Source organism: Balaenoptera acutorostrata, chromosome 5 (assembly GCF_949987535.1).
Source record: "Balaenoptera acutorostrata chromosome 5, mBalAcu1.1, whole genome shotgun sequence".
In the NCBI taxonomy this organism is placed as follows: domain Eukaryota; kingdom Metazoa; phylum Chordata; class Mammalia; order Artiodactyla; family Balaenopteridae; genus Balaenoptera; species Balaenoptera acutorostrata.
In genome coordinates, this window is record NC_080068.1 from 80,909,463 (window position 1) to 80,981,551 (window position 72,089).

At 39.9% G+C, this 72,089-nt stretch overlaps 1 protein-coding gene and 1 long non-coding RNA gene across 3 annotated transcripts in view; both read right to left on the reverse strand.

The window, feature by feature from the left end:
* NWD2 (NACHT and WD repeat domain containing 2) overlaps positions 1 to 7,954 on the reverse strand; it is a 187,764-nt gene extending 179,810 nt beyond the window's left edge. Inside the window, exon 1 of the mRNA XM_007178834.3 lies at positions 7,804 to 7,954. Within this exon, the coding sequence (XP_007178896.2) occupies positions 7,804 to 7,954 (151 nt within the window). The remainder of the gene's footprint in view (positions 1 to 7,803) is intronic.
* A 16,660-nt stretch (positions 7,955 to 24,614) lies between these two features.
* LOC114237259 (uncharacterized) lies at positions 24,615 to 50,781 on the reverse strand. 2 transcript variants are annotated; one of them, XR_003622954.1, is made up of 3 exons: positions 50,689 to 50,781; positions 50,526 to 50,588; positions 24,615 to 24,695 (listed from the first exon to the last, which is right to left on the reverse strand). It is a non-coding gene; the product is annotated as an uncharacterized LOC114237259 (long non-coding RNA). The 2 variants fall into 2 exon arrangements; XR_003622953.1 differs by lacking the exon at positions 24,615 to 24,695 and adding an exon at positions 44,509 to 44,715.
* Between the last annotated feature and the right edge of the window lie 21,308 nt (positions 50,782 to 72,089).

Sequence of the window (72,089 nt, forward strand, 5' to 3'; positions counted from 1 at the left end):
TTCTACACCCTGGCTCTACACTCCTTCCTCTGGGGCACCCTCCCAACCCCGCATCCTCGGCCCCAAGCTGGCTTACTCCTCCTCATTGTCTCTTTAATGCTCTGCTCATATTTTAGCTCAGTGCCCATCACATATAATTTATGATTCATGTAAACTCTGTGAGAGCAGAGACCTGGCCTGTTTTGTTACTGTTGTATTCTAAGCACCAGAACAGCACCCATATGGAGTGGGTGCTTCATTCATTCGCTTATTAGTGGTTGAATAAGCGAACGAGTGAATATGCTTTCCCTCCCACCCCAGGCCAGATACTGTTTCTTGGGGTTGAACATCCAATGCCACTTCTTTCACTCTCTCCCTTGTGGTGGAGGGGCTGGAAGCCTGGAGGCCCTAGTCGTACTTGTGGCCAGGGTCCGAATGCAATCCCGTTCTGCCAGATGGACAATCTGTGTGAGATCTGGAGGGCAAGGGGAACCAGGGAGGTTCTTCTGCCACCAGCTGTGGTTGACACTCGGGTTCGGCAGATGCACGTGTTTGTAGAAGCCAGCCAGCCAGCTACCCAGTCCCCAGCGGCAGCTGTGAACCTGGCAGTGGCTTCTACATTTTCCTGCCCTCTGGGTGACAGCTTTGGCAATGTGACCTAAACGCCTAATAGTGGCCCTGACTTTCACTCCTTCAACCCTTACAATGTTTGTTTCCTACAGTATCTGGAACGGCTTTTGTTTTTACTACTGAGTTCTGATAGCTTCACAGATGGCATTCCCTTGAGGGCACGAAATGCCTTGGTCCTCTCCGCATATCCATACCTGCAGTGTCTGGATCACAGTGGAAACTAATAAAGATAATAAGGACAATAATAGCAAACAATGTTTAATAAGTGTCCAGCACTGCTCTAAGTGCTTTACGTCTATTAGCTTATTTAATCTACTCAATAACCCTGTGAGGCAGGTACTACTGTCTTCTTTCAGAGATTATGAAACTGAGAACAAAGAAGTTAAACAACTTGCTTAAGAAATCACTGCATTGCACGGTGGACTGAAGAGTCGTCAAACCTGGCTAGTTTGGCTCTCAAGTCTGTACTTGTATCTAGTATTCTCTCCTGCCTGAATAATGTTTGCTGAAGGACTTGAAGACTCAACCACTAAAATTTTATAATTCATTTATTATAAATGTCCTGTGTGCACTTATCATAAAATAGCCGTTCACAATATTTTCCTTTAAGACTCTTAACTTTGAAAGATGTTCTTGTAGCATCAGAAGAGTATATATATGCTTCTTGTGCTTAACTATTTTTTCCAATGACTCATAAAAACAATGAAAAAATAAGGAGCCTGGATATTAGCATTGTAGGAAAGGTAAGAAGAACCATGGTGAAGAATATTCCTAGGTTTCTTGTGAACTTCTTGATGCACATCGTTCTGCCTCTTGTCTGGGAGCACAAGCTAAAGCCAATGGCCATTGGATGCAGCAACTGCAGGGATTATCTCTCTCTTGTTACTGCGGCTTCTGCCAATTGGAGAATAAGCTTTCCTACCAAGACTCCAAAGGAATGGAGAAGAGAGTCAGGGAAGATGCAAAGACAAGTAAAAAATCTAAGTGGGAATGGACCCAGCATCCGATCATTAACATTGTGGACAAAAGTGCACAATCTTCAAAGATGACCAGTGCATAAATCTGTGTGTGTGTGGGGGGGTGGGGTGGGGGATGGGATAAACAAAAAAGGCATTGGAGGTATCTTTCTCTCCACGCCAGATGTCTCCTGACACACACAGGGATCTACCAGTAGCCGTGGACAGGGCAGGCACTTATTCCTCAGGGGACAAGTGTCTTTATCTGATGGATGCATTTGGAAGGAAAATCTGAGCACAAATAGCCCAGTCCCTTCTTTCTCTCTTGTAAGTAAACCTGTCATTCTTCTCGGCTCCTCCATATCTTAAATTTTAGAGGGCTCAACTCTGTCCATGGGGAGGGGTCTGGACTTTGTCCACTGCTGATAGTGATGCGGAGGGTAAGTCTGTGCAATTCTGAGGTTCAGTACTGGGAAACCCACTTGCCTCAAGTTAAAAGCCACATTCCCCAGTAAAGAGCCACAGCCCTTACCTGCAATTACAAAATCCCCCAGTGTTGAAAACAAATTTTTTCCCCAATTCATCTGGCAGCAAAACCTGAAGTGACCTGAGTCGATGGTGGCAAAACCTGACCTTGATGGACATGACCCCACTTACAGTCCTTATTACCCCACTTAGAGCTACGTGTCCAATACAACAGCCAATAGTCACATGAGTCTATTTAAATTTAAGTCAATCACTATGAAATATTAAAAATTTAAATTCTTAGTCATGCCACATTTCAAAAGCTCAAGGGCCATATGTAAATAGTGCTCTCACATAGAATAATGCAGATAAAGACCCTCAGCATTGCAGAAAGTTCTACAGTACAGCACTTAGTCATGTTTTCTTATAAACACATTCATATCTGGTTATCAGATATTAATAATAATAAACAGCATATGCACCATTTTCCCCCTAAATCTAAAAAAATGTGGAATTGCAAAATCGCATCTGGCCCAAAGGATCACAGATAAGGAATACTGGTCTGCTTCAGCTTTTATTAGTTATAAAGGCAATATTTGGTCTTTTTTCAGGTTTAGACTTTACCTATTATGGACTGAAGGATTGTATCCCCCCAAATTCCCATGTTGAAGTCCTAACCCTCCCAATGTGATGGTATTTTTGGGGCGAAGCCTTTGGGAGATAATGGTTTAGATGAGGTCATGAGGGTAGTGTCCCATGGGACTACTGTCCTTAGCAGATGAGACACAAGAGTTCTCTCTCCCCCATACGAGGATGAGGCAGAGACTGCAGTGATAAAGCCACAAGCCCACAGATGTCAAGGACTTGCATCAAAGTAGGAAGAGGCAGAGAAAGTTTCTTCCCTAGAGCCTTCAGTGGGAGCATAGCCCTGCTAGCACCTTGATTTCAGGCTCTAGACTCTAGAATCATAAGACTAGATTTCTGTTGTTTAAAGCCCAATCTGTGGTAATTTGTTATGGCAACCCTAGGAAATTAAGACAGATTTTGGTACCAAGAAGTGGGGTGCTGCTCAAACAAATATCTAAGAATGCAGAAAGAGCTCTGGAACCTGGTAGAGGCTAGAAGAGTTTTGAGGTGCGTGTTAGAAAAAGCCAAGAACGCCATGAAGGGACTGTTAAAAGGAAACTCTGGTAAGAGCACAGAAAGAAAAGAGGAGAGCTGGAGAGATGGCTTCTCAGAGAATACATAAACAATCATGACCAGACTATCGACGACAAAGGCCTTTTGGTGACTCTCAGAAATGAGAAACATGTTATTGGACAATGGAGAAAAAGTGACTTATGAAGTAGCAAAGAACTGGCTGAACAGTGTTTTGTGGAAGGTAGAATTTAGAACCAATGAAACTGGATGTTCAGCTGAGGATATTTCTAAGAAAGTATTGCAGGATTGGCTTGGTTTCTCCTGTTTATAGTAAAATGAGAAAGAGAGATGAATTGAAGTAATAACTGTTAAGCAAAAAGGAATCAGAACTTGATGATCTTGAAAGCTCTCTGCCTATCCATATTGCAAAAAACATGTGGAGGTTTGTTCTGAAAAGAACAGTAAGGGTGTGGTCACACAACCATTTGGTAAAGAAATGAGTATAGGTGTGAAGCATGGACCGCGCCCCCCCCCCCCCCCCCCCCGCCCAGCAGAAACACGGCCAGTATGAACTGGAGGAGACAGGTTGACAGAAAGGAAGGCTGTCAGACCTCATAGGCCCTACAGGATTGGAAACACAGGGCTACTGCCTGTGAACATGTGTTCTTCTTGAAGACAAAGGAAGAATGACCCCAAAGATTCAGAGGTCATCAGGGCTGCCTCCTTGGTTTCAAAGTTGGGGGAGGGCATCACCTGGGCTTCAACAGGGGAGGTGGCCTCTGCCTAAAGACTTGGGGGCAGGGCCTCCTGGAGCCTGGGTGGGTGATTCCCTCCCTGCAGAGCCATAAAGGTGAGACTGCCACCCCAGCAGGTCCAGAAGGCAAAGCATCAAATCAGAAAGGATTATTCTAGAGCCTTAAAACCTAATGGCATTTGCCTTGCCAGGTTTTGGGTTTGCTTGGAACCCTTCATCCTTTTCTTCCTTCCAATTTTCCCAGTTTTCTCATTCCTTTCGGAATGAAAAACTTTATCCTATGCCTGTCCCCTCATTGTATTTTGGAAGCCTATAACTTACCTAACAGCTTCACAGTTGGAGGGGAATTTTGCTTCAGGATGAGTCCTATCTGGAGTCTCACCCACATATTATTTAGTTGAGACTTTGGGCTTTCGACTTTAGAGTTGATGCTACAAGAAGACAAGGCTTTTGCAGTTGTTGGGATGCAATAAATGTATTTGGCATGCCAGGAGGACATGAATTTTGCAGGGGGGTCAGGGGCAGAATGTTACGGATTGAGTGTTTGCTCCCCCCCGCCCCAGTTCATATGTTGAAGCCCTAACTCCCAATGTGATCATATTTGGAGGTGGGGCCTTTGGGATGATGAAAGTAGAGTCCCCAATATGAGACATGTCCTTATAAGAAAAGGAGCCTTGGATAAGAACTGAAGCAGAGAAGAGGAATACTATTTAACAGGCCCCTCCAATTTCAGTCACAGGGAGAGAACTGTGCAGGCTCTTCTCTGCATATTCACAGACAATTCAATTCAGGCTAATCACAGTGGAGAAATTTATACATGCTTTAGAACCACTGTTCCAAGGAGGTATAAGTGCCATTCCGGCAGAGAGACAGTGGTTAAATGACTGGAAAAATTCCAAGGATTAATAAAGATGCCACAGATGGGACTGCTACGTTGGTGGGAGGTGGGACTAGATGAAGTCCAAGGTCCGTCCACGCAAGAGAACGGGGGACAGTTACTCCTCTCCCACACTGGTTCTTCTCGAGTGTCTATCACACAGTGGGGACAGGTCTGATGCAGATATACTTTTGAATAGGAATGTGTCCTTTAGAGTTCAGAAAATCCTGCCATTTCTTTGAATGCTCCTATGGCTACCTTTTCATGGGGGTAAAGTGGGTCAGGGCAGCTATGGTTCCTTCCTGCTACTCAGCTTCTTGTGGCTGTCAGGCTTCAAGAGGAAGGCCAGCATTGTTGACTACAGCCAGCTGATTTTCTTGACCATATGGGTGTAAGACATTTACAGAAATCAGGCATGAACCTAAGTACCAAGAGAGATGTTTTGAGGCCCCTGCAGGCTCCAGCTTGTTTCATTCTGCTAGATGAGTTCAGGCAACTAGCTTAACCTGGTGCCTCAGTTTTCTCATCTGTAAAATAGGGAGAACACCCTCTGGTCCACCATCCTCACAGGGTTTGAGAACGAAAACCGAACTACTGACTGAGCTAATCTATGTTCTAAAAACATGTATTATCTTAATTACTGATAGGGAAATTTCATACAAGCTTTGTAAAGCAATCTAAGGGAGATCCTTCCTGGATTCTTAAAAGTACTGCTATGAGTTCAACACAGAGAAGCTTTTATTTAGAGCATAAACTGGATTCCCGCTTGTAAAGAAAAGCATGAGATAATATTCTTTGTCTTAATTTGACAGTGGAGAGGCTCTTGAGTATTGGCCAACAATCTAATATGGGATCGCACCAAAACACAACCATTTGCTTCCTGAGTCATATCCACAAAGATCTGGTGGTAAAGTGCTGTCTCTGACAGAGCATTTACGGAGATCTCAAAGCTTCATGTTCAGGCTCTTAAAAAAAAAAAACAACCTGTCTCTGTCATTTCTATTTAATATACCCTCGGCTCTCCATTTGGGATAAAGTTGAAGTCCTGCTCCTATTGCAATTTCTCAGGTAAGATTCACATTTCTGGTCTTTTAAGATCAATGTGCAAGCTGCCCAGCTCAGTGACCAGAAGGCATGATCCACCCCCTCTCTTGTCTGCTGTCCTAATATTAATACACGCTGAAGCTTCTAGCGTATTTCAAGAAATGGGAAAATTTATAGAATCACATGTACTGGCTTAAGAAAAATGACATTAATCTTGAATATTAATTCAATATTAAGCTAACTTGATATAAATTCATTATCACTGATTTTTATCCTAGAAATTACAAATTTAAAAATAAACTACTAATGATATTAACAGACTTTTCACTGTATTTAAAAACAACTTGTTTAAAGAAAAGTGTTATTTAACTGGTTTTACATCAGCACACTTAAAAAAAAAACCTCATAAGAAGTGTTAAGCTCAGGAAAATTAAATTCTCTCAAATACTGCTGTTTTATCAATATTTTTAAAAACAACACCGAAAACTTAAGTTGCAAACTTCCTTAGGTCCTTCAACAGGCTGCACAGCCCCACAGTTTTCTTTATCCAGATTTAAGTAAAAAATCCTGCAAGACATAGTTCAGATGAAAGGAATTTTAAAGAATGTACTGCAGCTTTCAAAAAGCCTCCTTAATTACTAAATGCTGTGAAACTGAGTTGTAAACTGATAAAAGGACAGGCAAACCCTCCCTCAAAAGTATACAGCCCTTCTAATACTAATCACTGTGGGTTATCTACCTATTTGATTGTTTTCCCAATCCCCTTGTCATAAGGTGAACTGTACCTGAAATTTCTGCTAGCGTTTTATGAAAGAGTAATGTTTTTAGAAAGCTATTTTTTATAGGTCCTCTGAATGCTTTTCACAAGCAACCAGAACCCTGGGTTTTGAAATGATGATTCTATCCATATGACTGTTAACTTTCTTTTCTCCTTTACTTCTTTGTCAGAACCAAGGCTTGTTAGAGTGTAGCAAGTTTCCCATCTCACACGCCTATTTCAGTCTCCTATAAACTCATCTTAGGGCCAAACATTTATTTTTCTGGGAAAGAGCAACTCTTACAGTTTTATCCAAGCCAAGTCAAATGCATCCTACTTTTTCTTCACTTACTGGGAATGAAAGTTAACGTTCGGGACTGGGAAATGATAGGTAGTGATGAGAGAGAAACTGACCACCCGGAGCTCAGCCGCTGTGGTTTGTGAATGCAATAAATCAACAAGTTTTCATTTAGCAGCTACCAGGTCCCCAGCCTTTAGCTAGAACACGACTGAGAAGGCCAACTTCTAGACCGGGGTGATCTAGCCCAAGACCGAACTGTAGAGATGAACTCATCCTGAACGCTCCACCTGGAAACCAGCGTCAGCCTGTTTCGGGACCGCACAGCGCGTTTCCCCTCGATCTCTGCGGATCTTGGGTTCCCAAGGGTCTCCTTAGCTCCCCAAGACAAAGGGTCCCACTAGCACACCGGCAAGAGGCAAGCCTCGGGGAACCCCATGCTCTCACTTCGCCTCGGCCTGAACAAGTGGCAGAGGAGGGAGCCCCATTCCGAAATCTGCCGCGGAGCCGAGAGAGCGAGAGGACGTCTTATTTGCGTTTCACGATAACCTCGGAGAAGAAACCGCTAAAGGAAAGAAAAACGGGGTGGCGGTGGGGAGTGGCAGGATGGAGCTTCCAGAAGCGTCTATGAATACCTCGGACATTTCTTAGACCAAGGGAAAAGAACCCAGGGGGCGAGAAATGGGTGTCCCAGGGGAAGTCAGCAGGCAGAAGGAATGAGCGAGGGAAGAAGAAAAGTGATTGAAATTAAAGTCCCAAGCGCTCAGGACAGCCTCGGTATTAGCTAGAGAAAGGGAGCCCCGGGGACGCCCGGCGCGCCCGGCTGTACCATGGCACTCTTTCTGGCTCCCGCCGCGCAGACGGATAGAAGGACAGACGGACAAGCGCAAGCGAGGCACTTACCTTCAGGGTTGGCGCTGATGAAGACCCGGACGCTGCGGCCGGCTGGCATCAGGTGAGAAGGCAGGGCGGTGAGGTTCCCAGAGAAAGCCGCCCGCCGGAGCGCAGAGTCCCGGGGACAGGGCAGCCTGGTGCCCGCGCCGGCCGGCCACATTGCCTTCAGGGAGGAAGAGCCGCCGACTCCCGCTCCTCGGGTTCCTGCCCGCGGCTCCGCGGAACGGCTAGGTCGATCCCCGCAGGCGGCGCGGCTCAGAGCCGCTCCGAGCCCGAGGCGACGCGGGCGAGCTCCGTGGCGCACACCAACGGCCGGCGGAGAGCGGCCATACGGACCCTCGGGCCCCTCTCACCGCCGCCTCCTGCCCCTCCGGGCGTCAGCCTTCGCTTGCTGCCAGGGCTCAGCGCAGTAGCGGGCGGGAGCGGGAGGTCAGCGTGGCGGCGGCTACGCGCGCGGCGCCCCTTTGCGCCGGGAAGCCGAGCCCGTGGCCATGTCCCCGCCCGCGCCCGCCGCTAGAGGAGGGGGCGGTCAACGGGTCCGGACAGAGCGGGCAAGTGGAGCGGACCAAACTTTATCTACAAACGGCGTCCGGAGTTTATCGCCAGCCGCCTCCCGCGGGGCACAGGAATATCCCGCGACTTAATTAAATTAAGGGCGGCTCTGGCGCGGGGGCCTTCGGCGCGGGGGGCTCTCTGAGGGCGAGCCCGGGCGCTCCTGGCTGCCTCTTCGGTGGACGAACGGAAAGAAATTAGCCCGAGATTTCTGCTACTCCTCCTCCAACTCTACTAAAGGTCAAACAAGCCCTGAGCATTTTCAAAAACGCTCGCATCCCGGCGTCTGCGCGTTTTTTGCCCAAGTGCTGGGAATTCCGCCTCAAAGTTAGACGCACCACGGAGCCCGGACTCCCAGGGATCGAAGCACCAAAACTCGGGACCGTCTCGGGCGTCCTGGAGGGAGTATCACAGTCGCCGTTTCTCTTGGCGCAGGTGGCGAGTCCTGCCGCTGCATTCACTCCCCACGCTCAGCAGAGCCGGGGGTTTTTATAGCGAAGCAGCGCCGCTCACGTGCTCCTCGCCGCGTGGTCAGGGAACCTTTCCTAGAGCCGATCTCCGCAGCGGGCCCTCCCGAGGTCTCTAAGTCTCCAGGGGTTACTTCCTGCTCCCGCCCGGGCGCATTCCCGGGCCATTCCGCCAGCCCGGAGGCTCCGGGGCCCCGCCGCACGGGAGGATGCCGGGAGCCCCGCGCGCCCTGGCGCGCTCCTGGGCTCCGCAGGCCAGTGCAGACTCCGGGGAGCGCCGCCCCGCGCGCAACGTCCCGCAAAGTGCAGGTGGCCACGGATTGGAGCCAGGTGCTAGAGATCAGAGTTGGCGTGGAGCAGCTTTTCCAAGTTCGTGCAGAGTGTGAGTTGGCTCCACCTGACGCTGATCCGACGTGGCCAGAGCGCATGGGGGACTGTTGCCTGGGGTCGGGGCGTGAGGTGGATAGTGCAAGGGGTCTGATCCACGTCCGGGGTGACGTGAGATGTAAAGGGACCGAGCCATAAAATTGCCATCTCCGGGCCGCACTTCATTGCACCTCCCAAATTCTGCAAATCCCAGGGCACGAAGGAAGTGTGATTGTGCTGTGGGGTGGCGGAAGTGAGGAGGGCGTGCTTAGAGCCTTAACTGGACTTTTGGTCTCCAAACCCCTTATGTTGAGCTTTAGGGCAGGAACTCCTGTCTTTTAGTGAGGAAGAATAGCTTTTCCAAATCTTTGAGATTGGAGAGGGGGCGGGTGGGCACAGGGTGAAGGTAGCTCAGCTGCTAGTTTTAGCCTCTCACCTGGGGCTTCTGCTGTAGGCAGCTCCTGGCCTCCTCCTGGCCTGCACTTCTTCTGGGCCCTGCTGGTGGCAGTGAAGTCCTATGCACTGCTGTTTATTTTGTCACCCCGCCGCGTCACCAGCACACACTTTCTGGGGTAACCTTTTTGGAGAATTGGGTCTCTGGGTTTTTAAGGCTGCCTCTTCAGTACTGAGAACCAGGGGGGCAGACAGCAGTCCTTACTTTGTAATAATTTGATGCAACCAATAGAGAAACCTTGAACGTGCCCATGTATTAGTTCAACTGATCCCATTTAGCAAATTATCTCCTTCCTCTCTCCAACCTCATTACTCCCAGGTGGGAACTTTCTTCAGCATTAAGGACAACTTTCTGAAAGCTCTCCTGATGTCCCAGGAGGTTCGGACTGGGCTCCCTGGAAGAGGTTATGAATATACAGTGTCTATTACAGTATCATCCTTTATGAATATACAGTATTTGTTACTGGAGAAAGGAAAGCCAGGACCACTTTATGCCTGATCTCAGTGTTGTTTATGAGACTGACGAGGAGTTGCCAGATTGTCAAGGGCCCACCTGCCTTCCTCTCCTTCTCGCCCATCCCCCCGCCCAACCCCCCCCCACCTCCTTATCTGGTGGTTTCCCTCTTAAAAATCAAACTAGTGTTTGTGTCTTCTGACCTTTGTTTCAGATCTCAAAGTGTTTCAATTTCTTAGGATGACTTTGGGATTTTTGGCAGCCTCTATAACCTAATTAAGTGTTCTAGACAGGCCGAAGTTTAGCATCTGCCAGTGTCACTGCAGAGCAAGGATGCAGAGGAGAGAGAATTTCACGGTATCTGTGGGACCAAGCTTCCGAAGGCTCCCAGCACAGCCAGCTTTGTGTCAGGTAGAGTAGGCTGCTGTCTTTGGGTTATCAGGGCGGTTTCTACCTAAGGATATCCAACCTCCCCCTGCCCGCCCCCCAAACACACACTTCTACCTTCCTCCATTCTGTCTCTTGCTAACATTGGATAGCCTAAAAACAGAGATTCATTCATTAGCATGCAGATGGCATAAGGGAAGAGTCACTCACGGTGCAAACATTTTGTTATGAATTAACTAGATCTGTTTCCCACCCTGAGGAACTGTAGGCTGTACAAGTGGAGGGTGGCGAGGGAGAGAAACTGGAAAGGGAAGGGAAAGAGTGGGCATGAATGTGGAAGGCAGGCCCTGACTTACAGTATGGAGACTGCTCTGTTTTTATCTGTTTAAAACACTTTACAAACGTTATTATTACTCCCATTTTACACACACAAAAAACCAAGGCTCAAAAAAGAGAAATGACTTACCCAAAGTCATATAACTAGTTAATGCTTGAGCTGGGATCCAGGTACTGGGGCCCCTGTCTCAGTAGTCTTTCTAACACACCACCTTTGTTTTCTAATTTTGCTCAGGTCTGACCCTGGCTGGCATCTTTAGTAACCTGAAAAATAGGTGTTCAGGCCTGTGTTCACAGGTGTGGAAGGCTGGTTATCACAGACCAAATAGGAAAGAAGTTCTGCCACAAGATCACACACGACTAGACTCTTCCAACTTGTAGGATGTTGATCTGATGACAAAGACTTCCAAATTCCTTGTTTCCCTTGGGTCCTGTTTCTTCCTCATAAGACCACAGGTAAACCCATACCATCCCTGAAGTTGGCTGGAGCATCTAGAAAAGCACCTAGAAATAGAAAAAGGAAAATAAAAGTACATGAAAAATGGGCTTGGGACCAAGCTTGTGATCAGGAACAGGTATTCCCCTCTCCATCCTCTCACTCACCCCAATTTGCAGGCCAGAGGACCACAAAGAGGTTACTATCTTTATAAACAGTGATGCCAGCCCTTGATAAAACAGGGCTGCTCAAAGGTTAAATTACTGCCAGGTGCATTCTACTCATAAAGCTAGAAGGATTCCTTGCCGTCAAGGAATCCAACTCCCCTTAGTATATAGATAATGCCCCTCCCACAAAGTAATTTTATAAAACAGGAGGAAAGAAAACTAATGTCTAATAATATTGATATGTTAAACATCTGTAAGCTAGACACTGTATAAAGCTTTTAATAGGTTTCTCATTTAATCCCACTGTATCTGGGATCTGGGCCAAATACCTCTCATCTTCCCACTTGATGCCCCTTCTTGGACACCGTTGTCCCTTGTATACCTCTTGTGATGTATGTGCAGGTTGCTTGTTCCAAAGTCCATGGTATGCAAATGTACCTCACCTACTTTCCTTTCCTGTGAAAGCTGGTGATTTTTCACCCCACTGCATGGCTGTATCACATGTTCAGTTCACTCTGCTTAGATAATGGGTGTGGTGATCATAAAGAACATTGACTCTGACCCAGCAGAAGGAAGATACATCATCCAAACTGTATTCACCTGCATGTACATTTGCATTTCTGTACATCAAATATTCTGGCCTGGATGCTTCTGGCCCGGTGTTCTGCATTTTTCCTATTGTGGATAGAAGTGGAAATAGAGCCCCTAGTGTTATAAACATGACCAAATTAACATACCATACTACTCTATTTCATAAAATCTAGCCAGTGACGCCAACCATGTGTTTTTGTGTTTCCCAAACTTGTAGAAGTGTTTTAAACTTAATGTTATGTTAAAGTTCACAGTTGCTCCCTGATATGGGTGATAAATATTTGAATCTCTTTGCTAAAATGAGAAATGGATTATACAGGGTCACTCAAGCAAGGAATCTGTTTTCCAGAGTTCCAGCTCAGGATATAATCCAGGCCATCAGAAACCCACTTACTTGTTTACAAAATGGAAATTTTCAGTGTATGTGAGAATTTGTCAGCATAACAATTTGCCAACAGAGATTGTTGATTCAGAGGTGTCTGCAGCATGATAGAATTCACAGCAGCTTGGTTTTAAATAAAGTTACACCTTTCTGAAATTGCTATCTGATGTTTTCATGACTCAGAAATTCTAACTTTATATCCACCCCCTTCCAATTCTGTGTAATGTATTTTTTGAGCAGTCTGCCTCTTACAACCTTCTACACAATTACATTGTTATAAGAGCACAATGTACGTCATACAAAGTAGAAGAAAGTAAGGTAAGTTTCTTAATAAAAAATCTGTAGATTATTTTATATTTCTAAATTAAATATTTTACTTTCGCTTTATTTTTTTATTTTTTTGGAATTCCTTTATTTTTTATTTACTTATTTATTTATTTATTTTTGGCTGCGTTGGGTCTTCGTTTCTGTGCGAGGGCTTTCTCTAATTGCGGCGAGTGGGGGCCACTCTTCATCGCGGTGCGCGGGCCTCTCACTGTCACGGCCTCTCCCGTTGCGGAGCACAGGCTCCAGACGCGCAGGCTCAGTATCTGTGGCTCACGGGCCTAGTTGCTCCGCGGCATGTGGGATCTTCCCAGACCAGGGCTGGAACCCGTGTCCCCTGCATTGGCAGGCAGACTCTCAACCACTGCGCCACCAGGGAAGCCCTTTACTTTCGTTTTATGATCGTCAAATTTTTTTCCACCTCATGACATTAGTCACAAATACAGTACCTTTAGACACCCTCTTCTCTCTTCTTCCATCATCTGATACTTATTTGGAGAATTACTCTTTACAAAGCACTTTCATACCTGTTAACTCATTTTGATTCTAACCCTGTGAGGTAGGTTCTGGATGAACTATACTCCACTCTACTCCCCATTTTTCTAATATGAAAAAGCAGATCAAGCAATTTTAATGGCATGTCCAAGTTCACTCAGTTGGTGGATGGTAGAACCAGTCTAAAAACTGGATCTCTGAACACCAAACTATAGGTTAATTATAATATACCACATGGCTACCAATATATAACACGATCCATTTGGCCAAATTGATAAACATCATTTGCATTTTCTATACATTTTATACTAGTTGTTAGGAAAACCAAATAATATAGTGTATAAAACATTCTACTTGGATGGCAATGTTAGGTACATTGCCTATTTACATTGGTTTTTATATTTTTACTGAGCAAAAGCTAAATCCATATCATTTAATTCTATTAACAGCTCAGTTTTAAAGATGAGTACAAGAGGCTCAGAGAGCTTAAATGAGTTTGTTTGAATATATACCCAGGAGTGGGATTGCTGGGTCATATGATAGTTCTATTTTTAATCTTTTGAGGACCCTCTATACTGGTTTCCATAAAAGCTGTACCAATATACCTTCCTACCAACAGTGTACAAGGATTCTCTTTTCTCCACATCCTTGCCAACCCTTGTCTTTCATTTTTTAAATAACAACCTTCCTAATAGGTGTGAGGTGATATCTCATTGTAGTTTTGATTCACATCTCCCTGACAATGATTTTTTCATTGTCATCATTTTTTCATTGGTATCTTTTCATATATCCGTTGGCCATTTGTATGTCTTCTTTGGAGAAATATTGATTTAGTTCCTTTGCCCATGTTTTAATTGGGCTATTTATTTTACTTTATTTTTTTGCTATTAAGTTGTATGAGTTCCTTATATATTTGGGGTATTTATCCCTTATAAGATATATGGTCTACAAATATTTTCTCCCATTCTGTTGGTTTGTTGATGATTTCCTTTGCTGTGCAGAAGCTTTTTAGTTTGATATAATGTCACATGTTTATTTTTGCTTTTGTTGCCTGTGTTTTTGGTGTCATATCCAAAAAAATCATTGCTAAGATCAATAGATAAAACAATCCGAAAATTCATATAGAAGCACAAAATACTCTGAAGGGCCAAAGCAATCTTGAGCAAGAAAAATAAAGCACATTTGTTTTTCAAATCACATTTCCTGATTTCAAATTATAGTACAAAGCTATAGTAATCAAAACAGTACAGTTCTGGCATGAAAACAGACACATCAACCAATGAAACAAAATAGAGAGCCCAGAAATAAACCCATGCATACACAGTCAACTAATCTTCAGCAAGGGTGCCAAGAATACAAAATGAGGAAAGGATAGTCTCTTCAATAAGTGTTGTCAGGAAAATTAGATATCCATATGTGAAAGAATGAAAATGTCCCCTTTTCTTACACCATGAAGAAAAATCAGCTCAAAATGGATTAAACCTAAGACCTGAAATTGTAAAAGTCCTAGAAGAAAACAGAGGGGAAAAGTGATTTTTAAAAATGATTTGAACACTACTTGCTGGGTTATAACATACTCAGGGGAGTAAAACTATAATAAATAAGAAGTGGTAAGTCAAAATAGAATTTTGCCATGTTTTCTGAATAATTGTGCTAATAAGGATATGACAATAAAATTTACTAACCATAATCCAATATGTGGTACAATTCAATTCAAAGAATAAACTATCATTTGAAATCGAGTGTTTGCTTTATATATGGTTTAGATAGAAAATAATAAATCAGCCATCTGTCCAACACAGGGTTTTTGGTGGAAAACAACAGAACTGGTGCTGATTGGCTTAAGCATATAAGCAATTTTCTGGAAAATTATTGGATAGTAATAACATTGCTGGGAGGGATGAAAAACCAGGCTTGGAAAATGGGAGGGGACCAGAAGAGGTCAGCTCATTGGATCCACAACGTAGTGTCACAAGAACAGACACTTAGGACAGCACTGACACTGCTGCTGCTGCAGCCTGAACACTGCAGTACACCCCTGCCACCACCAGTACCATTCGCTGGATACCACCACTGGCACCATTGCCACTGGGCACTAGATGTTGCCATCACTATTGCCCTGTAATCTTCACTCTGGATTCTGAGGCCAGGAAGCCAGGGAGAGTGACTATCTGTCCTGCATCTAGACTCAGGCAGTACAGAATTTTCTAAACACTAGAAGGAGGTTCAGAGGTCAGATGGTTAAAACCTTTACACACCTCCCCGAGCAAGTGTACAGTATCTGTTCTTATATGGCCCAGAACATCTGGATGCTGTGGACAAGAGATGAATTGAATGTTTTTTGCATTTCTAGAATAAAATTAAGGTAATGATGCTCTACCTCTTTAAGACTCAGATACCTGAAAAAGCTCACGTTTCTTGGACCACAACCAAGAATAAGAAAGTGAGCTAAGAAGAATCCTCTAAGCAACCACACTATATGTTACAATGTTCATGCACTGTTGCTCGCTCCCTTGACTCATGGGAGATCCCAGAGGCTCTATGTCAGGGTCTCTTCACATGTACCATATTCACAATTCAAACAAGCTGGGTTTTCCTGGTTGGCAGAACCACAGCAGATTCGAGACAATGAATTGGAAGAGGAAGGGCTGCTATCTGGAAATGAGAAATGACTGTTCACAGCAGAGTCAGAAACCATATGACAGCAGAGGTAATATGTACACAAACACACACACACACACACACACACACACACACACACCAGTCAGTGATCTAGGGACCACTTAATTTTGGAACAGTAGAACTCTATATATCTCAAAATGGGACAGACAAAGAATGAATAGATCCTGAAATTGAGACAGACTAACTTCAGGATATTGCAAGTACTTGGGGATACTTTTCAGCAGCAAAAAACTTAGAGAGTTTAGACAGAAAGGCAATTGGCACTTGTGATATCCAGTAGTAAACATCAAGTAGTTGGAGATCAATAGCAAATGAAGAAGGCGGAGATTCAGTTCTCTTATCTCCAAGGACATTGTAGGGCACTTTTACTTAAGTGCCTGAAGCAGTGGTGGTGGTAGTAGTAGTAGTAGTAGTAATAATAATAATAATAATGACAATGACAATAATAGTAATAAACACTTAAATGCCTTCACTGGGCTAGATATGGTTCTATGAACTTATAGACATTAACTTATTTAATTCTAAGCTGTCATCCCTGGGAAGAAGGCACTATTATTATTCCCATTTTCCATATGAGGAAACTGGGGTGAGGTAATGTCAAGATGCTTGCCTAGATCACACAGGATGTGGTGGGGTATGTACTTTAATGCAGGCAGTCTGGTTCCAGAATCTGAGTTTCAAACATTATGATATACTCCATCTCTAGACACTAGGTAGCATATACCAATGTAATTATCCAGGCAAAGGAGAACTAGCTCAAGACAAGTAGGAGGAAACTCAGGTTGCAAAATTTGTCTTAAAGGTAAGGGAACGGAGGTAGTAGTCAATGAATGTTTACTCTGTGTTGCATTCATTACCTTCATTATCTCATATGGCCTTCAATATGCCGTATGATACTGTTACTCATTTTACAAAGGAACAATCTGAGGCTTGGAGAGGTTAAGTAATGATCCATCCTCACAGAGCTTGTTAAGAAATGAAGCTGGGATTCAATCTCCATTCACTTTCTGCTACAGGGCGGCATTGCCTTTAAACAGTGCAAAACCCAGTTGCAGGAATGAGGTATTAAACTTGTCCATTCATATATTCATCCATTTTATTTATTTGCTTGTTTTATTTGTTCATTTATTCATTAAACACTTCCTGTTAAGCATTTCTTTGTTCCAAGGACAAACCCTGTTCTCAGGCAGTCCAATCTAGTATGGGACTCCAAAAAGATGTTATCTGTGTAGAGGAAGACTCTAATGAAATGACCATCAATCAGTTTAGAGGTTTCTTAAACATTACTAAACCCAGTAAGACAAGTACATACTTGAAAAGACATCAGTTGACACTCTAGAAAAAAAGGGCTGCATGGAAGCAAATAGTCACAATGCCCAACAATGCAAGAGCAAGACTCTAAAAGGGGTTTCATGGGCTCTACTCAAAAAGGTAGTAGACTATAATAGCAGGATGTGGGTTTTGGAAACAAATTGATAAATACAGGTTCCAATATTGGCTTCGACATTTAGAAATTGTGGCTATAGCCTAATAGATTTTCTTCTCTAAGCCTCAGTGTCCTTCTCTATGAAATGGACATGAGTCAACTACTTTTCAGTGGTGAACAGTAAACGTGTTAAAGGACTTAGTACAGTGCCTGGTACTCAGGGATGGTGATTATTATTAGAAGAGAAGCCCAGCTAGACATAGTTATTAATTTAAAAGGGGATCGTGACAGCAAAACTATGTCAGATTTTTAAAACTTTGTAGTTTTTAAAAATTTTAATTTACATTGATAAGGTCTAGTAAAAACAAACAAACAAAATCAAACAAACCAGTCAATGACTACAATTCCATTTGAGGAATTTTGGCTGTTTGTGTCTTGTTTTGTGTGTTTGGGGATGAGGGTTGCAGGTCTACCAAAAGGAGCTGAGGACGTTGGATTTTACTCTACAGGCAGTCTAGCTGAGATGAGAAAATCTAGGTAAGCCATGAGCTAGAGCAACATGAAAAAAGGCAAGAGAAGTACATTGATTCCTGGACCTATGGCCAAGCAGAAAAGGAGATCACAGAATGTCAAAAGCTATCTTGCAATTTAAAAGTGGAAAACTCATACTGTTCCTGATATTGAGGTCCAAGATCAAAATAGAGCCAGGAACAAGGCTCATAATAGATTCATGCTCAGTAGCTAGTAAGTATCCTTTAGCTAGGAGTTGGGGGACTCTAGGAGCCTGGGTTGATGCAGTGTAGGTACTGCTGAAGCTCTAAATGTAAGCAGAGGAGGGATCTGGGAATAGGCAGCATTAATTACTTCTTAGCTCTGGCACTTGCTATTTCCTCTCTAGGCTTTAGCAGTAGCCAGTAGACTCTGGATTGATCTTTCTATCTTCACTCTCAATTCTCCAGTACAGCTTTTCACAAATATTCTGTTCTTAACTTTTATTTCCTGTCTTCTCTCTACTCTTCATTTACCGATTAACTTTGACTAAATCAAGGTGTAAAACTCAATACTGTAGTTTTTGGTACTGAATGGCTTCACTTCCATCCTTCAAGGCTTATCCTTCCCAAATCACTCTCACAAAAGCCTTCCCTGATTTTGCCAACTAAATGGAATCCATCTCTATTTTGTTCCATCTAATGTTTGCATTACTGATATAAAGGCAAGGTTATGTTGCAATAACAACCAACCTCAAAATCTCAGGGATTCTTTTCTTCAGTATCATACCAGAGGTTCTAGAGAGGGCAATTAAGAAAGTAAAATAAATAACAGGCATTAAATTAGAAACAAAGAATAAAACTTTATATTTGCAGACAAAATGATCTTCTATGCAGAAAATCCCAAGAAAGCTACTAAAAAATACTAGAACTAATAAATGAATTCAGCAAGGTTACAAAAATCAATTGCACTTCTATACACTAGCAATGAATAATACAAGAAAGAAATTAAGAAAGCAATTTCACTCACAATAGCATCCAAAAGATTAAAAGCTCATTAAAAATAAACTTAGCAAAAGAGGTGCAAGACCAAAAGCAACAAGACATTGTTGAAAAAAATAAAGGAAGATCTAAATAAATGAAGATACTCTATGTTCATGGATCAGAGGATTCAGTATTAAGATGGCAGTACTCCCCAACTTTATCTACAGATTTAATGCAATTCCCTGAAATTCCAGCTGGTCTAATTCCTTCCCTCCTTCCCCCTTCCTTCCTTCCTCCCTCCTTCCCTCCCTCCCTCTTTCTTTCCTTCTTTCTTTCCTTCTTTCTTTCTTTCTATCTTTCTCTTTCTTTCTTTCTTTCCTTCCTTCCTTCTGCAGAAATTGACAAGTTTACTTTAAAATTCATGTAAATGCAAAACCTACACTAGTCAAATCAATCCTTAAAAAGGAATGACAAGATTGAAGGACTTACACTACCAGATTTTAAAACCTATTACAAAGCTACAGTAACTATGTGTGGTACTGGCATAGAATAGATACATGTGTGGTACATATATATGATGGAATATTACATAGCCATAAAAAGGAATGAAATTGGGTCATTTGTAGAGATGAGGATAGACCTAGAGTCTGTCATACAGAGTGAAATAAGTCAGAAAGAGAAAAACAAATATCATATATTAACGCATATATGTGGAATCTGGAAAAATGGTACAGATGAACCTATTTGCAGGGCAGGAATAGAGACGCAGATGTAGAGAATGGACATGTGGACATGGCAGGGGAAGAGGAGGTTGGGACAAATTGGGAGATTAGGATTGACATATATACATTACCATGTGTAAAATAGATAGCTAGTGGGAACCTGCTGTATAGCACAGGGAGCTCAGCTTGGTGCTCTGTGATGACCTAGATGGGTGGGATCGGGGTGGGAATGGGAGGGAGGTCCAAGAGGAGGGGATATATGTATACATATAGCTGATTCACTTCGTTGTACAGCAGAAACCAACACAACATTGTAAACCAATTATACTCCAATTAAAAAAAGAATAGAATTAGAAGAATAGAATTAAGAGACCAGAAAGAAATTCTTATGTTTATGATCAATTGCTTTTTGATGAAGGTGCCAAGACAATTCAATAGGAGAAATAAGAGTGTTTTCAACAAATGGTTCTGGGGCAACGATATCAACATGCAAAAGAATGAATTTAGACCCCCACCTCACACCACACATAAAAATGTACTTGAAATAGATCATAGATCTAAAGGTAAGAGCTAATGCTATAAAACTCCTACAAGAAGTTATAGGAGTAAATCTTTGTGACCTTGGCTTAGGCAAAGTTTTCTTAGATATAACACCTAAAGCACAAGTAATGAAAGAAAAAATCAAAACATTGGACATTGTCAAAATTAAAAACCTTTGTCTTGCAAACATATCACCAAGAAAGCGAAAAGGCAACCCACAGAATGGGAAACAATATTTGCAAATCAAATATTTGATAAGGGACTTGTGTATAGATTATATAATGGACTTTTCTAACTCAATAATAAGAAATATACCAGTTATAAAATGATCAAAGAATTTACTAGACATTTCTCCAAAAAAGATTTACAAATGATGAATAAGTACATGAAAGAATGAACAACATCATTACTCATTAGGGAAATGCATATCAAAAGTACAGTAAGATACCATTTCATACCCACTTAAATGACTATAATAAAAAAGCCAGACAATAGCAATTGTTGGTAAGGATATGAAGGAATTGGAATCTTTAAGCATTGCTGATGTGAATGTAAAATGATGCAGTCACTTTGTTTTTTTAAAAAATTAATTAATTAATTAATTAATTAGTTTAAAAAACTGCGTTGGGTCTTCGTTGCTGCACATGGGTTTCCTCTAGTTGCGGCTAGCGGGGGCTACTCTTCGTTGCGGTGCGCGGCTTCTCATTGCAGTGGCTTCTCTTGTTGCAGAGCACGGGGTCTAGGCTTGTGGGCTTCAGTAGTTGTGGCTCGCAGGCTCTAGAGCACAAGCTCAGTAGTTGTGGTGCATGGGCTTAGTTGCTCCACGGCATGTGGGATCTTCCAGGACCAGGGCTCGAACCCGTGTCCCCTGCATTGGCAGGCAGATTCTCAACCACTGCGCCACCAGGGAAGTCCCTGATGCAGTCACTTTGGAAAGTAGTTTGGCAGTTCTTCAAAATGTTAAACATGATTATCATATGATCCAGCAATTTCACCTAGAGCAATTCCAAGATAAATAAAAATATATAACAACACAAACTTTTACAAAAATGTTTGTAACAGCATTATTCATAAATGCCAAAAAGTGGAAACAACCCAAATGTCCAACACATGCTGAATGGATAAACAAAATGGGTACATACATACAATGTATTCAGCAATAAAAAGGAATACATTACTGAGAGATTCTACAACAGGGATGAATCTCCAAAATATTATGCTTGGTGAAAGAAAACAGTCACAAAAGACCACATATTGTACACGTCAATTTATGTGAAATGCCCAGAATAGGTAAATTTATAGAGACAGAAGTAGATTAGTGATTGCCTAGGGCTGGGAAGATGAAGGAGAAATGGAGAGTGAGTGCTCATGGGTATGAGAGTTCTTGTTGATTAAATCTTCTAAATGATGTTGTTCTGATGAAAGTGTTCTAACATTAGGTTATGGTGATGGTTACACAACTTTGTAGATGTACTAAAAACTATTGAATTGTATACTTTAAACAGGAGAATTTTGTGGTATATAAATTATACCTCAATAAAACGGTTTAAAAATCACAGTGGTTTAATACAACAAAAGTTTCTCACTCATGCTGCATATCCAGTGAAGGCTGGGAGAGGAGATTTGCTCATAGTGGATACTTTAAAACCCTGGCTGATGGAAGCACTACTTTCTCATATACTTCTATGATCACTAAGGTAGAATAAAAGGAATGTGGTGAATTGCCTTATTGGCCCTTAAGACCTCCACCTGGGTTATACACATCACTTCAACTCATGTTTCATTAGCCAAAAGAAGTCACATGGGGCTTCCCTGGTGGCGCAGTGGCTGAGAATCTGCCTGCCAGTGCAGGGGACACGGGTTCGAGCCCTGGTCTGGGAAGATCCCACATGCCGCAGAGCAACTAGGCCCGTGAGCTACAATTACTGAGCCTGCGCGTCTGGAGCCTGTGCTCCGCAACGAAAGGCCGCGATAGTGAGAGGCCCGCGCACCGCGATGAAGAGTGGCCCCCGTTTGCTGCAACTAGAGAAAGCCCTCGCACAGAAACGAAGACCCAACACAGCCAAAAATGTAAATAAATAAATTAATTAATTTTAAAAAAAGTCACATGATCACATCCAACTTTAGAGAGGGTAATTTCAACTCAATTATATACCTAGGAGAAAAGAACTGGAATATTTGTGGAGTATCTTAATGAACACCACATTGGTCTTATCTTCTTTCCTAGGTTTTAGTTCCTGAGCACAGTGATACCATATTTCCTCACTGCCATAGTTTCCTTAAGTTCTTTTTTTTCTTTTTGAGTAAGATGGAGGTATTTACATGAGTAAGATTAAAAAGAACACACACATACAACACACACACACACACACACACACACACACACACACACCCCAGTCTAGAATAGTACTTGCTTCACAGTAAATGTTTCATAATTATGTGTCAGTAGAATAAATGAACATGAAATGATTAAGCAACAGTGCAGAGCCATGCGTGATTAATAGCCCAATGTGTGGATTAAGGATGAGTACAGCAGGAGTTCGGAAAAGAGGAGATCAAAGTGAGTAGAGGTGGCAGATGCACAGTAATGGGTGTTCCCAATCTCTATCTCTGGTATCAGTACAGATGGATCACTCAGAACTGCTGCAGTGACCCAGATGGACGGTGTTATCTGTGTCACAGTTTGTTTTCCTCCCAGATATGGGTTGGGCAGGGCCCTGCAAGCTTAATTAGGGCAGTAAAGAATAGGATCCAAATCACTTAACCTTTCTGAATCTCATTTTACAAATCAAGATTGTCAAATGTAGCTGTGTAACACCTTAAAGCCCTGTGATTAAATATGCTATTAGTATTGTACGCAAAGTCTATCAGAGAGTAAAACAGTACTTCATGGGTATGGAGTTGTTGAATATGTCAAAGCTTTAATAGCCGTCTGGAGTTAAACCTGTGCTCTGCTGAATTTAGAGTTTTCACAGACATGCTTTAATGAAGACCCCCTTCTTTCCAGAAATTCATTAAGCAGTTACACATACACTTGAGTCATTTTTACATCATGAAGAGGTTACTAAATTAAAAGGATTGCTGAGAGTACTTTCAAGGCATTGCTAATTCTTTCAATGTATATGGACTTTCAAGCAAAAATTTAATGCTGTGTTGGCTGGAAGAAATCAAAATCTCTACTTCCTTCACATTCTTATTAGATATATATCTTAATTAATTTCAATTCTTAAGGAAAGGACCTTTTCCCTCAAGAAAGCTTTTTACATGTCCATTGTCAGTATTGGTTTTTTTTTATATACATTTATTTATTTTATTTATTTATTTTTGGTTGTGTTGGGTCTTCATTGCTGCGCATGGGCTCTCTCTAGTTGCGGTGAGTGGGGGCTACTCTTCGTTGTGCTGCGCGGGCTTCTCATTGCCGTGGCTTCTCTTGTTGCAGAGCACGGGCTCTAGGCATGCAGGCTTCAGTAGTTGTGGCACGCGGGCTCAGTAGTTGTGGCTCGTGGGCTCTAGAGCACAGGCTCAGTAGTTGTGTCCCTGTGGCTTCCTGGACCAGGGCTCGAACCTGTGTCCCCTGCATTGGCAGGCAGATTCTTAACCACCGTGCCACCAGGGAAGCCCCCCGTATTGGTTATTACAGTGACCAAAATCACCTAATAGCAGCCACGCTCCACTACCTGGTTTGCAGACAACTCTAAACACAGAGAGAACAGTTAACTTATTCCTAGAAAATAGTCTCTATTTTTTAAATATTCAGTTAAAAGTATTTTTTTCTGTTAAAAATATTTCTTTCCTTCTACCACCAGAAGGGAACAGTAAAAATTTGATTTAAGAAGTCAGGAAAACAACAACAACAACAACAAAACCACTTACCACTAGCACATGTAAGTCTTAGTTGAATCTATTTTAAAATGAGAGAAAATAACTAAGAGATATGGGAGCAGATTTCAATTTCTGAAAACTCTTATGATTATGGAAAGAATAGGGAAATATGAATCATTTGGAAATAGGAATAGTGAAGAAGCTATAAATTAAAATTTACACAGCCTACCTTAATAGTTAGGTTTTTGGAAAGATGTAGAATGTCTACTAGGAGTGAAAAGCAAAAACATTTTCTTACCATAACCATTTATTTGAGCTTTTTATTTGGAATTACACAGCACTTAGCACAGAGGAAGTTCTTAATACATGTTTCTAGAATGAATTGCCCATACCATTTCAAATGATCTTGGAATATATTCAAAATAAAAGACAAGTAGTTGCATCTAGCAACAGCACATATTAACACCAAGAAAGCCATATGTGGAACAGAATATTTTTAGTATTTTGCTAAGGGAACCACACTACAGTTAATTCTGCAAAAAGTAAATACCTTCACAGCCTAGAGTTGCAAGGACAATCATGAATAATACCACAGAAATATCCATAAAGGACTTCTCATGTAAACTGATAAATACGTTAACATCTATCTCTTGCCTATTTGCTTGTTGCATCAGTGGAGAAGTGGCAAAATCAGTCATGTGACACTTTGCACCTATTAGATAAACACGGTTTATTTCAGCAAGAATTTATTGAGCACCTACTACATTTTTGTACTGTGATGTCACCAAGGATATAGACTTGAAGAGCAAGACTGATTGAAGAAGAACCTTGAGGAAAGACAGATGGAGGAAAAAAATAACATTAAAATTTTACTCAAAAAAAAAGGAGCAGCAATAGATATTTACTTTATGCACTGTTATTTTCTAATCCCCTTACTCCATGTGGCTCAAGACATGAGAATTACAGTAAGTGCAGAGAGCTCTCCATCTGTTAAAAATGTAGATTAAGCACTTAATCTTGTGGGCAGCCACACAGAGCACCAAGAAATTTCTCACAATTGAAATAATAAAAGCAGGATCCCGTCTTTAGTTAAGTGTAGCTGATACAGATTTCGGAGTGATCTCTACTGTATTAATAGATAGGTTTGCAAATATTTCCAAGGGTCTAGTGCTCCTCTTTGTTCTCAAGTGAGATGAAATACACTATGCAACTGGCATGACACTCACAAATTAGGAAGACAATTTGCCATGCATTGTAAGTAAATTATACGGTAGATATTTGTTGTGTGCCACTCATCTTTGGTTCCTTGCTCTCCCACTCTGTGACCTACTTTCACATGGATGCAGTGCTAGCTCTGGCTGCCGTGTTCATATAACACTAAATCAGTACCTCCCCTTTTGATCAGTTCAAGGGTGGGCTTGTCAAAGTCCTTTCCCTGGGAATTTGGGTGTCTGGACCTGTAACAGGTCGAGGACTGCAGTAAGCACCAGAAGGAGAGAAAGAGCTGGAAAGCAAGAGAGAAGAGTGAGAGAGAGGGAAAGGCATGCAGCAGACACGTAGACAAGAGGCAAGATGTAGAAAATGGGTCCAGACAGAGCTTGAATCTCCAAGTCACAGTTGAAGTCTGCCTGCATCCCAGTCTTTCCCTGCCATAGAAAGAGGAGAGAAACACTTCCTCTATAACGAAGTCCCCCTTGTTTGTCTAAATGCCTCAAGTGGTTTCTGTTGTTTGCAGCCTTGTAAATGTTATATATCCAAGCAATAATGTGGTTGTTTCTGGGCATTTATCTCCCCTTTTCTCTCTTGACCCAGGAGGGACTTTCCCCCTCTACCACCTCACATCAAAGTAGAAACAATGATTCAAACAAGTCTTCTACGTAAGTGACAAGTAAGAAGCTTGCCTGAAGGTCCTTTTCTCTCCAAGTGGGGAATGATTAGATATTACTGTCCTTGGGGAGAGGGAGAGAGAAGCCAGAAACTTATCTGACACTAAATGGGAGAGGAAGGATGGTTTGGAGGGACAAGGGTGAAAACTTTCAGTCAGGAGGACCAAGAGTAGAGTGGAAGAACTAAGAGGTTGAACACTTCCCTGCCTGCTCACTCATCACCTGCCATTCAATAGTTCTGGGCCCTGGTAAGTTCTTTGATTAGAGAGTAAGAGATTTGGACTTCTTTATGGGGTTGGGTTAACACAATTGCCAATCATAAACCACAAACCACAATTTATAACACCATGGCTAGTTCTCCATTAGCAAGTGATTATCTAGATATTTCAAATAATTAAAAAGAAAGTAGTTAAGACTGAAAACTATTGCCTGACTCATCACTCATCACAACATTCAGGTCAAGTTCTAAGATATAGGGATCTCAGTGGATGCCTGTCTGAGGACACACTTCTGTGTGAGGACATTTTCATTTGCAGGTATACTTAAAGTGGAGTCAGTTTAGCTAAATGTTAAAAGGAGACAATTAAAACAGAGGTTTACTTGAAGGGAAAAATATGCCATCCTTCTTTTAAAGCTAAGAAAACTCAGAGAGCTCAGATGTCACTGGGATAATTCAAGCCCAAATGGACCCCTCTTCCATTTGGATTACATTGGCTCTTGCGACTCGGTATTAACAAGCATTACCAAGCATTACCAAGCATATGGATGTTTTAGTTAATTCTGCTGTCTTTGTGTCTCTAAGAAACAGACCTTTGATGAGATATACGGTTTTTATGCCTGGCCTTGTTTGCTTCTCTCTGCTGTGCTAATCCAGGAAGAAATGACAGCTGAGGTCAGGCTCTTGCTAGACAGCAAGTCAACTGACTCTTGACTCTTGTTATCCACCCTATGTCCATAGCCACCTTTGTCGCATCTTTGTCCAGCTGACTTCCGGCCTGTCTGACATCTCCTTCTTCCCCATTCTCCCACTCAACTTCTTCCGAACTTCACAGCCCTGTACACTCTGATCATGTGCTCAACTCCCAGACTACTGATACCCTGCCTACACTAGCCATGAAGGATGCCATCTGCTTCAGGGGAAGTGGGAGTTCCCATCTGCTCAAACACATGACAGGGAACTCAATTAGGGTGCAAGGAAGTAGGGCGAAGAGAAGTCTGGAATGAGAAGAGTGTAGAAGGAATTAAGCCAGAAGCTTAGGGATCTGGCACGGTTCTAAGCACTGGGGATACCAAGATGAACATGAACCTCATTTTTCAGTAGTGCAAACAGAAAATAGACAGTTTGATGAATAGATAAATAAGATAATCTAGGTATTGATAATAACTATGATTTTGAAAAGAGGGTATGGTATAAAGAGTTTGGGAAGGGTGTCCAATTTAAATAAGGTGGTCAGGAAAGTCCCTCTGAGGAAGTGGCATTTGAGCTGAGACCTGAAAGATAAGAAGAATCCATCCAAGCAGTGATTTGGAGATAGAATATTACAGGTAGGGAAAACCACAGGGCAAGGGCTCTGAGTCAAAACAAACTTCTCTGTGTTAGAGAATCAGTTGGGTTGAGTAACAGTTAATGAGGGGAAGGATGATCCCCTAGATGCCTTGAAGGGAATCTAGGCAGAGACCAGATCCTATAGGGTCTTGCAGGCTGCCATAAGGTGTTTAGGCAGTTTTGGAGTGTCTTAACCTAGAAATAACATCGTCAGATTTATGTTGTTAAAGCTCAACTGGGCATGGAAACGAGCTGTTGGAGGGCATGAGTGCAATCAGAGGGACTTCAGTCGGGCGGATGGCTTGGACTAGAAACGTTGAGTAATTTGCTCAAAGACATTCAGCTAATAAGTCAAGAATAAGTGTCAAGGGTTCCGTGGGAATAGAGGAGTTGAACAGAAACACATCATTCCCTCCCGAGCCTCTTCTTCCCCCTGACCTAGAATGTTGGCTGATATTCCAGCTCTGCTGAGAAACCAAGGAAGGGTGGACTTTTTTTTTTTTTTTTTTTTAATTTTTTTTTTTTTTAATTGTATAGCTACTTTATTTATTTATTTATTTATTTTTGGCTGTGTTGGGTCTTCGGTTCGTGCGAGGGCTTTCTCCAGCCGCGGCAAGCGGGGGCCACTCCCCATCGCGGTGCGGGGACCGCTCTTCATCGCGGTGCGCGGGCCTTTCACTATCGCGGCCCCTCCCGTTGCGGGGCACAGGCTCCAGACGCGCAGGCTCAGCAGTTGTGGCTCACGGGCCCAGCCGCCCCGCGGCATGCGGGATCCCCCCAGACCAGGGCCCGAACCCGCGCCCCCCGCACCAGCAGGCAGACTCCCAACCACTGCGCCACCAGGGAAGCCCGGAAGGGTGGACTTTTGTCATTCTTTTTTGCAGTCTGGTGCCTTTGAACGTGGCTACTTTGGGGAGTTCTCTATTTTAAGAGTCCCTATGGAAGATATCAGAAACTAATTTTTCCAGCTTTCTTTGCAGTTATGGCATAAGCATGGGATCTATGTGCTGCTAACCGGACATTTATGTATAAGTTATAGATTTGGAAGGTGCTGACGAGGAGAAGTAGGCACTGAGAAGAACCCATTGTGTGAAGGCAGCCCCAGAGATGTGTGGCTACCAGAACCAGGAGAGGAGGGGGCTCTGAAGGTGCATCCAGGGCTCATACCAGTGCTGTCAATGCCGGCTGTACTGGGAGTCTGTTGGGACCATGCTCCTGAGTAAAGTGGACATTATATTTGGCCACAAAGCCTCCAAGCCTGGTTCTCCATCCACCAAGCAATGTCAAAAGCTACCTAGAGTCCTTAATACATCCCTTTCCTGCTTAAATCAGTTGGTTCTTTTGGTTGACTACTTAAGAATCATGACTGATACCTCTGTTTGCCGATGAAATGCAATTGTGGGGTCGAAGGAGTCAGAGGAGAGAGACTCCTCATCAAGGTTAAAGGCCATGGTCTCAAAAGACTCTCTCCCATCCCAGCCTGCCTGAAGATTCTGCAAACTTTCCCACTTCCTATTATAGAATAGAACCTGAGATCTACTTAGCATGCCTAATGCATTAATTGTAAGAAAAAGCAAAGTGAAGTTTGTCAGTAGGCTACAAGCTTGGCAGACAACCTGCCTGTTATAAAAGAAATTTCTCATCAAACAGGGCAAAGTGAAAAGCAGTAACCATAGTTTTGGGCTCTTTCACAGAAATCATTTTGCAAATAGTAGCGTTCACTCAGTACTTGGCTTCTCACCAATGTTACCAGAGAATGTGCCGTTTTTCACCCATCAGCAATATTTGTAGGCATTTTTCCCACTACAATTGTAGATTACACTAAAAAAGAATGAGTAAAGAAAACCCTACCAACTACCCCTTGTGAGGAATTCTAGCGAAAAATAAGAGCTTGAAGTATGCCATGGGCTCCCAATTCCTAGTGCCCAGAATACTGCTCATTATAAATTACAAGGAAATAAAAAAGAAAAAAAATGGAGAAAGACTTTCAACAAGATTTAAAAATATGCTTTTTAATATTAATTTTAATTATTCATTATTTCTAAATAGATTTCTCTCAAGAGAAAATTGAAAAGGTGTAATAAATCTGAATCTCAAATGCCAGTTATATCCTTTTAATGGGTTGCTTTCTCCTTGGGGTCCAAGTTCACTTTGATGATTAGCTAAGGCCTTAGGACATGATCTCCCTTAGGCACAAAAGGAAAAAGGAAACACATTTGCCTCACTGTTTATCATTGACTGAGGTCTTCCTCTTGGTGCCAGTTTTAAGAAGTAGTATACACTGTAGTAAAATTGCCATGTGCAAAGTCTTTCAGGAATTATATCTGTTTATCAGTGAGAACTATTTCTTTTACATATCTGGCTTCACAACTAGATTTTGAACAGAATTGAAGTCTCATCATTTTGTCTTCACTTTCCTTATTCTTCTACCTCAATTGTTAGCAGTGCTGTGGGTGCTGGCCTTACTGACTCAGCTGCCACTAGAAGCAAACCTGTGATATCATCTCCTTAGGAGGACCAGGGCAGGGAGAGAGATGGTCCTTTATGTGTGTATGAATAGCTTAATGTTGGATCCTCTAATGAACATGTCTCCAAGGTGTACTTTCTTTCCATTTATGACATGCTTCCCAATGAATGAATTTGTTTATTAATTGATTATTAATTAGTTAATCATAGGGGTTGCTACAGACTGAATGTGTTTCCCCCATGTTCAGATGTTGAAACCTAACCCCCAATGTGATGGCATTAGGAGTGGGGTCTTTGGGATGTGATTAGGTCATGAAGGTAGAACCCTCATGAATGAGATTAGTGCCCTTATAAAAAAGGCCCCAGAGAGCTCTCTTGCCCCTTCTGCCACCTGATGACACGCAAGAAGGTGGCCACCTATGAACCAAGAAGTGGTCTTTCACCAGATACTGAATCTGTTGGCACTTTGATCTTGAACTTCTCAGCCTCCGGAACCATAAGAAATAAATTTCTATTGATTATAAGCCACTCAGTCTATCATATTTTTGTTGTAGCAGCTACTACAGAGTAAGTGCATTGGAAGTTGGCCCCAAAAGTTTTATTAGCCAAGGTTTATGAAGGCAGTGCCTTTGAGCTAAGCCTTGAAAGATGAGAAGGATTTCAAAGGAAAGAGAAGGTCATTCTTTGAAGAGCAAAGGCAAGGAAGCAGAAATATTAGGGGACTGTTGGGGAACTTTATAGATGTACTGAGTTCTTATATAGAGCAAGATGTGGGCAAGGTGTAGAAAATCAGACTCAGAAGTTTGTGTTTGTTATGGTCTCCCCATTACCTGGCTCAGAGTAGTATTCCATAACTACTTTGCCAATGAATCGTGCTTTTGTTAGGGGTTTGAGCTTTATTGTGAGGGCAGAGAGGAGTCCTTGAAAGTTATGAAAAACAATTTGGGAACTTTATTTGATGTGACAATATTCTAAGTGCTGTCTTTCTTCTTCTTCACAAACTTTATCTTCCCCATCACCACATCCCTTAACCCACCTTTTAAAATATCGCTATTACTTCTGAATTTGTAATCTGCATTTCAGTGGTGTTTGACTTTGCACCTGTTGTGACCTTAGAAGTGTGCACTGCCATTTACTTTGGTTGATATGCTGCTCTTCCAAAGTATTCTTTATCAGAAGATTGTAAACTTCTTGAAGATGAGCTCTGGAAAAACTCTTGAGGATACCTTTACGCAGTAAAGGCACTCCAATGTTTTTGACAAATGTCTGGGCTCACTTATGGTGACACCCTGGGGCCAGATACTTTTAGCTCAGAAAGATAGGACAGCAGGAAGTAGAACATAATTTCTCTTTCTGCTTCAGCCAATCAGATAAAACACACAAAGATAAGAATACCCAAGGTGGCTTGGAGTGCTGATGAGATGGTGTAACCAAGAATGCTATAAATTTTAGTTGAAGTTTAGATAGGTTTTGATGGCAGATAAACTTTATAAATGCCGTTTACACTTGGGCCCCATCTTCACTTCAATTCTGCAAGCAGATCTTCTTTCCAGACTAATGGCAGCTCTGTGTCAAACCAATCAGCAGAGATGTGAATTGAGTTACATGCTACAGTGATTTATTTCATTAACATTTGGTTAAGGGATCAAATGATAAAATCATTTCTCAAGTTACTGTGGCCAGAATTTCCTATCTCAAGTTATATTGTTGGCAAAAACTTGAATATAAAAATCTTATAATGCAATCTATAGCAATAGTCATTGATTTTTACCTTGCATATGAAACAAGATTAGAAACTAATTAAAATCTGATACTATTAAAAATAACATTTATATAGAACTTAATTTAGTAAGCACTGTCACATGTAGCCTCTTTTTTGTATCTTGCAATTACTCTGGTTGATGATATCAATTTTACAAGTGAAGAAATAGGCTCAGAGAGGTTAAGTGACTTACCCAAAGTAACCCAGCTTCTTCTTATTTGGGGCAGAATTAGGACTCAAACCCAGATCCATGTATCCTATATTCCCATGCTTGTCAGTCTGTGGTTCATTTCATCAATGGGAAATTATTCGTTAGGGCAATGTAACAGTTAATTTATAGAAGAAATCGATTTCGGTTTCTCTGTTTTGTGAAAGACAATACTGTGTACAGGAAAAGAAAAATCATAAAAGATGAAACATGAAAGGAAGTGTGGATGAAAGACGGACAAAAGGAAGAAAACAACTTGCAAAACAGATGGTGCCTTTTAAATAATGGGTGGTTGTCTCTTCTTTTCCACTTGACTTTGCTGTATGACACAGTGGGCGGGGGCTGACCTCTCTCAAGCCGTTCTCACTATGCATATCAACTAAATTGACTAGCTGATGCTTTTCATCCACAGGCCAGTATGTTGAAAACCGTAAGTGTTGTTTGCGTTTACTCTATCATTTTGTAGAGGTGAAAGATGGTATGGATGAAACTAAAAGTTAACTGGAGTGATTCTAGAACCATCTTTCTACTAAGCATACACCCCCAGAACGACTCCCAGAGACCTCCAGGGAGACCACTGGCAGGACATCTGGGAGAATAATCCAAGTGGTGTGTTCAGACTCATGCATTGCCAGTGCCCTTTCAGCCCTTAAGTTATACCTGTATAAAGACAAACACAGCCATTTCTACAGATACACTAAAAAAAGAAACATATATATATATATATTTTTCTGAATAAAAGAAGAGAAATGGAGCTGAATATCAGGCACCTGATAATAGTAATACTGTTCACTTTTGGTTGTTAGATGCCAGGCAGCCTGGATACTGATCCCCTCTCTGCCTAACTCTGACTGACTAGTCTGCCTCTAACTAATTAGCTCAAGTTTTCTAACTCTGCCTTCTCAACTGAAAAATGGGATGACAGTCTTTCATTAAACTCAAACTATAGTAGAGCAAGGTTTGAACGGATGATCAGGGAGCACTGAACATCTCCCGTCCTTGCTTGAGACTTCACATTAAGCCAGAATGGGAGCATGGATGAACACAGGGTTAGGAAAAAATCCAAGCTGGGAACGTGGGTCAGCAAGGACTTCCAGCCTCTTGAATAATAATCTTCTGAACTTCAACCTCCTCATTTATAAAATGAATACATGGGACTTATGGATCTTAACAGTGATTCCATCTTTAAAAAATGTTAGACTTTATGATATTATTATGTTGGATTTGTGTGCAATGACAATCTTCTAGCAATCTAGAAATCTTTGAAAGCTGTGATCCAGCATGATAGGTTTTGCAAATAAATGTAAACAAAGGTAGGGAGATAAAAATGTTTCTGTATGCACTCAAACACATACACACACGAATGAGTCTTTTTCATGTATATAAATAATAAAAACTTAAATGTCAGCCTTCATGCATCAAATATTTATTGCTTAAAAAATTCAGTGTTCCATGACTCAGAAATTATTAACATAGCTAAGAGTTTATGTTTGCATAGCTATTTTTAAAAGCACTTATTTTAATTTAGTATCTATTTACATTTTCAGTATTGTATGCCTATGATATATAGATACACAGCACCAATATTATATGCTTCTTCTCAAGACAATTGAAGATGGAATTACCCATGACAAGATAACATGTTCATTACAGAGTTTTCTCCTATTTATCAGAGAGAGAAGGCATTGTATTTTTGGTAGCGAGCATCACTCCCTTCCCCCCTGCCAGAATACAATGACAAGAAAATGATTAATGAATGTGCGCCACATTACTGTCAGCAGGAATCCAGTCCCGGCATGGAGGAAGCCTGAATAATTGAAGGGAAGAGGTAATGGTGGTAACGTTAGTTATAACAGGTCAGAGAAGCTTCGTTCCCGGGCTTTGTGCCCAGTTTAAAGAATCGTTTACACATTTCAGAGTGTGGTTTTTTGGGTTTTTGGGGTTTTTTTGTTACTAGGTAAGCAACCCTTATGGCTCAGAATCATAGCACAGGGCTCCCAGTAAGTTTAGAAAGAGAGGCTGGACAGAATTGCACGTTCTCCTCATTACTGAAACCTTTCGTGATAACAGTTGCAGTAGAGGTTTTACCTAATGGGTGATAAATGACCACATTCCAGATGGGCGCCTTATCTCATTTATTACTGGCTTGGAAGTGAAACGCCACTGGAATAGGAATCAAAACTGTTGAATGGGTCTATACTTTGAATTTGCTTGGGATTTCTTCACATTATTTTATTTATTTATTATTTCATAACAGATAAGGAGATATTGCGTGGCTAATAAATTGGGGGCAGTGGTGAAGGGAATGTGAGGAAAATTCTTCACAGTAACTGACTAAAGCACTTTAACAGAACCTATCTATGCTATTGTAGGAAACCAAAAACAAACTGAACTGTAGTCTCAGAGGAGTGGGGGCAGATCAATCTGTGCAAAGGCAGACTGAGAGGAAGGGACCAAGTTGTAATGACTGACAATGGGAAGTGGGCATTAGGCAGCCTGAGATGAAGGACCCGCTTCACAACAGCCTGCTTGCATCCTTGCTTGCACATTTTGGGCCTTGTTAGTTACTTGGACCTGTGAGTAATGACCTTGCCTTCAACAGTAACTTGAATCTGAAAGAGATGGCTTATACCCATTCATCCACACACACTTTCACACACACACACACGAACTCTAAGAGTATAAGGAGGTGTCATGGGGCTATAAAAGTTGTTGATGCTGGGTTAAAATGAGATGAAACCACATGATGCCATTTAAAGCAAAACAAATGTAACCTTGGACCAAACATTATGTTACTGGCTGAATATGAAGGGAATGTGATCCCATAAAAGTCAGCAAAATTACAGATGCTTCTTTTGAAATAGATGTTTAAATAGTAGCCTTCAGTCTGATATTACCTTTTAAGGAGGAATTATTAAGATAATTTTGTTATTTTTGTAATCTAAAAATTTATATTCAGTGTTTAATAACTTTAGGGGAAAATAGTCATCCTATTTATAATAAATAAAAATAGAAACTATGCAAGAGGTTAGAATTTTAGAATATTTCATAAAAATCAAATTTAATGTAAAGTTTAATTTCACCAAAGATCAAAAAAATGAAATGGAAGAAATTCAGTGAGATAACAGATTTTAAAAAGTTGCAAGGTTTTTGCACAGCAAAGGAAACCATAAACAAGACGAAAAGACAACCCTCAGAACAGGAGAAAATATCTGCAAATGAAGCAACTGACAAAGGATTAATCTCCAAAATATACAAGCTCATGCAGCTCAATATCAAAAAAACAAACAACCCAATCCAAAAATGGGCAGAAGACCTAAATAGACATTTCTCCAAAGAAGATATACAGATTGCCAACAAACACATGAAAGGATGCTCAAAATCACTAATCATTAGAGAAATGTAAATCAAAACTGCAATGAGGTATCACCTCAAACCAGTCAGAATGGCCACCATCAAAAAGTCTATAAACAGTAAATGCTGGAGAGGGTGTGGAGAAAAGGGAACCCTCTTGCACTGTTGGTGGGAATGTAAATTGATACAGCCACTATGGAGAACAGTATGGAGGTTCCCTGAAAAACTAAAAAATAGAACTACCATACGACCCAGAAATCCAACTATGGGGCATATACCCTGAGAAAACAATAATTCAAAAAGAGTCATGTACCACAATGCTCATTGCAGCACTATTTACAATAGCCAGGACATGGAAGCAACCTAAGTGTCCATCGACAGATGAATGGATAAAGAAGATGTGGCACATATATATAATGGAATATTACTCAGCCATAAAAAGAAACAAAATTGAGTTATTTGTAGTGAGGTGGATGGACCTAGATTCTGTCATACAGAGTGAGGTAAGTCAGAGAGAGAAAAACAAATACCATATGCTAACACATATATATGGAATCTAAAAAAAAAAAAAGTTTCTGAAGAACCTAGGGACAGGACAGGAATAAAGACACAGACGTGGAGAGTGGACTTGAGGACACAAGGAGGGGGAGGGGTGGGCTGGGACGAGGTAAGAGAGTGGCATGGACATATATACACTACGAAATGTAGAATGGATGGCTGGTGGGAAGCAGCTGCATAGCACAGGGAGATCAGCTCGGTGCTTTGTGACCACCTAGAGGGGTGGGATAGGGATGGTGGGAGGGAGATGCAAGAGGGAGGGGATATGGGGATATGTGTATATGTTTGGCTGATTCACTTTGTTATACAGCAGAAGCTAACACACCACTGTAGAGCAATCATACTCCAATAAAGATGTTGAAAAAAAAAAAGTTGCTTTAGGGCTTCCCTGGTGGCGCAGTGGTTAAGAATCCGCTTGCCAGTGTAGGGGACACAGGTTCGAGCCCTGATCAGGGAAGATCCCACATGCCACAGAGCGACTAAACCCGTGCGTCACAACTACTGAGCCTGCGCTCTAGAGCCCACGAGCCACAACTACTGAGCTTGCGTGCCACAACTACTGAAGCCCATGCACCTAGAGCCCATGCTCCGCAACAAGAGAAGCCACCGCCAGGAGAAGCCCACGCACCACAACGAAGAGTAACCCTTGCTCACCGCAACTAGAGAAAGCCCACATGCAGCAACAAAGACCCAACGCAGCCAAAAATAAATATAAATAAAATAGGTAAATTAAAAATATATATTTAAAAAAAAAGTTGCCTTAGGGTTGAGATTAAGAAAGAGTTTGGCAATTTCATTTCAAAACCTAGGACTCATTTTAAATTTGAGATTCAAGTGATATGTTTGAGAAGTGAACATACCTGAGGTCTGTTTCTAATTCTTTAAGCTTTATATCCTATGTTACAATATTAAAAAATCAAAGAAACGCAAAAGGAGCAACTTATAAAAGCTTGAGTGTTCTGTGTGGCTTGGAAAAAGTTTGCTTTTATTTTTCTCCCAAAGCCAAGAGATTTTAAAGTCTTAATTCAGCTTAAATACATAGAGGTTGGTATTTATAAATATAAGGTATAAATGAGAGGCAATTAATTTAACCTACCACCTTCCCATGTTTTTGTCTGTTATTAATATATTTTAAATTAAAGCATTTTTAGATGTTCTCACCTCACTTGCTTACTGCAGACATAGCTGAAAACCATTTCTAATACATCTTAAAAGATGTCATTCATCACTACACCAAAACCAACCAGTATGTCCCCAAATGGAGGACAACTCTCTACCCATGGATGAGAAATGTCCTCCTAGAATAGGACTCTGGAAATATGCTTTACCTTTCCCTTCTGAGGACTATTAACTTCAACCTACCCAGAAAATACTGAAGCGTGTGAAGTTCCCTTTATAATCTTTAAGGTGGAAACTGGTAGTTAATGTGCAAAGTGTACAATTCGTTCTCTGAAGCTGGACTCATTCAGCTCTAACTGGATGCCAAGCTCAATGTTATCTCTCAAATCCAGAATTCTTGTTCTTTATGTGATAAGCTCCAAACAGAAACCTCAATTTTGGTCAAAATCGTTCTGTCTATTGCCACTAGAACTTTACTGGGAGTTCTGTCATATGTTGAATTTTATCCCAAACCCCCTTCTCTTCCTTGGGTCTTGTGAGCTCACCATGTATCCCTCGGCAGTTAATGCCGTTGTAAACAGAAAATTTTCTGGAGACAATATGCCTGTATCCAAATCTGCCTCCATCACTTATAGCTATAGGACTTTGGGAAAATTTCTCCACGTTGGAGAGTCCTCATTGTTAGAGGAAGTGTGAACTAGTATAGCCACTTTGAAGAGCAATTTTGTATTATCTTGTGAAGTTGAATATTTGCATTCTCTACAAACTAGTGGGAGCTCACTGATGTATATAGTAAGAGACATGCACAAGAATGTTCACACATTTCATCCATGTTCCACAAACATGCCTTGAGATTTAAGATGGACAAATATTTAGCATGCTTTCTACCACCCTTCCCCCAACCCTAAACATCCATGGTAGACACCACTAATCGGTCCTGGCAGTCTTTCCTGTTGAGTTCTGGTTTAGCCTCACAATTCTTTTTCAACCCAGCTCCACAGGCTGCCATCACCAATCAATCAAATTTTGAAAAGATACTTTCTACCTTCTTGGTCTTAGGACAGGTTGGGGCATTGGAGCTGAGTGTACTTTGTAAAATATTTTGAATATACGTAATGATAAACAGATTTCCAAAGGCTGATTTCCTGCCTCTTTGTATATTATCCTATTTTGTAAGACAGGCTAATTTCATGAACACTTGTTAGTTGTATTTTCCCTTACAGTTTAAGAAGTGAGTTATATAATGGTTTTAGGGTGAAAAATTATGCTCCCATCTCTTACGTTTTTAACTTCTTGTCCAAATGCTCAGAGTTATTTTGCTTTTGTAATTCATACTGATCCATTACACAATGCAGCTAATTTTCAGCTGCCATTTAATTCTTCTATGACATTTTCTTTTTAGATTATTGATACCACCTTTCTGCAAATTGCTTTGGCCTCTTTTGTATATAGCTATCAATAGAAAACAAAAGTCTAAGAGGATACAGGGATAGGTTATAGTAACATTCCATAGATCTACACATGGATTCCCAAAATGGGAGGAGAATTTGCCAAATCTGTAATTTCCTTCTCAAATGTTGATATATTATTCTGAGCCACAGCATATATTGAAGTTCTTTCCAACAAACACATTTAGAAGGAGAAGCACTGAGTCACTGAGCAATTGCTTTAAATTACTAAGGCAAGGAAACAAGAAAAAATATGGCTTCACATATAATATGAGAATTTTCAATGTTTCCTAGGCTGATAGTATAGGCTTCTTATTTTTTGGATTTAGGAGACCCTGGTTAATAATGGATTACTATAGAAACAGTGTAGGTGGCCGAGTGTAAGTTTAGTTAAAAGATACCTTCTTAAAGAAGGAAAAGAAATCCTTACACCCTTTGATTAACTTTGTCACTGACACAAAGTTCCTCAACAAAATTTTCTTTCAATGAAACAAAGCAAGATTAATGCTTGGGAAACAAATTGAATTAAATTGACACCATTGGAGGCAGAGGTCATCTACATTTCGCCCCCAGAATAATTCATTGGCACCATTTTTGTTTTCAGTAAGGTCCAGACCCAAGCCTTAAACTGGATGAACTAAGGTGGCAGGTAAAGATGCCAGTTAGAAAGATCATTTCTTGAAGATGCCTGCTCCTGTTTTTAGGAACCTGTACTATACTCCCCAAAGCTGCTTTTTAAGATGGATAGAGTATTTGACAATGAGGTTCACAAGCTTTGAGAAGTTCTTCAGTGGGTCTAAAAGCTGGGGGAAGAAGGAAAGCAGACTCCAGACCTGAATGACATTGCATAAGATTCTAAGAATTGCAGAGCTCAAGGGCTCTGGAAACTAAGCTTCCTCCACCCATTCTGAAATGGAGCAATATTTGAAATGTTTGTAGAGATGATGAGTTTCTCTTATCCCTTGATACGCATGCTAGTGGTTCTGATAACACTTAATTTTAGTAATACTCTAAGGTGTAGTAGTTTTGACTAGAAGAGAAAGCGTAAAGAACTCAATTTTTTCAAATGCTGAAACTGAGACGCTTAAGTATTAATCACCCTTCCAAAGTGAACACAATAAGGTAGAGTCATTACCCAGGATTCCTGACTGGGACTAATGGCTTACCTAACCAGGATACCCAATGTCATATCTTTGTCAATCTTCAATCTCTAAAGCTCTCTTTCTCCCTCTCCCCACCCCATAGCCCCTCTACCCCCAAAGAGGCAATTTTGCATAATGGCTAAGAGCATGGACCTGGGGATTAGTGTGTCTGGCTCTTCCATTCCCTAGCACTGTGACTGAAGGCATATTCTTTGCTATCCTGTTGCTGGAGTTTCTCATCTACAAGATGGGGTTAATAACAGTACCTACTTCAACACATTGCTGAGAAGACTAAATGGGTAATTATAGGTAAAATGCCTGGCAGAGTCAGGCCCTCAAGACACGTTCGATACTAGAATCTATCTCCATAGCTTCCTCTGGGAAGAATTCCTTGCTTTCCTTCCTTTTGACTTTTTGTTCACAGTTACCATCAACTCTTTCTCCTTTTTGACCCCCTCATCTCAGTCTTGGTTAGGTACCCCTCTCTCTGGACCTTCTCTGCATGACTTCATTGTAACTCCTGGTCTGTAATTGTTTATTGGCCTGCTGATAAGCAGATAACTTTGGACAGGGAGGTTGCAGCCTGTTGATAACGAGATCACCCAGAGCTGTTGGAAGGGATGAGAACGGAGGCAAGAAGACCGGTAAGGAGGCAATTGCAGCTGTCCAGATGAAGGCAGAGGGAGAGGAGCTAAATTAGAGGCAGAATCCATTGAATCTGGTTGTCAAGGATGTGAAGGAGGAAGGACTCAAGGATGACCTCTGCATTTTTGACATAGACAGTTGGGTCTGGAGATAGGGATGTGGAGGTCAAAGCCGTGCTGGGAGTAACTGAAGTTAACGGGTGTAGGTAAGACTGTCCAGGGAGCAGTAATATGCACAGGACAAAGAGAAGAGGGTCAGGGCAGATCTCTGAGAAGTACCAACATTTAGGGGTTGGGCAGAGTAAGAAGAGTGTAAAGAAACTTCGGAGAAGAGCCTAAGGCAGAAAGTGATGAGACCTGAGAGAGACCGGCATCACTGAACTGTGAGCTGTACTAGATCAAGGAGTTAGATTTTAAAATTATACTTTACAAGATTTTGAAGAAAACAGAAAGGAATATTTATTAAACCTCTACAGAGGGCCTAAATTTCTAAGTTTAGAAATGCCCACGCCCCACCCCGCACCAAAAAAAAAAAAAAAAAAAAGAAAGAAAAAATCACATTGGAATAAAGAGATTTACATAAATGTAGAACTAAAATATTAAACATTAAAGCAATCAAAGCCAAAAGGCAAGCATGAAAAGGAGGAAAACATTAGTAAGTGTTTATGGTGAGGAAAATACCATCTTTAGAAAAAGAGCTTGTATAAATTGTTAAGGAAATATCACTAAGAATGGGATGGATCAATGGGTAAAGGATTTGATGGGAATATTCACAAAATAGTCTCACCACAGAGAAGAAATGATAATTGTTAAACGTGATTTGAGGTGTTAGTTAAGGCTAATGTGGTAGTCATATTGCAATATGTAAGTGTATCAAATTAGCATGTTGTACACTTTAAACTTACACAATATTAATGTCAATTATATCTCAATTTTAAAAAAGGAGCAAATACAACTAATAAGCATACAGAAAAATGTTTACTTTCACTAATAGCAAAGAAATGTATTTTAGAATAAAGAGGCATTATTTTCCTCTTATTAATTAGTAAAAGAAAAAGTTTAAATAATAATATAACAATTGTAACAAATGTTTGTTGAAACCAGCATTCCTAATGATTGTTGGTGACACTATATACTAATATAGACTTTTGGCAAAAATGTCTGTTGGGATGAATCTGGAACCACAAATTATTCTTGTACAAAGTTTTGCTAGTGTCTCCTAAAAATATCAAAAAGATAGAAGACATACATAAAGTAATCTTGTTAAATCACAGAATCATAAGTAACTATGAAAAGTTAGAATTTACCAATAATGTTTGTTAAATAATAAGTGTGGCCTATAATGAAGCTGTTTTAAATAAACGTTATAAAGATCATGTAACAACCCCTTAAAATGATTATGATATAATGTTTGTGAATTAAAAACAGGATCTATATTTATACATACACTGAATATAGTTATATAGAATATGAATATTAAAAAACTAGAAAGCACTTACACTAAAATGTTGACAATGATTGCCTTAGTGTGGTTGCGTTATGCATATTTCTTCCTCTGTTTCTCACTGTTCTTGCTTTCTTGTTAGATTGCTTATATAACTAAAGTGAACATAAATATAAATTGAATAGTTATTGGATCTTTATTTTTCTCTTTTTCAGGCTAAATTAAATCATATTGTTCAGTCTCTGATGAGATATGCTTTTTTTATTATAAAAACTATCTTGATGAAAGTTATCTGGAGACTGTCATACAGAGTGAAGTAAGTCAGAAAGAAAAAAACAAATATCATATATTAATGCATGTATGTGGAGCCTAGAAAAATGGTACAGATGAACCGGTTTACAGCTCAGAAATAGAGACACAGATGTAGAGAACAAACGTATGGACACCATGGGGGGAAAGTGGCAGGGGGAGGGGTGGTGGTGTGATGAATTGGGAGATTGGGATTGACATGTATACACTAATATGTATAAAATGGATAACTAATAAGAATCTGCTCTATAAAAAAATAAATTAAATAAAATTCAAAAATTCAAAAAAAAAGAAAGTTATCTGCAAGTCAAGTAAAATAATTTTGATGCTAATATTTGTTATCAAATGACAGTTTCTTTAATGACTTAAAAAGTGATGCATTGTTGATGGCATCTAATGGTGATGTTGGTGATCGTTATGATTACAGTGATGATGATACAGTAAACTTAGGTGAAAGTTTAAAATTTTCAAAGTTCTTTTTTTCTGTTATCTCATTTGATCCTTAAGGTAATTCTATGAGATCAGCAAAACTGCTATCATCATGTAAAGAGGACTGTGTGTGACTGTGTGTGGCTTTGGACTCTGGAGATATCACTTTCTTCATCTAAAAATGAAGATAACAATATGTCCTTCAGCATTTTGTATATGTAAGGTAAAGCACCTGGTATTGAACCTATAGGTAATTGTCATTCAATATACCTCGAGTCCACTTCTCTAAATGAAAGTATGTCCCTAAAAGGGTCACTGATCAACCAAGTTGAATATAAACTGTGTTGTTACAGCCTCGCAAATGAATAAGCATCATTCATCTGGAGGTTTAATTTGGGTCAGAATTCCTGGACCACCTCCTTGCAGGTTCTCAGCACTCCCCTTGGGAGTTCCATGAAGTGAATCAAGATAATCCACTATTGAGGAAGATGCTTTTACGTTGTTTGAAGAAATGTCAACCAAAAGCACTGGAAGATTCATTCTCAATGTTAAGTCTCTCCGCTGCCTCCTACACATTCTCTTTAAACCTTTGGCCCTGGCTATCACTCATTTATACCAGCATAATATGATATTCAACGTATCACACTATTTTATTTTTGGTATTTTGGATTTATGGAACAATATCTCATAACCCTCCTCAAAGAGGTCTATGGCTCTTGGGTGCTCTGCCTCCTAAACTTATGTGGGACCTAATGGTCTAGGCCAGTGTTTTCAGAATGTACAATATATTTTAGTAAAGATTAAATTTTTGCAAGGGTGAGGATAACTTCCAATTTCTTTCAAATACGAAATCCTAAGCAAAGACATGGGAATACTCCTTGCTTGAAATATATGTCAGGAGCTTTTTGATGATGAAGAAAACACAAATGAACGCATCTTGGAAACTATAAAGCCTATATATGCACAAGGCATTATTGCACTTTTTTTGCTGATGTGTTCTATTATTTTGTTCTTTAGTTTCTGTATCTATGTGTTTCATCTCCTTAACAGAACTATAAATCCATCAAAGGTAGGGATTATAGCTGCACCCGCTGGAAACCTTCATGGTGCTGAGTAGTTTTATGCAGAAGTGTAAGCACCTGGAAAGCTAAGACTTGCTTTCCTATCTTGGTTTCACTACCTTTTTGAACGTGTGGCCAGGGGCAAGTTACTCAAGTTACCTTACTGTTCTAGGTCTCAGTTTCCTTATCTACAAAATGGATAGAATACTATCAAACTCAGGATTTCTGTACAGATTAAATGTGAGAAGGTACCTGTCAGATGGGTGTCAGTAAGTAAACGTTAGATTTCTTCCCCTTCTTACTTTTTTGAAACTTATTGGAAAAAAAACACCTAACAACTTCTATTTAGTTGGTTACTACACCTGAACTTACTGCATTGCATATTCACTCTATTCAAATGACAATAACTTCTCAGCCGATGGATGTTGCATTACTGAATTGCTGCTGTTACTTCAAGCCCATGTTTAATGAATCACAGGAGACTTTTGCCTATGGTTTCACAGAAATTAAAGAGCCTTTATCTTCCAGGTCTAAAATCAGGGAAATGTGTCCCTTGAGATTAATAACATGTGGTCATTAGCAAGCCCGTACCCCAACCTGAGGCCTGGTTCGTAGGTGTTACAGGTGAGCACTCCTGGGCTTGTTACGAATTCCATGAGTCATTTGGTTAATTCCTTCATTGATAACGCTAAATTACCCTGCACAATAAGGCATCTGTTCAGAATAAGAATAAGATTCTGACAGGCTCTGGACATTTGACCAGCTCTCCATATCTAGACAGAGGCTGTCAGGGACCATGAACAGACAGTGAGCCAAGACTTCCCTGAAATCTAATTCATCAAATGTTATTTTTACATGATGTAATTCAACAATCTGTTTTCTTTTCTATGGGCTCTCTGACTCCACCTCTTTCTCCTCTAAAACACTTCAGGTCTGACTTGCTGACTTTGGACTATTTTAACCTAATTCTTGAGTTGGTATAGTGTTAACTGAAAAGCCTACACTTTCCCAATTTTTCCTTCACCTAAGTTTGAAATTCCTGACATTCAAGGCATATCTTCACATCAGCATTTATGACGCAATGTTTCTGTTCTCTTCGAATACTATTACGGTACTGGTGGTGGTGAGTTTGTGGGTGGGGAGAGTCCTGTTCATGACATTTTGAGACTGAAGACTCATTCTTGACAATTTGAAAAAACTTAATAAAGCATTTCAATTATTTTCTGTGCTCCAGCCAGTTTTCTTTGAATATTACTGGAACAGAAAGTCCACTAGAACATAGGTTTCACAGGGGCAGACATTTGCGTGTGTATTTTGTTCACTGTGCAGAACAGGACCTGTCACATGTTAGGCACGTGATGGATAATTATTGAAGGAACAGGGGCTAAAAATAAAAGAGAGCAGTGAGGCTTCTTTAACATGCTGTTTATTCCATTTTCATTTATTCTTGTCCTGCTGCACTTTTCTTTACCTGGAAATAGAATTTAAAAAGGTGTATAAAGAAGAGGAGACTGGAAATTTGTATTTCTTAATCCCCTTCACCTAATCTGCTCATCCTTCCACTGCCCCCCTTCTGGTAACCACCCATTTCTTCTCTGTATCTATGAGTCTGTTTGTTTTGTTTTTTATATTCCACATATAAGTGAGGTCATATGGTATTTGTCTTTCTCTGTCTGATTTATTTCACTTTGTATAATACCCTCTAGACCCATCCATGTTGTCACAAATGGCAAGATTTCAATTTTTTATGGCTGAGTAATATTCCATTATATATACATATACTACATCTTTTTAATTTATTCATCTATTTATGGGTGCTTGAGTTGCTTCCATATCTTGGCTATTGTAAATAATGCTGCAGTGAACACTGGGGTGCATATATCTTTTCGAATTTGTGTTTTTTGTTTTCTTTGGTTAAAAACCTAGAAGTGGAATTGCTGGATCAAATAGTAGTTCTTTTTTTAAGTTTTTGAGGAACCTTCATACTGTTTTCCATAGCAGTTGCACTCATTTATAATCCTATCAGCAGTGTACAAAGGTTCCCTTTTCTCCACGTCCTTGCCAACACTTGTTATTTGTCGTCTTTTAAATAAGCCACAGGGAAGTAATATACAGCATAAGAAATATGCTCAATAATATTGTAATAACTTTGTGTGGGGCAGATGATTACTGGCTTATCATAGTGATCATTTCATATTATGTGTAAAAGTCAAATCACTGGGTAGTATACCTGAAACTAACATAACATTGTACAACATTGTACATCAACTACATTTCAATTTAAAAAAATAGAAGAGGAGAGAGAAGGCATTGGACCTCTTCTTTGTGCTCTTGGCTTGAAGCTTGGACCCTCCTCTGCAGATGGTATGGTAAGTTGAAAGAGCACATAGGGGTTCACAGGAAGGGCTGCTTTGCATGGGATACTAAGAGGAAGTCTGTCTGTGAAGTTGCTTCATTTTGGGGGGAGACTTTGGGAGGTTCTTACCACCTAAGCTGAATGTAGCCCAATATATGAACCGATTATGACTCCCTAGTTGTGGTGATCTTTCCCTAATAATATCTTTCACAAATATCAGTCCCACATTTGTAAACATTATGTCCCGCACACCTCTGAGCTGAAAGTGGATCACTTCAAAGTATTGCATGGAGAAAAGATGAGGTTTCCAGCATATTGAAGAATTTCTTCTAAAAGCCTCTTAGTAAACTTAGTAAGATACGTCTTTGGGACATAGCTTCTGCATCCATGTCAAGAAAGAAATAATAATCCTGCTCAGTAAATGTTAGTTGAATGAATGAAATATTTATTGTATGAATGAGAAAAACATGAATGTATTAGTGACTCATCATATATGTTTTTGTTCTGGGGGCTGTATTGCAGGGCATTGTGAGGGCTCATTAGTCTGAAACAGAAGATGTGGGCTCAGTCTTGGTGATATTACTTTTTCTGTGAGTGTGGTAGGCACTTTTTGGCTTCCACCCAATCATCTATTATTCAGAGCCCTAATTTTCCTTTGGGGAATTCAAAGTTCCCTTGTTCTCAGACATGTGATTTGGGTTGATTGACCTCAGTCATCATCAAGGATACTCCCATGGGGGTGTTGGGAAGACTAAATGAGTTAGTATATGCAAAGCACTTAATAAGTGTTGCTGTTGTTACATAGAGCTATTTTTCCTTTGTTTATGAGTAATTTCTATAAGATTTTGCAACAGTACAAATCACTGGAATAAATGACATTCTGCTATTTTATCTTAAACTCCACAGCTTCTCTTCTCATTTATGAACTCATTCAACCAACCAGCCAATCAATTTTTATGATGCAGCTGGTACGTGCAAGACATTAGTTACAGAAGAGTACAAAGGCAAAGAGAACATGGTTTACATTTTCGTGGAACTTACTGGACACTTGTCTTATTCAGAACTTTCCCTCATCTAAAGGGCCTGAAGCCAAGACTATCATACTTGGTGCAAATGAATAAAATGTACACAGTTACAGTGAGGAAAAGGCCCATTTTTACCCATTCATGATTTAATTGGATGTAACTAGAAGATCTGGTAAGTTGTATTCTGTAGGTTTTTTTCCCCTATATTCCAGTGTCTAGTATCCAGAGTGATAGAGGGAATAGAAGGGAGGTCTGATATACAAGTTCAGCTGCTTGAGGGATCTTTTTAAATTGAGGCACAAAAGGACTACCAAATCCCACTGTTTTCAATAATATCATATGCTCTCACAAAAGTCTCCCTCAGCCCTGGTGAAAAAAGTCAGTACTTTTAAATTCTATTTTATGGGATCACATATAAAAGAAATAGCACATTTGGCTTTCCTAATCATAGCTGCAGGCCTGAGAGGGCAGACTTTTGAACTCAGTGTATCTTACAAGTGAAGGTTGACTCTCTTCTTACCCTGCATTGGGTCTTCATTGCTGTGCGTGGGCTTTCTCTAGTTGTGGCGAGCAGGGGCTACTCTTCCTTGTGGTGCGGGGGCTTCTCATTGCAGTGGAGTCTCTTGTTACAGAGCACAGGCTCTAGGCGCGTGGGCTTCAGTAAATGCAGCATGCGGGATCTTCCCGGACCAGGGATTGAACCCGTGTCCCCTGCATTGGCAGGCGGATTCTTAACCACTGCACCACCAGGGAAGTCCCTCTTTGTGTAATTTATTGGGGGGAAAATCTACTGATTACAGGGATATATAGTTGTGCCATGATATTGCTGCAATATTTTAAAAAAATGTATAAAATGAGGGTTGAGGGCTTCCCTGGTGGCGCAGTGGTTGAGAATCCGCCTGCCAGTGCAGGGCACACGGGTTCGAGCCCTGGTCTGGGAAGATCCCATGTGCCGCGGAGCAACTGGGCCCATGAGCCACAACTACTGAGCCTGCGCGTCTGGAGCCTGGGCTCCGCAACAAGAGAGGCCGCGATAGTGAGAGGCCCGCGCACCGCGATGAAGAGTGGCCCCCGCTCGCCGCAACTGGAGAAAACCCTCGCACAGAAACGAAGACCCAACACAGCCAAAAATAAATATAAAATTAATTAATTAATTAAAAGAAACGTTTAAAAAAATAAATAAATAAATAAAATGAGGGTTGACAAAACGCATAAAGCTTGGAGAATCTTCAAGTTCTGCGATTCTGGGACTAAATACTATGGATGTTTCTTTCCTCTCATTGTGGAATCATCTCTTTCCCAACTCTTTTTCCTGGAAAATTCCTATTCAAACCTTCAATACACAGTTCAAATACCACATCCTCCAATCTTCTCCCATTCTCTCTGCACTCTGAGTATTTCCCCCTTAGAGGTATAACTATATAAGTAATACTGTCATTGCTCTCATTGCACTGTAGATACTTGTTGATTTGTCTAGATTTTTCCAGGTCTGAGTTCCTGGAAAGTGGAGTTGGTGTCTCACTTATCGTAATTGTAGATATCATGCATAGTAAGTTGCCTATTCCAGAGCAGGTCTCAGTAAATGTCTGTGGAATGAATAAATAAGTATCCCCCATTTTGTGACCTGACCATGCTTTGGGCTTACATGGAAATTGGGTGATGTGTGTCTGAAGGCTCAGGGATATTAAAGAGTTAGCTGATGAAGACTGGGATTAGTGGTTTGGTAGACAGGCTCAATTCTTCTGCTAATCTTTTTGGGGAAATCTGTGATTCTGTGATATTGTCCCTGATACAGGGACAGAGTGAGCCATACAAAAGTGAGAGATATGTATATATTTTGCTATAACATAAAATGTATTATTATATAAATGTTCTTCTTAATGCTGTATTTGAAATTTGGTTTTGTGAGCTAATAGGTCTTTAAAAATTATTTGCATGTTTGTACTCCCATGTTTATTGCAGCAATATTCACAATAGCCAAGATATGGAAACAACTTAAGTGTCTGTCAACAGATGAGTGGTATATATACAATGGAATATTCAGCCACGAGAAAGAAGAAAACCTGCAGTTTGGGACAACGTGGATGGACATTGAGGGAATTATGCTAAGTGACATAAGTCAGACAAAGAAAGACAAATACTGTATGATCTCACTTTTATGTGGACTGTAAAAAAGCCAAACTTGTAGAAACAGTAGAATGGTGGTTACCAGATGCTGGGGGTTGGGAAACTGGGGAGATGTTGCTTAAGGGTAAAAACTTGCAACTAGTAGGTAAATAGGTTCTGGAGATCCAATGCACAACATAGTGATTATAGTCAGCCATACTGTATTATAAACTTCAAAGCTACTAAGAGACAAGATCTTAATTGTTTTCCCTGCACACACACAAAAAATGAGAATTATGTGATTTAATAGAGGGGTTAGCTAATGCTATGGTGATAATCATATTGCAGTACAAATGTATTAAATCAACACATTGCACACCTTAAATGTACCCAATGTTATATGTCAATTATTTTTCAATAAAAAAAGGGGAAAAAAAGAGAATGGGGAATTCCCTGGTAGTCCAGTGGTTAGGACTCTGTGCTTTCACTGCTGAGGGCACAGGTTCAATCCCTGGCCAGGGAACTAAGATCCCACAAGCTGCACGGCACAGCCAAAAAAAAAAAAAAAAACAGAGAGAATAGATGTGGTAGTCATTCTATAATGCATAAAAAACAAAACAAAACAAATAAACAAAGAAACTGTATTTAAGTACTACTTGAAAAGGTCCTATCTTCTTCATAATCACATAGTAACAGAAACTATGGACTGGCTACCTTCCAAACCTCCTTTCCCTTATCTTCCTCCACTTTGGAGAGTCCAAAGCTGAAACATCTTCCCATATCTCCCCGTGCTAGTGTTGGCCTTAGCATGCATTTCTAGCCAATGAGACAATGGCAAAAATCTCCAAGGAGGACTTCCTTTCCCAAAGTGAAAGACAAAGCCATGCCTCTTCTTCCTGCTCTCAACATGGACATGATGCAGGAACCATATGATACCATGAGGACTAATGCCACAACCAGAGATGGAGGAGTAAGAAGATGGAAGGAGACTGGGTCATGGAAGAGATCACTGGTCCACCCTACCAGTCCTGCATTGCCTCCTTGGGTCTCCTTATGATGTGAGCTAAATAGACTTATTTGTTTAGGCCACTGCAGTGTAGTTTTCTGCTCCTCTTAGCCCAAGACAAACACAACGGATACATGTTGCAATAGGCAGTAAACGAGCAACCTGGAAATCTCAGTGGCTATGCACAAAAGGAGTTTATTTCTTGCTCACAGTATGCCTGCTGTGGTTTAGGTGACTCTCTACAGGGCTGTTTTCCATGTCTTAGCTCAGCATTCCAGCTCTTATGGCAATTTTACGTCAACACATGCCCCCTGATCAGTGCAGATAGGGAAAGAAGCAGAGTTGGAGATTCTATCAAGTACTGTTAAAAACTCTGGCAGGAAGTGACACACTTCACATCTGCTGCACACATTTCATTGGCCATGCCAAATCACCTGGCCAGGACTAACCACAAGAGTACAGAGAAGAACAGTATCCTTACAGCCTGGAAAGAGGAGCCTGGAAATATTGGTGAGCAGCACTAATGTCTACCCCACACATCAGAGATCTTCACTGTCAGTTGAAAACTAAAGGAGTGATGTTATTGAAAAAAATCACAGGGCAAAGATGTTAAGATGGGTTGATAAAATAAGTGTGTTAAAAGCAAAAGTTTCTGGTGCTAGTAAATAATACAACCCTCTTATCTTTCCTACATGGTATTGGTTCAGAGTGGAGTTTTGCTAGTAATTGGCATGGAGGCAGGTGTGACAGCTACACACACAGTAGAACTTGGAGACATTCTCACTTACTCACTGGTGATTTTCCATGAGTTCTCTTATTTTTCTCCTCCAAATGTTGAATCTGCTGTGATTCTGAAGATGAAATAGGAAGAAAAGCTGTTGATCTGTAATTGCTCAGAACACTTTCCAGCTGCCCTCTCAGCAGGTCCTTCTGTGTAACTAGTTTTCTCACCATTGAAACTCCAGTAAAGTGATTTCTGAAAGTCTCTGGGAGTTTGGTAAACAGAATTGAGTTGACCCGTGACTCTGAACACCAGGCTTTCATGGGGACTCAGTGCAGAAGTTGTCAGCACACTAGAGGGTAGTTGGCTCAAACTGAGGAAGTATCAGCCAATAAAACATGCCTTTCTATAAATAGTGTACTAATGTGTTATCACAGACATTCAGTGAGAGTGGCAAGGAAGTGTGTAGGGAAAAGAAAACCCTGTCACAGCGTTAGGTCTGTTGCTGAGTATGATGTTTAGTACTGTAATAATCTTTGAAGTCAGACATGAGGCTTTTAGTTCAGCTTTGACACTTTCTAGTTAGGTGGCTTAAATCTGTTTCCTCGTCTGTGTAATGGAGATGACACTACCTATCTCACAAGATCGCTGGGAGGATAGACAATCATAAAATTTGAGATTTATTTGTTCCATTTTAAAATTGTTTTCTCCTGTCCCCTATGGGTTTCTTTCTTCTCAATAGAGGAAAAATAATTGTGGGTAAGTTGGTTTAGATTTTTCAGGATCAGAATAATTCCTTTAAAGTTTTTCTCTAAAAGTTCTCCTTTAAAATTTTTATACTTCATTGAAATGTTTCAGACTTAAAAGGAAAAATCCAACTCCTTTCTTCTCAGACATCCTTAGAAAATTATCTGATAAAAGTTAACATTTGAATTAGTTCTTATTTGGGGGGGGGCTCCAAAAACAGGGTTACGATGCAGGGGAAAATGTTTTGATTAAACGCTGGACTTGTTGTGTCTATTGGAGGCTAGACTTACTGGTGTCAGGGAAGAGCTGTGAGTTCAGCCCACACAGGGAGATGAAGGTGAGAAAATGCTGGTTGGGCAGGATGGATACCAGCAGGGAGTCCAGGAAAGCATTTAATCTTGAAAGCATCGGATGGAAGTTGTGATGGATTCTGACCACACCCAAATACAGTCGCACCTTAAGTGGGTCAGGCAGATTAGGTTCAGAATACGACCTTGGAAGAAGGCAAGGGTGCAGAGATAAAGAGGAGTTGGAGGGTGATATAGGATGGCAATAACAATAATAATAATTGTAGCTAATGAATACTGAGCCACAGCATTATAATGTGTTAATGATAATAAAAATGGCTAGCATTTATTTGGGACTTACTATGGGTTGGGTGTCATGCTAAGTGCTATCTCATTTAATCTTCAATATAACCCTATGTGACAGTTTCTATCATTATCCCTATTTTACAGACAAGGAAAGAACAGCTTCTTAATTTCAAGTAACTTCCCCAAGGAAGTAAAGGGTGAAGTAACAATTTGAACTCATCTCTGCTTGGTTATGAATGGTATTTCTTCTCCCCTGCTTTGCTATACTGTCTCCATATTAGTGAGGTTGCCAGAGCCCTTTGGCTTCTCAGAAGAGCTGCAGAGATCAGACATCAGACAGCAAAGGAATGAAGGTAGAGCAGTTAAGAGAGGGCATAGTTATTAAAGAGTTTAACTAGGTTACATGAGTAAGGTGGAATTGCCATGTGGCTGTCTCTGGTTTGACCCATCACCATGGAGGCATCCCAAGCTCTTTTCTGGTCCTGTCTACACTCAACATAACCAATGGGGGCTCTGTTCTCTCAGTTGCCTATAAATGTGATTTTAAAAAGTGATGAAAGCTGAGGTTGGCATTGAGTTGCCAATATTTGAGAAATATAATGTCAAAGTTGGCCCCTTCCTTTCTTCTTAGAATATAGAGTGCAGAGGGAAAATAGGTGTAATGCCTAAAAGCTAGTATCCACTAGATTTAATGTCAGATCAATCTCATAATCAATGGACAAAATTTCAGCAAATATAAGTAATTTCAAAGCAATTCAAGTCTTTTATATGTTTTCTTATATTTCCTAAGCATCACAATTCTTAGAATCTCCATTCAATTCTAAGTATCTCCAATTTCCTGTCCCATCCCCTGCCTTCATGTACAGTGGCTGGTCCCATATCTCTTACTTCAAAACTCCCTCTGTGACTTTTCTTCTAGCCTAAGTCTGCATACTCTTGTCTTTTCCCTCTGTATCACAGAGCTTCTCCTCTCATGGTGGAGGACACGAAGAGAGTGAGAGGGTCAAGGTTGAATCCTCATTAGCGGGCTGCAGAGGAAGAAACCTGGAAAATCCTTACCTTAATAACTTGTCCTCTAATACAAGTACGGTTGAGTGCCAACTCTTGAAACGGGGAGTGAGGGTGTGTAAGGCAGCTGCTTTCACATATGGCATGGAAAGCATTGTGGTGGCACTCATAGACCAGTTTGCCATCTCTGACATGCAGGCTCTCAGTTTCTGATTATCCAGAGAATCAGGAAAGGCTATTAGTTTAATTTTGCACTGGAGAATGCTCTTAATGTAGGCAGGCTCACTGAGGCAGCTCTCAATCATGCTTGAATATTCACTTCGGGACATGTTTGGCCTCTAGAAGTAATTCATACTCAGTGGTCCAGAAAGAAGAAGCCCCAGTAGGAAAAATGAAAGTATCTTTCTCTCATACAAAACAAACTGTATTATTGCTTCAAGCCAAACTCCTACAGTCCATAGTTGTATCTCATTAAGGTTCCTTAACCCTAGCGTTACTGCAGTCTTGCTCAGTACAGAAGGCAAACGTTTATTAATTTGAGGCCAGATGGAAAGCTTGATAGATTTTACTACTATGTCCAAGAAAGCACTTTTAAAAAATATAATTGGTGCTTAGTAAATTGAATGCATATTTGATTGCAATACTTTCCTACTCAGGTTTAGTGCATCGTTTATGGAACTGAAGCCACATTGCAAGTGTTATGAGTCAGCTAAATGTTTTAAGGTAAGAACTTGTAGATAATTCCAGATCTATGCACACAGTTTTAAAAATGGATGTGATAACTGTATTTTTGGAAGATGGCTTACTTGTAAGAAACAAGATTTATACTATTAGAGTGGAAAATTTTAAAAAAAGGTTGATTTAATTTACTTTTCCGTCTATATAAATAAGGGATACACACAAGCTGACCCAGAGTTTAGTGGTCTCATAAAATAGCAGGATTTATATGTGGGCTGAGAGACTGTGATCATATATATGCTTGGTTTTATAGAATAAGCTGCAACAATAACAGTAATAAAAGAGACCATAAATGACTAAAATACCACAGTAACCAGAAACCTCACTGGGACCAACAATTCAACAGACAGTTTCCCCATAAAACCTTTTATCTGAATGCCTAATATGTAGGTAAAATGGAAATTTGTGTTTCATGTTTGAGGCACCAACTGATAATTTATATCCACTGTCCATTTTTCCCCATTTTCCTTTAGTAATAGAACCTTTCAGATTTTGACTGGGCACAATTGCTAACCAGGTAATGACTAAGTTCCTGAGGCTCTTTTGTAATTAGATAGAGCCATCTGACTAAGTTCTAGACAATGGGACTTGAGAAGATGTGATTTGTGCAACTTCTACCAAATACCCTGTAGATGAAGATGCGTGCTTATTCTTCTGCCTCTCTCCTACTTGCTGGATGCAGACATGAGGATGAGTGTGGAGGAGCTACTTTGGAAGCAGAGATGGACACTGCATATTGAGAATGGTGGACCTTCTCTCTCCTAGACCTTGTTCACCATTCCTGGGCTATTGCATGAGAAAGACACTTCTGTCTTGAAACCACGTGTTTGTATTCTCTTTATTATAAGAACATAGAGTGTGCCATAATTAATACAGAATTCTAACATTTTGTGCCCATTCATTGGGAGATGGTTGCCAATGAGAAATCAAGTCCTTTCAACAGAGGCCATTGGAAGGAGAAGGACCCTCTTCCAGTCAGCACTGTGCCTTCCAAATGGTGATGCTATAAAAGCTCATCAGAATCAAAGGGAAGATGCCATTCATTGTGTAAAATGTTAGGGAAAGCCTCCCAGAATAAGTGACATTTGTACTGAGGTTTGAATGATAAGTTGGCATTTGCCAGCTGGGGAATATCTGAACCAAGACATGGAAGGATATGGCTAAAAATGTAGAGGTTCTGGTGAGATTGTAAAAGTCATTCTTTGAGGTCGCACTTGTAAGACCACTGTATGTCTTGTTAGGGAGCTTGCACTTTATTCCATAAGCAATGGAGAAGTGTCGAACAATTTAAATTATGGAATTAAAGTATCAAATCTGTGTTTAGAAAAAATACTCTGGCAGCACTGAAGGAGAAAAGTTGGAATGGGGAGAAAGTGGAGGCAGGGCACCATGGTTTCCAAAGTCCTCTCATTCACCTAATTTTTGCCAAGGATACTTTCTATCTGCCTATCATCTATCTATCTATGTATCTATCTATGTATCTATCTAATTTACATTAAGTGTATTTCAAAATTTGGCCTCAGTGTATTATATTTTTTAACATGTAATAGAAACACATATTTTATTTTTAAAAAGTTTGTATATGTACCTCTTTAAACTATCCTGTGTACCTCCATGGTACACACAGCATAGTCAGGACAAATACTCAGCTGGTACACATTGGTATACCTTTTATGTTGTTAAAATATTGAAATAACATCCTTCCAGCCTGTTAAATTGCTTTCCTGAGCTCCTGAGTGTCCCACTTCCACAGCTCTGGCTACCTGATGTACCCCTAGGAACACAGGACCTTCTCTTGATCTAGCAACCAGTGTGTCTGCAGGGTCCTGTCCTGTACTGGAGCTAACTTCTGCTCTGATTGGTCAAGCCTAGTTATAATTATTTTTTTATTTTTATTTTTAAAACATCTATTTATTTTAAAAACATCTATTTATTTATTTATTTGGCTGTGCTGGGTTTTAGTTGCAGCACGCAGGATCTTCGTTGCTGCGTGTGGGATCTTCCTTGCAGCATGTGGGATCTATAGTTGTGGCACGCGGGCTCTTAGTTGTGGCATGTGGGATCTAGTTCCCTGACCAGGGATCCACCCCGGTCCCCTTCATTGGGAGCGTGGCGTCTTAAGCACTGGACCACCAGGGAAGTCCCCAAGCCTAGTTATAATTAGTTTTAAAATATTTTGAATAGCAACGCTGGAAACACATGTGCAGATCATAAAGTATTTTTGCTAAAAAGCAGCTGGAGAAAAGGAGAAAAGGGAACAAATTTGAGACAAGTTTTGAACATAAAACGTAGAGAACTTGGTGACTGATTAAATGTGGGAGTGAAGAAGAGGAAGTGTTAAAAAATCTGGGGTTTTAGTTTGTGTAAGAAGATAGTTGGTGATGACATTAGAAAATTGATACAGGTTGCACAAACTTGTAGAGCGGAGATGATAAGTTTGGTTTAAGATTTATGGGGGGCTTCCCTGGTGGCGCAGTGGTTGAGAATCTGCCTGCCAATGCAGGGGACATGGGTTCGAGCCCTGGTCTGGGAAGATCCCACATGCTGCGGAGCAACTGGGCCCGTGAACCACAACTACTGAGCCTGCGTGTCTGGAGCCTGTGCTCCGCAACAAGAGAGGCCGCGACAGTGAGAGGCCCGCGCACCGTGATGAAGAGTGGCCCCCGCTCGCCACAACTAGAGAAAGCCCTCGCACAGAAACGAAGACCCAACACAGCCAAAAATAAATAAATAAATAAATTAATTAATTAAAAAAAAAAAGATTTATGGAAATTGAGATGCCTTTACAGCATCCATGTGGAGACAGTTCAGAACTGATTGGATACATTGGTGTGCTGGTAAATGTTTGACAAGTGACTCTCAAACAATAAAGAAAGCTGTTTTCGGGGGTAGCATTTGTTCATTTCTATGGTGTAAATACTCGCACCATGTTGTGCTCAATTGTAAGCTGCCAACGTAATATCACTAATGCCGAGTTGGGAAGAGATGGGCAAAATCTGCCCTCACAAGCTCTCTCCAGCCATCATTGGTTGGATATAAAGCTTTGGATCTCAGCATGAGGTCTGAAGATGGTACACAGATTTGGCAGTCAACAAATTGTGTGTGTTTTAAAATCTTTAAAATGTTTTGAGTTTTGCTTTTTGCCCCAGCATTCGGTAGGTTAAAAAAATATATTCCGGCGTGCTCTTGAAAAAAATATATTCTGCAGATGCTGGTTTGTCATATCAGGTTTGTCAATTCAGTATGTAAGTCTTTATATCCTTATTGAATTCTTTGCTTGTTTTATTAGTTCCTGAGAGAGGTTTATTAAAACTTCCTACTATTATCATGTTTCAGTTTCATATATATTTAAAGCCATGTTATTAAGTGGATAGAAAGTGTAATATTTCAGGGGAATTGCAGTTTTGATTATTGTGAAGTGTCCTTTCAATCTCTAGAAATATTTTTTATCTTAAGGTCTGTTTTATCTGATATTGATATGAGTAGTCCAGCTTTCCTTTACATGGGATATCTTTGCCCCTTCTGTGTCCTTTCATCCTTTCTGTATCCTTAAGCTTTAGATATTTCTTTTATAAACAGCACATTAAAAAAATTAAGTGTGATTGTCTTTTAATTGGAACATTCATCCCATTTGCTTTAAAAATTTTTTTCTTGCTATATATTTTTATTATTTTTTTAAATTCAATATTTTTGAAGTATAGTTGATTTATAATGCTGTGTTAGCTTCAGGTGTACAGCAAAGTGATTCAGTTATACATGTGTGTATATATATATATATATATGTATATATATATATTTTTCTTTTAGATTATCCCATTTGCTTTTGTCTCAACTCGGATCCAATCAGGAGATAGAAACTACACAATAGTTTGAATAGTTATGATTTAACATCAAGCATTATGAACTATTTACAGGAGATTAGCTATGAAGAGGCAATAAAGGAGAACTCTAAAGAATACCCCAGGGCTGAAGCAGAGAATCCAAGGAAGGACACACTTGGACCCCCTCCTCTGCCCCACACGAGGCTAGGATTCAGACGTTGTTGAAGAGGATATGGCCGCCGCCCACCATGGCTGGTGGTGAAAGTCTTTGGGTTATTCTGGGCCAAAGTTGGTCCACATTTGATGGGCCAAGTTAGTTACCAGGGAAACGTGGGCTAAGACTTGCAAGAAGAAATTTGTTAACATACACAAATAAACTCATTCATATCACAAGCAAGGAGAAAATATGTAAAACTACTATAGTTCTCATTTCTGTAATCATTTATGAGGTTCCTTCTACTACCCATTATATATTTTTTCTTTCCCCTCATCCAGAACCTCAGTTGGTTGGGGTTCTTTCCCTGGTGGAGTGACCCAAACCTTCGTTCCTGACGAATCCAAATTCACAATTGTCCTGCCTTTTCTGGTTGCTGTAGTTTTCCGTTAATTTTTACTAGTATTGGGCACGGAAGTATTATGAGGGGCCCTGGAAACCCCTGGCTTCCAGACACAGGCTTCCTTGCCTTTGTTTTGTGGAAACAACTTGATTTCCCCTTGGAAATCAGAATCAGTCTCTCTAGGAGTAGAGTTACTACCTTTTGTGCCTGCTGGGTCAGTGGCATAAAGGGCATCAAATGGCCAGGTGGCAGTCTCATTTTCCAATTAAGTCTGTGACTCCATGGATGGTAGTTATGGTGGTAGCATTATAGGGAGGGACGGCAAATCCATATCCAGAATATATGTCTATTCCGGTGAGAATGAATCTCTGTCCTCTCCATGATAGAAGCAGTGCAGTATAATCAATCTGCTAATAGTTTACTGGCTGGTCCGTCCATGGAATGCTGCCATACTGGGGACTCAGTGTTGAACTCAGCAGTAGTTTCGGCAACATCAGCTTCGGTAAGGGGAAGTCCATTTTGTAGAGCCCAGGCATAACCTCCATCCCTGTCACCATGGCCACTTTGTTCATGGGCCTAAAGAGAAAGCACTGTGTCCTGGGAAAGAAGCTGACTGACATCCACATACCACATCATTTTGTGCACCTGGTTAACAGCCCACTCTGCAGTGGAAACCCATGGGTGGGTATTCAAATAGGGTACAAATATCTTCACAGTCTGTCCATTCTAAGGGGTCCATCTACAATAGCTCTTCCCCAGAACTCCTTGTCATCAATTTTCCAGTCTTGTTCTTTCTAAGTCCCTGACCAGGTAAACATCATTTCCCACAGCTCTCTCTCTCTCTACGTTCTGTAACTACTTCCTTTCTCCACCCTTTTAGGGCTAGGGCTGAAAATGGAAACCCAACAACCTATTGTTCATCCTGTGGTACTGCCTCATCTCTCACTGGTTTCCCTTTATGCTACCCAGGCCTTTATAAATTGTACCCTCACAGATCACGCCTCAATCATGCCGCTTGAATGAGCCATGTGTTACTTTTTGGTCCCTTATTGACATAAACCCAGAGTGCTGAGCTCCTTTGTCTGGATTTCCATCTTCTCATGGTAATACTTATGTAACTTGTTAGTGTGCCAATGTTTTCAAACTGAAATTTAATATATTTTGTTCAGTTCCTCTAGTTATCCTTATCAGAGGGGTAACTAATATGCCATTACTTAATATACTGTTATTAGAAGCAAAATTCCCCTCACTCTTTATTTTTATTTTTAATTTTTTTAAACATCTTTATTGGAGTATAATTGCTTTACAATGGTGTGTTAGTTTCTGCTTTATAACAAAGTAAATCAGCTATACATATACATATATCCCCATATCTCTTCCCTCTTGCGTCTCCCTCCCTCCCACCCTCTCTATCCCACCCCTCTAGGTGGACACAAATCACTGAGCTGATCTCCCTGTGCTGTGCAGCTGCTTCCCACTAGCTATCGGTTTTACATTTGGTAGTGTATATATGTACATGCCACTCTCTCACTTTGTCCCAGCTTACCCTTCCCCCTCCCCGTGTCCTTAAGTCCATGCCTTTATTAAAGTTTTATCATACATGATTTTGTTTCTAAACAATCCATTCTTGATTTTGTATATTTTGAATGTATCGTTGAGCCATACTGCATATAGGTTTCTGAGATGTGCTTTTCTCATTCATCATTATGTTTTGAGATTCCCCCATTTTGATTTGCATAGCTGTAGTTTATTCATTGCACTGTTTGACTAATCCACAATACACGTCTCTGTCTTCCTATTGTTTATCACTCTTCATCTTCATTTTTCCTAGTTTCTTGGTCTCAGTGTCACTTTGGCTCTATACGTTATCTTCTACCCCTCCCTGAGCCCTCTTATTTGACGTGTGATATCTGATTTGGAATAGTCTCCACAGCTGTGCCTTTGTTACCATTTCAAGATTTGTTATCTTTGCCTCATGTATTACTTGGGTGAGATGTTCCACACCAACCCTCATCTCCTTGCTCCTCCCCTCACGACCTTACCTTCTGGATGCTTTTTCTTTCATGTATTTAAATCGATATCCACTTTATTCCTCTCTTGATAGTCAATAACTTATTTAGCCAAGAGAAGACTTAAGGATGCAATGCAATTATTTCTTCCTTTTGTTAAGAGGAATTACCATGCTTTTCATTTATAAAATGTAACATATTATAAAAGAGGAAGACACAGTGGCTTGGAAATAAGCTACCTGGCTATTGCAAAGTTCATATACATAAAATAGGTTACAAAGGAATTGATGATAGTTTTATAAAAGGATTCATCATGTGATAAGTTTAAAATAGCAAACTTCTTCAATGCATTTAATATATAACTTGATTTATAAAAAATCAATTTACACTGCCACCCAGAAGTAAATCTATCAAGTAAAGCAAGGTACATCTGAAATCACATTTAGAAATACAATCACTCTTTCCATAGTCTGCCTTTTATTTAATATACAAAACTGTCTTCCCCCTTGAGGGAAAAATGAAATAAATTTTATGACTTTTGACCACTAGCATCTTTTACTGAGAAGCAAAGATATACAGAGCTAAGAGAATTCAGAAAAAGCACAATGAAAACATAACTTTAAATAATTTCTAAAAATGGCAGGTGTTAAGTCTTAGGAAAGGATTATGTTGTTGTGGGTGTTGGGAGTTTCAAACTCTTGAATGGAGAGACATATAACATTCTGACTATTCTGTGTTGGTCCTGAGCTTTTCCTCTTCATATCTCACATTCAGATGGCACAAGGAGTGTATCCTAAACCATCAGTAGCATAGCATGCCCTCTAAGCTTGGTTGCTAGCTGAGAATTGCTTGTGAGTCAATGAGACAAAACTGATTAAAAATTAGATTTAGATGAATGGATAAATAAGATGTGGCACATATATACAATGGAATATTACTCAGCCATAAAATGAAACGAAATTGAGTTATTTGTAGTGAGGTGGATGGACCTAGAGTCTGTCATACAGAGTGAAGTAAGTCAGAAAGAGAAAAACAAATAATGTATGCTAACACATATATATGGAATCTAAGGGAAAAAAAAGGTTCTGTTGAACCTAGGGGCAGGACAGGAATAAAGACGCAGACGTAGAGAATGGATCTGAGGACACAGGGTGGGGGGAAGGGTAAACTGGGACGAAGTGAGAGAGTAGCATTGACATATATACACTATCAAATGTAAAATAGATAGCTAGTGGGAAGCAGCTGCATAGCACAGGGAGATCAGCTCGGTGCTTTGTGACCACCTAGAGGGGTGGGATAGGGAGGGTGGGAGGGAGACGCAAGAGGGAGGGGATATGGGGATATATGTATACGTAGAGCTGATTCACTTTGTTATACAGCAGAAACGAATACAACATTGTAAAGCAATTATACTCCAATAAAGATGTTAAAAAATAAAATAAAATATGGAATATCTAATCAATAAATTCTCCCTAATCTGTGTAACTTCTTGTCATAATCATTCAAGAATCTCTTATTATAGGTAAGGTTGCAAAACTGAAGGCAAATACATTCTTGAAACAGAAGTTATATAATATTTTAAAAAATTCAACTCCAAAAAAAATCCAACAATTGTTTTAAAGTATACTGGAAATTGAGATGGAGTGGGGAGGGAAGTTAAAGTAGGCTAAAGTCCCTCATTTATATAGTGGGTAGTAAAAAATACTACTTAATTCTTGATGGTGTTTATCTTGGAATATTTGCTATAGAAAGTTTGGAAATACCTTAATGGTAAAAATCTGTAGGCAAACACTAAGTACAATTATTAAATTTCAAATGGTTAGCGTAGAAAATAATCCTATAGAAACGAAAGAATCGTGAGGAAGCATAGAAAATAAAAGCATAAAACAAAATATTATAAGACCAAATATTTAAATTGTGACAATAATGGGAATGTATTAAAATTCTATTAAATGGCCAAGATACTCAGCCTCACTAGATCAAAGAGTTAAATGTAAAAAACCGTCACCTATTTTTTTCCCTAATTTTTTAGCCTGATTTTCAAGATAGGGAAAGAGTTTCCATTCATAAACATATTGGGAAATTTGATTTAAAAAGTCAACACATTTGATTATTTATATAAAATTATCCTGTACATCACATTTCATAACAACCAAAATTAAAGACAAACTACAAACTGAGATATCTATAACAAATATGAATGTTAAAATTCCTAATATATAAAATTCTTACAAATCAACAATTAATATACAAAAACCTAATAAAATGGGGAAAAGACATGATTGAAATAATGATGGTGAATAAATATAAGAAAGTGTTTAATTCACTATTAATCATTGCAAGCCATATGTAAACAAATTATAAATTTTCATTTATCAAATTGGCGAAGAATAAAAATACGGTATTATTCAGTGCTGATCAGGGTTTACAGAGACTGATACTATTTTACTCTGGTTGAAGCATTAACCGATGCATGCTTTTTGAAAAGCAGTTTGTCCATATGTATCAAGAAGAGTAGTTTTCTATTGTTTACTCAGTAATTTAACTTTCAGGCATCTCTCACAAAGAAATAAACAGAGATACGGACAAAGGTCAATATATAGGTTACAATTAAGACATTCATTTTAGCATAACTTATAGGAAAAAATGAAAATAATCTTAATTTTTTTAAATTAGGAGAATATTAATATAGATTAAGGAATATCTCATAAAAGACTATGAATAAGTCACTAAAATTATGTTTCCAAGTAATATTTCCCTTCAATAAGAGGGGGAAAATAAAATAGGAGATCAGTCTTTCTGCAGGGTTTCCTCCAGTGTCTCTGGATGTTTGTTTTTGCTCGTTTCCTTTTACATGTTTTCCAAAATTTTTTCAATGATCATATACTATTTTCATAATACCAACATTTTTAGGTAAATAATTAATATGCAGTAGCTTCTGTGAGGGCTCTTGTTTCTGTTTACTCAAGTAATAACCCAAGAAAGTTAGTGGAAATGTGAATGTTACCATTCTGGACATCCTCCCCATTCAACCATGTCCAGTTAGAGATGCTAACTAGGTCACTGTCTGACTGATTTTTCTACTCACTGATGTCAGGAGAAGTAAATGAGACAGTGGCGTAACCAGGCATGGTGAAAAGCTAAACTGGTCCATACTGAAAAGACAAACTGGTTCTTTTTTTGATTTTATCCTTTGACATTCTTCTTTCCAGTCATGTAGATATCAAAGTTTTGAGATTCTGTGCTATGCTGCTCACTTAAGGTTGATTCTGATTGACATAATTGCCAGAATCATAAAGTAGTTGGGTTATGAATCTTCAAGGTATTTTTTTTTAACATCTTTATTGGAGTATAATTGCTTTACAATGGTGTGTTAGTTTCTGCTTTATAACAAAGTGAATCAGTTATACATATACATATGTTCCCATATCTCTTCCCTCTTGCGTCTCCCTCCCTCCCTCCCTCCCTATCCCACCCCTCTAGGTGGTCACAAAGCACCGAGCTGATCTCCCTGTGCTATGCGGCTGCTTCCCACTAGCTATCTATTTTACATTTGGTAGTGTATATATGTCCATGCCACTCTCTCACTTTGTCACAGCTTACCCTTCCCCCTCCCCATATCCTCAAGTCCAAGGTATTTTTGAGGTAATAAATAAAAATCAAAGCTTGAATTATTTTGATGATATGAATCAGAGAAATCATCAGAGAATCATCAGAGGCAGAACCTCTGGGTTGGGGAGAGCACCTCCAGCCATCATCTTGTTTCACTGGGACCACTAACTTTGTGACATCATTGGAATACCTTGTCAGATCATTCTGAAAAGGGAGTTTTATCAGAAATACATAAAAGTCTGGTTGATTGCATTCAGTTGAAATTAAAAAAGACTTTGTTTAAAATATTTTTTTCTACAGCATCATTTTCTGTTGATTAGCTGGTCCCAAATGACCAGTTTGACAGAATATTCCCCAAATTCCAATCATGTGATTTTATTATGTAAAAATCAGCATTCAATGAGTAGGTAACTTGGATAAAATAAAAATTCTTTCTTTCTTTCCTTTCTTTTTCCCCTTCCTCCATTCCTCTTTCTCTTCATCCATGCCTTCTTAACTTCTTTTACTTTTGGATTTGGGTTTGAGAAGGGCTGTCCTACTTCTTGGAAAAATTATACTCATTTCCAAGGCAAAAAGCTTCACTGCTTCCTTGCCTCTTAACCCCCTGAGAAGACTAAGAGCTTCTCCTTTTCTGCAACTCCAGGACTTTGGAAATGATGCAGGCATATGCCTCACATGTGTCAGAGCTGAGTTGTGTCTTTTTCACTAGACACGAGCAGGGTGGTTGTACTCAGTTTATGTTCCCAGAGCTCAACCAACGTCTGGCACAAAGCTGGTCCTTCATGAATGGTGAAGGAGTTTTGTTTTTATGGTGATGACATGCTTTTGAAAATATGTAGACCCTCCTTGTTATTTCATTTGTAGGAAAACTTTGAGAATGGAAGAAGAAAAATATCCAAGACCTTTGCATTCTATTTCCTCTAGATATTTAAATGTAAACTGGAAATAGTCAATGTCCCTTAGAAAAGAAAAGCAGTAATGATTAAGTTGAACAAAACAAATATTAAGGTTTCAAAGTATGTGGGAGTTTCTTTGTTAGATTTATTCCCCACTTTTATCAATAAGGTTCAAAAAATAATGTGAGATCTTTGGTGAATCTTAAATTATAGCTGAACTTCTGATACAAAATTTATCTTCTTGCAGAAAAATTTTTTCCTTGCTTGGGCATCACATTTCCCTTAGGGAGGGTAAAGGGCATCAATGTAGTTTTTTCTTCCCTTTAAGAATAGGAACAAATAAATACTAAAATATTCTGACAGGTATTTATTACTTGCCTGTAAAGGACATGCATTGTTGGAAAATTATATACATACAATCGGTTATGATTTTTAACATTTTGTACTTGCATATTTCCATAAAGTTCTATAACATGACAGTAACTAAATTATAAGTCTCTTGGAAAAATCTAGATATTATTGTTTATCAGTTAAAAGGATTTTGAGGTAGGGCTAGATTATGAAGAAAAGAGATAGAGGTTGGTGACTAAGCCTGTGAAATTCATCTTAGCCAGGCAGCCTGCTGAAAGCCTGGCAATTGGTTAGCATAGACATTTAAAGAATCTGCTCTAGGTAGGAGAGACCAAGAAGCTGCAGCAAGTTTATCAATACAAAACACTGTGGCCATTCTCTCTCAATAAGCTGCTCAATGGAGAATGCTGTTTTGATGAATAAGCTAGGGAGCATTGTATAAAAGGCAATTTCTTGAAGACTGAGGTTTTTTCATACATTTATCTCTTGTGTTGTAAAACAGATCCCTTATTTGATTAGGTGTGTTGTACTGCTGCATAAGAATCATATTCTATTACTGTAGGACTCAAAGGGCAGAAGCAGGGTATAGATGGAGACAATGCCAATATTCTGCGGACATTGGGGTAGAAGTCAGATCCCTGACGTAGGAACAATGAGAGAAGACCAATTGTAGAAGCTGCAGGGACAATGAAGTGACTTGAAGTCAAATAGCTATTATCACTTGCTTGGGAGGGCGTAACATAGAGAAGGAAGGGACCCTGAGAGGGAGAAAAATCCAGCCTGGGCTCTTCTATACACATAGCAAAGGAATGATAAACTAATCAGGTTATTTCAAAAGATAATTAGAGGACTTTTACCTAGGAAATCACTATATTTGAGGCAAATGATTTTTCATTCCCTCTGAAATTCCAGATAATTACTTTATTTTCCACTTTGCAATATATGTGCATATAATATTTTTTCTTTGTATAATGTTTATCAAAACTACAGCAAAATGATTCTGTGGTTGAATGCTCACCTTCTCCCTAGAAAACTGAACTGAATTGGTTAAGGAACTGGCAGACTTTATTCCAAGTACCCAGGTTGGTGTAATTTTGTGAGCTTTGAGAGCATATTTCTCACTTTAAAAAATCTAAAAATTGGTCTTCCCTGGTGACGCAGTGGTTAAGAATCCGCCTGCCAATGCAGGCGACACAGGTTCGAGCCCTGGTCCGGGAAGATGCCGTGGAGCAACTAAGCCTGTGCGCCAAAACTACCGAGTCTGCGCTCTAGAGTCCACAAGCCACAACTATTGAAAACTGTGTGCCTAGAGGCTGTGCTCCGCAACAAGAGAAGCCAATGAGAAGCCCACGCACCACAACAAAGAGTAGCCCCTGCTCGCCGCAACTAGAGAAAAGCCCACGCGCAGCAACAAAGACCCAAAGCAGCCAAAAATAAATAAATAATTTTTTAAAAAATCTAAAAATTGATGGCCAATTTATCCAGAGTTGATATGATTGAAGAGATATTTACTAATGTTATTCCCAATCAAATGACCATTTATTCGAATTGTTGGCAAACGTTTATAAAGTGCACTGGTTTAGGTGGTGGGACAAAGCAATGAACATAAGAGACAAATTGCCTGTTTTTGTGGATCTCATTTTTATTCACTCATTGATACACTAAATATCAATGGGGAACAACAAGACAATAGAGATGACTCAAGATCTTGAGTTAGAACACTTGTAAACTGATCTCAGTTTCCTATAAAATGGAATTTTTTCTTTTGGTTTGCTTTTTGAATAGTGATCAGTAGAAGATATTGGTCAATAGCAAAAGCTCAGGATTCAGGCTGTCAACATTCAAATTTCAATTCACTTCTTACTAGCTGCATGATTTTGTGCAAGTTACTTAACTTTTTTGTACCTAAGTTCCTAGTTGTAAAATGGGGATGATTTAAGTTTATCTGTGTTGTAGCATTCTGTGAGGGCTTAAAACCGGGCTCAATAAGTGTTCACAGATATTATGACAACCGATTTGCCCACGTATGGAAGTGTAAGGATCAAATGAGATTGAATGTGAATCTCCAGGGAAAGAGCAAAGCACTAGACACATGTGATTCATTTCACTCATTCATACTTGAGTGTCATGTACTGTGTTATAAGCTGGCAGGTGGGAGAGAATGAGCGCAAGACGGTGCTTACACTCAAGGAACTCACAGTCTAATGGAGGATAAAAGGCACATTATTGAAAAATTTTTGTATAGTATTATGGTTCACGAAATGTTTCTTAATGTTACTGTTCAAAGAACAGAAGGAGAAATTTTTGAATTATATGAGTTAAGTAGGTATGGAATCTGGAATCTATCTTCTCCTCAGACAGACGTTTAGCTGATCCCCCAGGCTGAGTGCCACCCCTCTTCAGAGCCACCTAGTACCTTCAATTCCAAACCTTTCTGGGGTTCTGCAACACAAACTGGCTTACTTGTAGTTGGCCTACCCTCTGCAGGCGCTTACATTTCAGCATTTCTTTCTTTTGGAAATCAGTTGTCACTGACATTTGATTACCACCTTTTACATTTGGTCGACTTACATCATCTGCTATCACTTCTTTTGCAGTTCTCCCTGTCCTTGAGATTTTTTCCTTTAAAAAATTTCTGTGTTGTCATCTCAGTGGGATTTTGGGAGCCGGGGCGGTGGCGGGGTAAGTGTATGCAATTGAAACGTGAAACTGAAGTCGTTACGTAGAATTATATGTGAAACTGAAGTCTTTATGTAGAATTATAATAGAAAGATGAAACTGAAACTGAAGTCTTTATGTAGAATTATACATGAAACTGAAGTCTTTATGTAGAATTATAATAGAAAGATGAAACTGAAACTGAAGTCTTTATGTAGAATTATAATAGAAAGATGTGGAAGAGAAGAAAATTATAAAAGAGGAAAACTATAAGCAGACATGAGGGAGGGAAAGCTCTGGATGTAAGCCCAGGAGAGTAAAAGGAAATAAGTTGGAAAGGTTTTTGAAGACAAATCATTGAGGACTGTGAGGGCCAGAGGTAAAGAGGTTTGGAATTGATTCATGGTACTGGAAACCTCAAAAGTCTTTGAACAGAAATAATCAGAAATTTGCCTTAGGATGATTAATTTACCAGCTGTATATAAAAGGATTAGGGTGGGAAGGAATTGGACAGAAATTAGTTAGGAGGCTCTAACAATAATCTGAGAGAGTGCTGAGTCTGAACCTACACTGTCCAGTATGGTAGCCACTCACCACATGCGGCTGTTGAGCACTTGAAATGTGGCTAGCATGACCAAAGCACTGAATTCTCAATTTAGTTAAATCTAAATGAAAAAAACTCTACTCAGGGAATTCCCTGGCAGCCCAGTGGTTAAGACTCTGCGCTTTCATTGCCGAGGGCCCGGGTTGAATCCCTGGTCTAGGGGGGAACTAAGATCCCGCAAGCCGTGTGGCACAGCCAAAAAGTAAAAATAATAAAAATTCTTTAAAAATGCTACTCAATTCAGCTATTAGAATATTTTTATTGGTGTTTGGAACAACATGGGTATGTGAATCTATTTTTCAACTATAAATTTTATGAAATACAGATCAAGTATTTCCAATGAAAATTTAGCATCTGAACTCAAATATGTTGTAAATATAAAATACAGATCAGATTTCAAATACTTAGTTAAAAAAAGAGTGCAAAAAATCTGAATACTTTTTATATTAATTAAATGTTGAAATTATAATATTTTAGACATAGGGTTAAATAAAATATATTATTAAAATTAATTTCATCTGCCTCTTAAACTTCTTATAATGTGGCTGTTGGGAAATTTAGAATTACATATGTGGCTTATATGAATTTCTATTGAATAACTCTTGTCTGAACTAAGTTTGTGGTAGTGTATATCAGAGGGCTATCTGCATTTGAGAAGCATTATGGAGGTAGAGTAGACTGGATTGTCAGAACGTGGATAGATTCATGAATAAATGATGTGGCTCTGGCAATGTAGAAGGTGAGGAAATGTGTATGGAACAGACACTTACTCTGTCATGGGGGACCTCAAGCTGGGGAAGGGAGACTCATGCAAATGCCCAGGAGAGAACATCTGATGCTTAAGACATACAATCTTAGAGGAAATAGTCTTAGAACTGACATTAGAAGTGGTGGCTGTTGTCAGAGCATCCAAGCATGTGGGCTGAGCCTAACAATACGGCAAGGGCAATGGTGAGATTCTGGCAGATCTAACAATATATTGTAGAGGAATGGAGAAAGAACTGAGGCCCATGGAAGGAAACTGAGAAGACCCAAGGAATGTATCAGATCCCATTTCACTTAGACTGAGATTAGGATGAGCTCTAATCCTTATAGGGCAAGATCACTGGAAATATTAGAAGTGCATTGACTGAACCTATAGGTCACATGTATGCCCAGAGCTTGCCATTGGATATTTGAGTCCTAGGTCTAGTTGACAAGAAAAAAAATCTAAACATTCATCAATTATGCCAGTCCTGGTTATGGATAGAGTGTTAATTTTAAGACCCACATATTAGAAGGAGAGGTAGCTAAAGGTTTTTAATGTACTTCTGAAATGTTTTGAGATTGGCTGTAGAATTAGTGAGGACATCTGTGGGTTCAGCAGTGAAAACATAGGGAGGACAAAAGGGGGCAGTAGGGGCGGGAAGAGAGGTAATTACCAATTTGGATAAGAGGAAACAAGGGCAAGAGAGGAGAGAAGGATTATTATCTGGTTAAGGCCAATGACAAAAAAAAAAAGAGAAAGAGGAATAGGATTGGTCTTGGGCGGGGAGATAAAGGACTCTATTCACCATATATGGAATTTGCTTATATGCATTTGAGGTGTTGACCAGACATCCACCAGGACGAGAGTATAGAAAAGTTGTCAGTTTGGGAGACGCAAATTTGAGTGTTTCCCTTATACAATAAGCTGTTTGCAATGAGATTGCCAAGGCTGAAGGTAATGAAAGAACAAAAGCCAAATGTGTAAAGCGTTTTACTATTTTTAAAGAGGCTTGTGTCCATTATGATCAGAATGCTAATCATTAATTAGTAATGAGATGTGACTGCCAAGCGATCAGAATGTTCTTGTTGGCTCATCAATTTATTCTCTCTCTAAAATCAACAGGAAACTTAGATATTAATTTGGACAGTAATATTGGAAATATAAAATGAGAGAAAACATAATAAGATGGTTTTAAGGATTGTTTTCAACAGAGTATGGGATCCTAGTGAATCAGTTTCCTATAAAATGGGAAAACTTTTAAAGTATTGGCATATGTTCTTTGTTAACTGAACAGGGTGACTTCTTCCCAAGCCATGTTTTTGGAAAAACTAACAGCATCTCCATTCAACTTTTTTTTTCTAGCTTCTAGGAGTGTTGCTCCTTCTTGTTTGTAATGACTTTGCAACATCATCTATCATTTCAACAGACTTTCTTGGCATGTCATAACTCATTTTATATTGATCATCTCTTTAGTTGGCATATAGGGAAGTCCTTAGTATTATTAGAACTAATCACATTATATGATGGTTACTGTTGGGAAAGTTTCTTGTAGGCATCTCATTTCATTGCTGTTGGGGAGCAGGGTTGGTCTTTGTCAACTTCATCACAGAAGGATGTTGGTTTGGCCAGGAGAGGCTAGGTTATGAGTGTAACAGGGGATACCAAAAATATCTCTAGCTTGTTACAACAATGTCTATTGTGGACAATGTCCATCATGACTCTGCTCCATATCACATTCACTCTGGGACCCAGGATGATGGATCAGCCTCTATCTGGAACAATGACAATTGTTGTGGCAGAGGAAAGTGCACATAGAGGAGCCCATACTGGCTCTTGAAGTTTCCAGTGGAAAACTTGTAGCTCAAATGTTCTCATCTAAGTTCGCTAGAGTGAGAATCCTTACAAAAGGAAGGTCAGCCAAGATTGGTGAGTCTATCACAGATGGCTCTTTGGAATATCCTCACCTATTTATGTCTGTTGAGTCAGTTTGTTATTGTCCAAGATCTTAGGCTCAATTATGTTTTAATTACATGTTTTAGTCAACAAAAAGATAATTTGATACGTTACAGTAAACCAGTGTGATGTTTTGCCCGGGGTTGAGATGATGGAGTTCTCTTCAGACTGTATTTTGAGAGTGAGGGAGGAATATAGTTGAGGCAAGAGAATGAATGTGAACTGCTGTGGACCTATGTTAATGAGAACTTCTTTTGATCCTCCTATCCGATGGCATTGAAAATAATGCATTTACCAGATCAATTGGCACATACCAGCGCCAAAGGCCATGTTGGCCTCTTCTAGTGAAGACATCACATCTGGCACAGCAGCTGCAATTAGGGCTACCCCTTGGTTAAGTTTTTGGTAGTCTCCAATCATCTGCCATAATCTCCTGAGTTTACTACACAAGGGTTACACTGTGCATCCTTTAGATTTTTGACAGTGGTACTAATTTATGATATTCCATATGGCATTGGTATTGCTTCTGATTTACTGTCTTGGCTAAGGACGGGGGACTGCTGTAAGGGTTTGGCCTTTGCTACCATGATGAATCTTACTCTGCAGATCAGGGATATATTGGGACACTTGCACAGCAGCTTTGAATATCCTTCCCAGTTTTGCTCTCAGGGGCCTAGGGAAATGATAACACAGTAAATCTCTGGAACAATTATACCTACTGTGATGTGGACATGGGCTAAGACTCCATTTATAGCCTGCCTCTGCATGTCTCCATTTTACCAGAGGGGTCATGATGGCATTTTAGTTCCCTTGGTGTCATCACTCAGATCCTGTATCCAGCAGTCCTCAAAAGAACTGGCTGTTTTTCTCTCTCCAGTTTTGTTCATCTAGTAAATGGCTGTGCAGTGCTTTGGGGATAGATTTTGGGACTGTCAATCACATATATCTTCTGTGGTGTTTCAGGGTCCTTCTTTAAGGGGTTCCCGATTCCCCTTCAATTGATGGGGTCTGGAACTGAAAATTGGCTCATGGCTGGAAAGCAGAAGAAGGATCATAATTTTCCGGTGCAGCAGCTGCTCATCAGCTCTTGATCATTTTTGTTTATGTAAGTCAAGCTATGTCCTCGTTGACTGCTCGACTTAATTGTCCTTAGGAATCCTATGGTCTCTTAGCACCTTGTTGTCAGTCTAGCTTCTTCCTGTTATAGTAATTATATCCATCTTGCCTCTGATGAGTAAGTGCAATATCAGGCCTCTGATGTTTCAGAATACCATCATCTGCATTGCTCCATTGACAGTAGGGAGCTCAGTTCCATAGCAACATATTGTACCATCTA